Source organism: Mustela nigripes, chromosome 14 (genome assembly GCF_022355385.1).
Source record: "Mustela nigripes isolate SB6536 chromosome 14, MUSNIG.SB6536, whole genome shotgun sequence".
Lineage (NCBI taxonomy): Eukaryota > Metazoa > Chordata > Mammalia > Carnivora > Mustelidae > Mustela > Mustela nigripes.
Window position 1 is genome coordinate 30264849 of NC_081570.1, and position 69881 is coordinate 30334729.

Genomic DNA, 69881 nt, shown 5'->3' on the forward strand with positions numbered 1-69881 from the left:
TGAAGAAGTACTCTCCCTTAAAAAAAAAAAAAAAAGCCCCTATTGTTAGTTCTCAGAACTTTATGAATTTTAGAATCGCAGATAAAGACCGTGAGCCTATTAATGGATGCCAAACAAATCTGGGAGGCTAGTATGAAAAAGAAAATTTAGCCCAAACTTGTTAAAATATTTGGAAAGCTCCTAAAGTAAAACACAGCAGGGTATAAAACAAACAAGCACATAACATGACCCCTTCTCTCCCATTCTTTGCCCTCTACTTTCAAAATATATCCAAAATATATCCAATATATAATCCACCACTTTTTACCACCTCCAGAGCCATTTGTCCCCCATCCACATCACCATCTCTCAACTGAATTTTTGTAATAGTTAGTTCTCTCTCCACAGAAGCCAGAATGGTTCCACTAAAACACATCAGGTCTTGTCACTCCTCTGGGCAAACCTCTGGTGTCTTCCCATTGAATTCAGAATAAAGTTAAAGTTCTTACAATCACCTGCAAAGCTTTACCTGATCTGATCTCCCAGGGATTTTTCTGGCCTCACCTCCTACAGCCCTCCCACGGCTCCTTGAACTGGAGGGGAAGCCCCAGGCAAAACACCACAGAGTCCCTCCGTTCTTACCTGAAGTCCACCAGGTTTTCGTGAATAAATACTTCTCAATCTGTTACATGGCTGAGGCACAGGGGCTCAGGAGCAACTGTGCTAGGTTCTAGAGACAAAGATCCAACATAGGTATTTTTCATTATTCCACATCCACTTAAAGGATACCTGGTCAGATTCTTCCTGAGAGTGACCTTATGGGTATGGAATCGTGCCAGGGACCCAAGGAGATGTCAGAATCAGATCTCAGAGCCTTATTTCTATGAGCATCTCCATGGTTTGGCCTGAGGTTGGTACGGTCAGCTACTGCTTGGCTCTGAGAACACAATAGGCACAAGCCTTGGTGTCCAAGTGGGACAGAGAGACACACCTGACTATAGTTACAGGGTGTGTTTTTGATTGGCTTCTGGGTTTGAAAGCTGTGGCCTCTCATCTGCTGAAAATGAACTAGGACCTCTGACAAGGACTGGCAGGTAGCTCCTGATGGAAGAAGGGGAGAACCAGACGAGCAGGGGCAGAGGTGAGGGAAAAAGGCATGTGGTAAGGGCCAGAGTTAATATGGAGGTTAGGGTTGACTTGACACAGCCATGGCCCCTTGTCAAGGGCTCTAGGAGCCTTGTTATTAGCATTCATCAGTGTTTAAGAAGGGAGCTCTAGAGTGTTTACATTTATTTTGAAGAAAGATCACCCTAGGAAAAAGCTGGAGTGTGGATTGAAGGGGCAAAGCCACCAACTCTTTCCTAGTCAACTGCATTAACCTTCTGGTCTCCAGGATTCCACCCAGTCCTCTCTGGACATAGTGGTCAGAGCACTATCTTAGAACATAAAATGTGACCATGAACTCCCCCAGGATAACCTCCAGTAGCTTCTCCAAACTGCCAAATCCCTCACGTGGCTTACGGCTGCCCACTTTTCCTGCTTGATCTCATGGCCCTCCTCTGCACCCTCTGACCTTTTCATTCCTTGAGTGTGCGCAAGTGTCTCTCCCTCAAATCTTCTCCCACCTTCCTCCTCTCCCTGCTGCTTCTTCCTTTAGGCTTCAGCTTAGATGAAACTTTATATTTTTTGTGAGAGAGAGAGCATGAGTGCAAGCATGTGAAGGGGGCGCAGAGGGAGGGAGAGAATCTTAAGCAGGCTGCACCCAGCTAGGAACAGGAGGAGGTGGAGAGCAGAACTCAGTCTGCGCACACTGAGATCATGACTTCATCCTAAGTCCCCCACTTAACTGACTGAGCTACCCAGGTGGTCCAAGGCTTCGACTTAAATGTGACTCAAAGAGGTCTTAACCCACAGCTCTACGAAAATTAGGTGGTCCCATTATTTTCTACCACAAATGGCAATCTGTGATTTATGTACTGGTTTATTCCAAGAGTCGCATACTTTTTTCCTATAGTGTCAGGTGGTAGATATTTCAAGTAGGTCTGATCTTGTGTGAAAGAAGCCACCGACCATACTAAAAGAGATGAGCATGCCTGCGTTCCAATAACACTTTAGAAACAATTAATTTTCACCTGTGACAAGATATTCTTGTTTTAAAAACGCTCCCCATCTATTTAAAAATGTAAAAATCTGGGCACCTGGGTGGCTCAGGTCATCAGCCCAGAGTCCTGGGATCAAGCCCCGGCATTGGGCTCCCCGCTCAGCGGGAAGCCTACTTCTCTCTTCCCACTCCCCCTGCTTGTGCTCCCTCTCTCATTGGCGCATTGGCGGATTCCGCCCAGGCGGGTTTCCAAGGCACTTGACACCGACCGACCTGGTCTGGGCGCTGCGGCTCACTCCTGGGCTCACTCATGAGCTCACTCACGGGCTCACTTCAGCCGCCGCGCCTCCCACTACCCCCGACGCGGACTGACATCCGGAGGCAGGGTCTGCGGACACCTAGACGCGGGGGCGGGGCCGGAGGGGCGGGGCCGGAGGGGCGGGGCAGGGGAAAGGGGGGCGGGATGAACGCCGACTTCCGGCGGGTGAGCGCGGGAGCAAGATGGCCACTACGAAGCGTGTGCTGTACGTGGGTGAGCAAGCGCGGAGCTAGGCGGTATCGGGGCTAACCGGGCCGGAGTGGGTCTCGGCGTGGGGCAGGAACGCGTTTACGGTTGCGGAGGGTGGCGAGCCTTTGTCTAGGCCGGATCGATGGCGGTATTGCTTTGCTTCGAGGAGTTAGCCCCAGACTTCCGCAGTCTTTCCGGGTTTTTTCCAAGCCGGCTGAGATCTAACGGGAACCCCTTTACCTGCTGGGCCGGGAGGATTGGTAGAGGAATGTTATGAGACTCAAGATCCTCGCGCTCCTTCATTTTACAGACCCTCACTGCAGTGATGGTTCAGTCCTGATCCCTGCCCTAAAGAACGAAGTTCCCAGATTAACCCAGTAGAAGTGAGAAAAACCTCCGTAGCGAAGTTTGATGAGGGCTTTGTAGCCTAAGTAGGGGGCAGCTGTGTTTACTGAAAGGGAACAGCAAGAGCAAAAACCCGAAGGTATGAAATAGCCTTACCCATGGAGCAAAGGGGTCCTCTTGGGGGAAACCCAGAGAATTGAGGAAGCAGAGGGAAAGAGGGTGAAATAATTGACAGGGCCCAGGTCGTAAAGAGCCTTGTGTTCGCTGCTAAGGAGTTTGTACTTTATCCTGAGGACAGTGGGAAATCTTTGAAAGAGTTTAAGCAGGGAAGTGATGGATTAAAAATCTGCATGTTCCCGGGATCGCTCTAGTTGGCTGTGTGGAGGAGAGGGAGGCCAGTTAAGAAGCTATTGCAGTAATCCTGGCGCTAAAATGAGCGCCCGCAAGAAAAGGTGAAGAGGTGTAAAAGGTGAAGAGGTGTGTTTCATAAGGATGGTTGAGGGAGCAAATGAGAAACGTGCTTATGTACCCAAAGGACTAAATGGAACAACCCCTCTCCTTGGCTGTCACATGCTAACTGGGCTGCGGGAACTTCTCCTCAAGAGAATGGAGGACAGTGGCTCAGAAGGCATTTGGCATCTTTGCAGGTGGGTTGGCAGAGGAGGTGGACGACAAAGTTCTTCATGCTGCTTTTATCCCTTTTGGAGACATCACAGATATTCAGATTCCTCTGGATTATGAAACAGGTGAGTCCTTTTCATGTCTTGTTCAGAATCCTAAGAGGAAAAGAATTTGAAAAAATTCTAAATGTGCATTCTAATATGGTTGGTATGTAGGAAAGTTCCAGAGGGTGCCTCATTAGGGCAGCAGGACAGTGATCTTTCTAGTTATAGCAGCATTTTTCTGAGGATAAAGAGTGAGCATCCTACTCAAGATTTTAGGATTCGTGCTTTATGCACCGTTGATGCTCAAAATGTGGGATCAATAATTGAGAAGTTAAATAACTTCATTTTTCTGCTTGCTTTGTATGCTGAGGTTAAGGTTTTAATTTGGCTTTGGTAGAAGAATTGACTGCCTGAAAGATTAGAAGTATAATTCATTACTTAGCCTTGTCTTCTAAAAGTCAAAGTTCAATATGGCTTGAAATATTGTTTAAACTGGGAAGAATTAAAGAAGGAGATTCCTTCTTCCAAAACAATGATTGGGTGGATTTTCCAGTGTCAGGATATGGCACGTGACTGACTTCACTCTCCTTGTAACCCTGTTTCTTCCCATTGCCCCCCCGGGTAATTACTTATTTTTGTCCCCACCCCCTTTTTTTTTCCCCAGAAAAACACCGAGGATTTGCTTTTGTTGAATTTGAGTTGGCAGAGGTGAGAAAATTCTGTGTTACCTGTGTTTAGTCTTGGGCTTCTTTTAGTGTCGTTACTGATTACAAAAGCAGCTGCTCTCCCATTTGGTTGGTTTTCTCCCATTTGGTTGGGTTTCTCTAACTGATGCTCCCATAGAGGCAGGAAGTGCCGCTTGATGGAAAGCTTCTCTCAGTTAATTAAATTGTACACTGTTAACAACACTGACATGCCCCTCTTGCTCTGCCGAGCTCCTGCAGCTCTGCTCACTGAGCATTTTTGCCTGGCATTGCTGGTGAATATTTCTTACGCCTTCTTCGAGATGGCAAGTTGCTGCACCAGCAGTTCTAAACTCAGCCAGGATGCGCTCTTTGTTAGACGGACACACAGCCCAGAGAAGAGGTATAGATGGGACTTTTTCCTGTTTTGTTTTGTTTTACTCTGTTTTTCTGTTGCTATGAGTATGTGTTTAGACACCACAAGAAGCTAAACTTGACCTTGTCTTTCCTTGACAGGATGCCGCAGCAGCTATTGACAACATGGTAAGGCTGAGCATCTTCATTCTTACTGAAGTTGCTTTTGGGTGGTACAGAGGGGCCTTGTGCGTCTGCTGGCTTGCTGAACTGTCAGAGTTACAAGGTTGCACGGGGAAGCAAAAAGCTGTGGTCGTGTGAGAAGATTCACTGTGAATTAATCACTTATAAGATCAGTCCTTACTCAAAAGTCCTTTGCCGTTTAACAGTGATACAAATTCAAATCCTTGTTATTGGCCAGTCTCCCACCGGCTGCCCCATGTCTAGGATAATAAATTGCAAACACTATGTAAATTGATTGCACAGTGAAACCGCATATGTTGCAGAAGAGGCAGAATTTCATGAAGCTTCAGACTAATTACAAGTGAGAAATTTCAGTAAGGATAATGGCAGGGCGTGCTCGTGATGCCAGTGATTTTAATATCCTGGAGAGGTCTTTGGGAGTAATGATGAAATGCTGGAGTATTCGTGATTTTCCTATCAGAAAGGAAGTGCAGTGATGTCACAGCATACTGTCGATAGAATCTTGTTGGAAAAAACACTGCAAATTAATCAGCACCCATTGTATCTTTGCTCTACAAATTAGTGCGTAGTTAAACCTGAAATTTATAATAAATTTATTTCCCTTATTTTTAGTTTAATCACAATAAAATCCCATTCCTTTTTTTTTCCCCTTAACTTTTTACTGTGAAATTTTCTTCACTGCTCTAAATGGATTTACATGAAGTGACCATTCCTGGTGCCAGTTATCTTTGGATGATAAAGTTCTTTATTCTTCCTCCGTTACCCACTCACCGAACATATTCCTCAACCCCCCGAGATCATTTCTCACCATTTCAAAGCAGATCTTGGCTTTTGAAGGTGAGCTCAAGTACGTGGAAACTACATGTATCCTTGTAATCCCAGGGCACTCTGGACCTGGAGTCACTTTAAGGAGCACAGGCCTTTGCTAGTATGAAAGAAAGGTGTGTGATGGAGGGAAATTGCCTGCAGCGCCTGGGCTGAGCTTGCTGCTGGGGCTCACAGATTAAGGGAGAACGAGTCATGAACTTATCTCGCATGTAGCAGTAACAAATGCAAAAGCGGTCTGACTCATAACCCAATGGAGTTTAAACACCTAGGTATTTAATCTTTTCAGAATGAATCTGAGCTCTTCGGACGGACAATTCGTGTCAATCTGGCAAAACCAATGAGGATTAAGGAGGGCTCTTCCAGACCAGGTGAGTGGGGCATGTAGGTTCCCCAGCGTGCCCTCCACTGTGGCCCTGGTTGCATTTTTATCCGGATTTACTTGGAAGTAGGTGCTGAACGCCACTCTGGATGGTTTGTGTTGGCAGAGGGCATGAGCCACCTTTGTGGGAAATAAAAAAGAGGTTGAGCTTCTCAGAGTAATTGCATCAGGAGAGAAAGCCTGCTTGATCTCCCATCTTTCCCAGTTTCCTCCACTTCGTTCCTGAGATGTTCCCATCAAGGGCTGGAACTGGCAAGGCTACACCTTCCATCTTGACATAGTTTTGTTTTGTTTTAGATTTTATTTATTTATTTATCTGACAGAGAGAGATAGCAAGAGAGGGAAAACAAGCAGGAGGAGCGGGAGAGGGAGAAGCAGGCTCCCCGCTGAGCAGGGAGCCCAATGTGGAGCTCCATCCCAGGACCCCGGGATCATGACCTGAGCTGAAGGCAGACGCTTAACAACTGAGCCACCCAGGTGCCCCTTGGCATACTTTTTTTACTTGGCCTTCTAAGAGCTGGACTTCAGGGCTGACATTCCCAGTGGAAACGTTATACTTGGGAGATCCCTCAGCCGAAGCCTCTGGCTGAGAGGGCCACTGAGTATGTTCTGCTTTGCAGACAGAAGCAGCTGGCGAGCCGTGGGGCGACGGCTTGAATTTCTGAGCATTTGTTCAATTCTTTTCCTTGCAGTGTGGTCAGATGATGACTGGCTGAAGAAGTTTTCTGGGAAGACTCTTGAAGAAAATAAGGAGGAGGAAGGGTCAGAGCCTCCCAAAGTGGAAACCCAGGAGGTGAGTCGAAGTCATGCGCCTCCCCGGGGAGGCTGGCACTTTCCATAAGAGATTTTTTTGTTTGTTTTCAAGTTTTTGTGGAAATTTGCAAAACATATTTTAAAACATATTCAAAAATAAGGTCTTAGTATTGTGGTAAAGGAGGTATTGAGTGAGTGAAAGAGACAAACAGTAGGTCCCTCACCTTGTGCTCTGTGTGATGAGCTACTCCGCTCTGCCCAGCCCTGCCCAGCCCTGCCCAGTCCCAGGTTGGGATTACCTGCTGAGGAGGACACCTGAGGTGAGGAAGGCGAGTGAGGGCTCCTCTTCACCCCTCCTGCCAGTCCCTCCTTCACTGAAGGACTTTGCCCAGGCGCACGGCCGGGGTGTGGTACCTGCCCTCAGTCTGCACATGGGTCCGAGGCTCTCCCTCCCCGGGAGCAGCCTGCCGGCACTCTCTCCCTACTCTGGACGTCCCTCTCTGGCTGGCTCCTTGGGCTTTCCCAGCGCTCCCTCTGGGTGGTGTTCTCTGGACTTCTTTCTGGGCTCGGAGCATCCCCCTTCTCATCTTGGCCGAAACAGTAGCAGTCACGGATCTTTGCAGCCTCTCCTGTGCTCTTGCCTTTTCTGGTCTCTGTTCTAGTGTCAAGCTGCAGACGTTTTGGCCACCAAGTGTCACAGGCAACGTCGAGTTGCCCAGAATGGGTGGCCTCCTCTCTCTAATCTTGTTCTCCATCTTGTCGATTTGCCACCATCCATCCGCACTCACACTGACCCAAGCCAGAAACTGGGTTGCAAAGCAGAGCACACCTGTGGCCTTCACAGTCGGAGACACCATCTACAGAACAGGGCCTGCGTGTCTTCACGTGCTGCTGAGTTCTCTCGCAGACCGTCCTGAGTCCCCCTCCCCTGTTTGTCCCACTGCCCCCCGCAGCTGCTTCTCCTGCACGTAACAGCAGAAGCTCCCTAGCTGGTCTCTGGTGCAGTGCTCCCTAGCCCTTCACCAGGACAGCTAGAATGATCTGTTTAAGGCACAGACTGCTGCCCTGACTCCTGCCGAGAACTTTTCAGTGGCTCCTACCGCGCATCCCAAGGGATAAAGTTGGGGGGGGGCGTGCCCCAGCTCCTGTCCCCCCATCTCGCTGTCTCACTTCCACCCTCTGGAAAACCAGTCTGTTTCCCTGTACGTCTTCGCTCTTGTGCAGCCTACGCAAGTGTTTATTGCCTGTCCCTTTCTAGACAGGGATTCTGTGAGGTTAGGGGCCTTGTGTGAGCATCTTACTAACTAAAAAGTGAGGTGGAGGAACGTGGTTAAGAGTGTGGGCTCGTTGGGATGCCTGGGTGGCTCAGTTGGTTAAGCAGCTGCCTTTGGCTCAGGTCATGATCCCAGCGTCCTGGGATCGAGTCCCACATCGGGCTCCTTGCTCCACAGGGAGCCTGCTTCTCCCTCTGACTCTGACTCTGCCTTCCACTCTGTCTGCCTGTGCTTGCTCTCACTCTCTCTCTCTTACAAATAAATAAATAAAATCTTTAAAAAAAAAAAAAAAAAAAAAGTGTGGGCTCAGGGATGGGGTGATGATTGAGGTTTTATTTCCAGCTTCACTTACCAGCCTCTTGTTTTGGACAAGTGACTGCACTTCCTTGGACCTCTGTTTCCCCACCTGTAAAATGGGGATAAATAGTGGTACGGCTGGATCATCAGGATGGTAGTAAAGAGTTGATGGGCTAACAGATGTGAACATCGAGAATAGTGCCCTGCTCTTGGCAAGTGCTCTGCGCGTGGCAGCCAATCACAGCCGTGTCCTCTGTGCCTGCGCCGGGTCTCAGCACACGGCCGCTAAACTGAGCCCCAAACCAGTTAGGAACTTTGGACTTTTCTTTTTGGAACATGCAATGCCTGAAAATGTCTCTTATCCCTTTTTAAGCCTTGTCTCCATGGGGTGGAAAACAGGCTCCCTTCCTCCCCCGCTGTCTTCCGAGCAGGCCAGAGGGCTGCCCTCCTGGTCTCCATTGTAGCCAGCCTGGGGGGCCAAGGGGACCCAGCCGAGGGGAGGACATGCTGTCCGCCTGACTGGCATGAGATGGGTTTGGGGGTGTGGAGAGCCACGTATTGTGGGCTAGGGAGGTGGGGTTCTTTGACCGTGGGGCAGGGTGTGGCGAGCTGGGAGCTGGCATGTCTGAAGGCGAGTGTCAAGGGGTCCCAAGCTGTGGGGCAGGGCTGAGTTAGCTGGAGCTAGGTGGCGGGGTTGGGGGGGTCCCCAGAAGTGTCACTGGGGGTCTGGCTGGTGGCTGCCTTCTACAGCCCCAGGCCTTCCCTGGTGGCACCAGGCAGCAGCCCACTCCCCGCACCTGGGTTCTTGGTGTGGGTACGGAAGACTCAGTCTCTGACTTGGGGAGGCGGGGTACTCTCCAACCTGACCATTTCTTCTGTGCCCAGGGGGAGCCCAAGGCAAAAAAGGCCCGCTCAAACCCTCAGGTGTACATGGACATCAAAATTGGGAACAAGCCAGCCGGCCGCATCCAGATGCTGCTGCGTTCGGACGTTGTCCCCATGACAGCAGGTGAGCGGGACTCTGGGCGGGACGCTGGAGGCCGTGCAGGGGGCCTTCCCCTGGGTCTCACTGCTTCCCTTCTTGTGCCCTTGACACTGTTGCTGACCTGAGTTCCTTTGAGGCATCTCAGACCCTGGCTTCTAGTAACAAATGAGGCCAGCCAGGCACTTTTGAGGCTTTATAGGTGCTGCTTTACTATTTTCTTTTTAAATACATTCATGATAAAACAAAACAAAAAAAATCGGACATACGTATTCAAATAATACTGAAGGTAGTAAGGAGAAAACGTCCATTTTTTCCCTCCCTTCTCCATATCCAGTTTATTCTCCAAAAGTAACTGGTTTTTGTTTTGTTTTAATTAATTATTATTATTTTATTTTGACACAGAGAGAGAGAGATCACAAGTAGAGAGATAGGGGAAGGGAGAAGCAGGCCTCTTGCTGAGCAGAGAGCCTGATATGGGGCTCGATCCCAGGACCCTGAGATCATGACTTGAGCCAAAGGCAGAGGCTTAACCCACTGAGCCACCCAGGTGCCTAAAAGTAATTGCTGTTAACAGTTTCTTGAGTCTTTCTAGTGTAAATACCGACTTCCACTCATTTTTTTTTTTAAATCTTAATTTTGTTATGTAGACACATAGTTTAAAAAGTCAATTTCACAAAGCTTGTTTTGAAAAACAGCAGGCCCCTGACCCTGGCCCTGACCCTGGCGCCCCACCAACACCATCTGCTGCTTGTCAGAGGCAGTGGTTTCAACTTCCAGCTGGTTCTTTGGGCATTTACCTCCGTATTGGTAGAGAAGAGATTTTTATGTTGCTACTTCCTGGTTTTTTGTTTTAGAGCTCTGTTGGCTTTCCATTCCATTCCATTCCATTATTTTAGACCTCTGTTGGATTCCTAATAAGGAATCAGCTTATCCCTCTCACTGCCCCTTCATCTTCCTTATATAGTTACTGTAAGTTTGGTTAGGCCATAGGTGATTCTCACTATGTAAGCATCATACTAGGGTGACCTCCTTTCGTGCACAGCATTTTGTTTTCCTGGGATTCGTAATTGTCCAGTTTTCACACAAGCATAGTCTTCTGTTCGTTTATTCCTGATGCTCCCCCTGATTCTGCTGCCTGTGTAAATCTCTCCTCATGTTCACACACAGCAGATAGTCAGTTTCCCTCCCCTGCGGAAGTTCCTTTTGGAGCCTTCTGACTCTCCCCAGCCTGGACCGTGCTGTCCAGGCCCACTGCACAGCGAGTGTCATGGGGTCTCCTGTGTTCACCTCTTAGGTTGGACTCTCTTCTGTCTTCTTTTTTGGTGTATTCCCTCATTTTAGTAGAAGACATCCTTCTGTAAGCTTCTGCAGCAAAAAGCTTGGGAAGTCCATTTTTGGAGAGTGAAGGCGAAATACATGTACCTTCCCACTTAATAGACAGGGTGTAGATTTTTAGAGAAGTCTAATGTTCCAATTCTAGATCCTTTACATAAAACTTCTTTTCTCTCTAGTGCTGAGCTGTTCGATATAGTAGCCACTAGCCGTATCTGACTGTTGAAATTTAAATTAAATAAAATTAAAATTCATGGGCGCCTGGGTGGCTCAGTGGGTTAAGCCGCTGCCTTCGGCTCAGGTCATGATCTCAGGGTCCTGGGATCGAGTCCCGCATCAGGCTCTCCGCTCAGCAGGGAGCCTGCTTCCTCCTCTCTCTCTCTCTGCCTGCCTCTCTGCCTACTTGTAATCTCTGTCTGTCAAATAAATAAATAAAATCTTTAAAAAAAAAAAAAAATTAAAATTCATTTACTCAGTTGCACTAGCCAGGCGCTTAAGAGCTGTTCAATAGCCCTGTCTAGAGGCTTGTAGACTGTCTGTGTGGTGTTCTTTTTTTTTTTTTTTTTAAGATTTTATTTATTTATTTGACAGACAGAGATCACACATAGGCAGAGAGGCAGGCAGAGAGAGTGGGGGAAGCAGACTCTGCCAAGCAGAGAGCCCAATGCAGGGCTTGATCCCAGGACCCTGAGACCATGACCTTAGCCGAAAGCAGAGGCTTAAGCCACTGAGCCACCCAGGCGCCCCATGTCCTGTATTCTAAAACCATGTGCCTTTGGCTAGATCTTACATGAATCTGGATATTCAGTGGGCCCCACTGTATTAGTTTTCTCTTGCTGTTGTCACAGATGACCACAAACTTAGTGGCTTATGACAACGCAAATTTAAAATCTCTCCCATTCTGTAGGCCAGAAGTCCTGTAGGCTACAATGAAGATGGTCGGGTCACTGCCTTCCCTACTGGACGTGCTGGGGGGAACGTTTCCAGGCATATTCAGGTTGTCAGCAGAATTCAGTTCCCTGCATCTGTAGGACTGAGGTACCCCATTTCCTTACTGCTGTCAGCTGAGGGCTATTCCCAGCTTCTGGAGGCTTGCAGCACCCACCCCCCTTCCTCTGTCTTCAGAACCAGCAATGGTGGATCCAGTCCTTCCCACATTTTGAATCTTTCTAACCCCACCTGGGGAAAGTTCTGTCACAGGTTTATGATCATATTAGGCCCATCCAGATAATTGGGGTTGTTTTCCCCGTCTTGAGGTCCATCCATAACCCTAATCGTGTCTGCAAAGGCTCTCTTGCCATAACAGGTTCTCAGCTTCCAGGGACTGGCATGGACGTGTTTAGATGGCTGTTACTCTGTACCACACCCACAGGACAGTGTTTTATCCTCTGGTTACGGAAATTTTCTTCAATTATTTGTTTGCTTTTGTCCCCTCTGATTCCTCTCCGTGTGGAGCCTTCCTAAGTGTTCTTTCTCTATAGCACTCTGTGCTTATTTCCCAGAGGTAAGATCATTTCATCTTTCTGAGGACATTACTGAGTTTTTTCTTCCTATATTTTATGTCTTAAGTCGCTATTTCCTGAGTATTATGTTTTGCTTTGTGTTTGGTCTGTTTGTTTTGGTCTTTGCTTTTCACATCAGATGCCTCCCTCATATTAAGAATGGGTCCCTAACTATGTGCTTGCAGAACTTCCTAGGAGAACTTCCTAGGCATTGCTAAGGCTTGCTGGCTGCGGCTTCCACTGTGGGGTGATTCATTTGGGGTCTTCTTCTGTCAAACCCCAAATATCCATTTCCCTGACATATTCTCTTGGACAGCTGGGAGTCCCCTGAGAAGAGTCTAATCTCCTGCTGGAGGCTGTACATCCAGTTATTAGCCATTGTGATGGTGGGAAGCGGGGCTAGTGTAGAAACCTTCACCTAATACCTGTTTGTCGCTAGGGTCCCTCAGCCCCCAGCTGCGTCTAGTGTATTCCCAGCCAGAGACCTCAGCTTTTACCCACCAGAAAGCAGCCTCCAGCCGCCTGCCTGCGGAGTGAGGGAGGATCCAGGGGTTAGCTGTTTTCTTAAATAGCCGACTTCACTGTTTTTAGAACTACCTTCACCTTGGACCTGAGCTTTCGGCATTTCTGTAGCATAGAGTGAGTTGGTTCTCAGCTCTGCCAGCTTTTAAGATTCAACTTTTCTTTTTTGGTTTAAATGTTTCAAGTTTTTATTTAAAGTCCAGTTTGTTAACATAGCATATAATAATAGTTTGGGGAGTAGAATTCAGTGATTCATCACTTACGGTTTGCCTCCCTCTTTTTTTTTTCTCCTCTGTTCGTCTGCTTCATTTCTTAAATTCCACGTAGGAATGAAATCACGATAATTGTCTTTCTCTGACTGGCTTATTCCACTCAGCATAATACCCTCTAGTTCCATCCATAGCATTGCAAATGGCAAGATTTCATTTCTTTTGATGGCTGCATTGTAGTCCACTATATATATACACCACATCTTCTTTATCCATTCCTCAGTCGGTGGACATTTGGGCTCCTTCCACCGACATTTGGCTGTTGCTGATAATATTGCTAAAAACATCAGGTATAGGTGCTGAGATTCAGCTTTCTGAGGTCTGCTACATGTGGTATGATTCTGTCTGTTTCCTAGCTTTCAAAACTTTTATGTTGCTTGGTCTCCTTCCCCTATCTCTCTCTCTCTCTCTCTCTTTTTGGCCTTTTAAACCATTTTTTTTTAAAGATTTTATTTGTTTATTTGACAGATAGAGATCACAAGCAGGCAGAAAGGGAAACAGAGAGAGAGGGGGGGAAACAGAGAGAGAGAGGGGGAAGCAGGCTCCCCGCCAAGCAGAGAGCACAATGCGGGGCTCAATCCCAGGGCCCTGGGATCACGACCTGAGCCGAAAGCAGAGACTTTAACCCACTGAGCCACCCAGGCGCCCCCTTTTTAAACCATTTTTAAGTGTACGGTTCGGGGGCATTGATCGCATTCACTGTTGTTGTACGCCCATCCCCACTGTCTCCAAACTTTGCTCAGCCCGCACCGAACTGCTGATCCCATTAGCCCACTCCTCATGGTCTCCCTCCTGCCCCTGGGGGCCTCTCCTCTACCCTCCATCTCTGGATTTGCCTGCTCTAGAGACATTTCCTATAAATAGAATCATACACTATGTGGTCCTTTCCTTACAACTGGCTTTTTTTCACTTAGTAGGTGTTCAGGGTTTATCCATGTTATGTGTTGGGGTTCTGTCCCTTTTTTATGGCTGAATAATATCCCGTTTTCTGGATATGTGACATGTTGTTCGTTCATTTATTGATGGATATGAGTATTGTTTCTACTTTTTTGGCTCTCGTGAATAATGCTGCCATGGACATTCGTGTGCCAGTATGTGTTTTAACACCTGTTGTCAGCTCTTTTGTGTATATACTTAGGAGTGGAAATGTACTCACATGGCAATTCCGTGTTTACCTTTTTGAGAAATTGCCAGACTTTTCTACAGTGGCTGTACCACTTTACATTCCCACCTCCAATGTATGAGGGTCTCAGTTTCTCCATATTCCTACCGACACTCATTATTTTCCATTGATTACGGCCATCCTAGCGAGTGCAAAGCGGCATCTCATTGTGGTTTTGATTGGCATTTCCCGCATTTGCTAATGGTGTTGAGCATCTTTTCTTGGTCTTATGAGTCATTTGTAGATCTTCTTTGGAGAAATGTCTGTTCAAGTTTTTTACCCATTTATCAACTGCGTTGTTCGTCTTTCTGTTACTGAGTTGTAGGAGTTCATTATATATTCTGGGTATTGAACTCTCATCAGATAAGATTTACAGATACTTTCTCCCATTCTGTGGGTTGCCTTTTCTATTGAGTATCCTCTGATCCAAAAAGGTTTTTAGTTTTGACGAGGTCATTTTATTTTTTCTCTTTTATTATTTGTACTTTGGGTGTCCTGTTTAAGAAACTTGCCAAATCCAGAGTCACAAAGATTTTATTATTCCCTAAATAAATATCCAAAGATATTATTCCCTATGTTTTCTGGTAAGATTCTGTTTAGTTTTTCTTTAAAAAAAAAAAAAAGAAAGAAAGAAAGAAGGAAAAGTAAAAAGAAACCAGGATGCCTGGGTGGCTCAGTTGGTTAAGCATCTGTCTTCAGCTTAGGTCATGATCCCAGGATCCTGGGATCAAGTCCCACATTGTACTCCCTGCTAATGGGGAAACGGCTTCTCCTCCTGCCTGCTTCTCCCCCTGCTTGTGCTTTCTCTCTGACAAATAAAATCTTCAAAAAAAAAAAAAAATGAGATGCCCTCCATTCAGAGTAGAGCAGAGCTGGAACACAGGTATTCAATTTTCCTTTTTAACTGGAGTCTCTCTAGTCCTTTATAGTGTGAGGATCACACAGGTTTGGAATTCACAGCATATTTTTTTTTTAAGATTTTATTTATTTATTTGACAGAGATCACAAGTAGGCAGAGAGACAGGCAGAGAGAGACAGAGAAGCAGGCTTCCTGCTGAGCAGCGAGCCCGATGTGGGACTTGATCCCAGGACCCTGGGATCATGACCTGAGCCGAAAGCAGAGGCTTTAACCCACTGAGCCACCCAGGCGCCCCACAGCATATTTTTAAATGAAAATACAAATATTAAACAAATATAGTTTATTAGAATCTAGCTTCAGAGGTTTTGTTTTGGGGCGGTTGTTGTGTTTTGTTGTTTCCTCAGAGACTTTGGTATTATTAGAGTACATGGGCTAGGAGTGATGGGAAGTGGGGTAGCTGTCATGGGCAGCCCTGAGTCATATCAGATGCCCATCCCAATGGCCACGAATGTGCCACAGGTCCTGCCATGCTGCCCTGCCTCATGGTTTTCCTGCCGGTGCTGCCCATGGCTCCTAGCCCTGCATCCTGCGCCTGGCCCCCACGCCCACTGTGTGGCACACCTCAAAGTCCCTCTTCATGTGGTTGCAGCAGCTCGGCTGGGACTGTCTGGGGGCCCCACGGCCCCTAGCATCTTGCTGGCAGCTTTGGTGGCACAGTGACCCCACGGCCTGACGAACGGCTCTCTTTTATTTCCTGACCCCTGTACCTTTTCCTTTCTCTGCACCAGAGAATTTCCGATGCCTGTGCACCCACGAGAAGGGCTTTGGCTTTAAGGGAAGCAGCTTCCACCGGATTATCCCCCAGTTCATGTGCCAGGGCGGTGACTTCACGAACCACAACGGCACAGGGGGCAAGTCCATCTTTGGGAAGAAGTTCGACGATGAGAACTTTATCCTCAAACACACAGGACCAGGTGGGAGCTGCTGGGGTGTGGGGGGCTAAGGTCTGCAGGCGAGCCAGCCGGTGACCCAGCGCCAGTGTGTGGCCTGGTCAGGGTCGGGGAAGCAGCATCCATCTGTCTACTCGTGCATACCTGCTGTGGTCTAGCTCCGGCTTGGGCCTGCCATGGTGAACTGGGTCCGTCAGCCCCGCAGCCCCGTCTCTCTGTCGGACATACCTCTCTGCAAGCAGCTGGTCCCCCAGCAGCTGGAGAAAGACAGCTGCTGTGCTGCGTGATCATCTTGAAATTCAGGACTACACTTGAGGGGCCTGAGCTGTGCTGCTAGAGCCCCTCAGGGAATCATGCTTGGTCCCTGTCCGAGACCACCGTTGCCCCTTCCCTTCATTCCTCAAGCCTCCACAGCACCTTCCAAGTGGATAGATGGCCCCCTGCATCCCTCCCAATGCACCTGCTCTGCCTTCCCTCCAAGGAAGGGAATGAGCTGTCTCCTGTGGGTGGCTCTGCTCATGGCCTGGACCCCATCCCCCTCTCCCACCAAGGAAGCGTGGCTTCTGTAGTTGTCCCCCTGCTGCCTTGTGGCTGTGTCCCCTGCTCTGCTGGATCAGCCCAGCAATGTGAAAGTATGTGGTATTGATCTTTAAAAAAAGAGTCCTCCTTTGACTTGTGTGAGCTGTCGCCCATGCCTCCAATGCCCTGGTAAGGAAAACTTGTTGGAAAAGTGCAGCCTCCCTGCCTTTTGTTCCCTCTCTCCCCCTTCAGCCAGACTTCGAGCCCCACGCTGTCTCTGAAGCCACTCTTACCACAGATACCAACAGCATCCATCTTGCCCGTGGCCAGTTCTTGGCCCACATCCTGGGCCGGCTTCTGGCAGCATTTCCACTGCCCTGTCTCCCACAGACATCCCTTTGGGGGTTGGGGGCCAGGGGAAGGGGGTGACGCGCTCCTTCTCTCCCCCAGGCCTGCTCTCCATGGCTAACTCTGGTCCAAACACCAACGGCTCCCAGTTCTTCCTGACGTGTGACAAGACGGACTGGCTGGATGGCAAGCACGTGGTGTTTGGGGAGGTCACAGAAGGCCTGGATGTCCTGCGGCAGATTGAGGTGGGTGGCTGCCCGGGCCCTGGGCCCAGTGGGACAGCTGGAGAGGGGGGCCACGGCTGCTCCCAGGGAGGGCTGCTTCTGCTCAGGTGGCAGCAGGCACCTGGAGAGGGCATCCCTGAGCTGCTCCTTACTCTCCAGCCTCCCTGGTTTCTCTCCCTCTTCTGTCCCCACAAAGGCCCAGGGCAGCAAGGATGGGAAGCCGAAGCAGAAAGTGATCATAGCCGACTGCGGGGAGTATGTGTGAGTCTGCGCTGGCCATCTCTGTGCCGCCCCTGCCTGTCCAGGATCCATCTGCCTGGGAACCAGCACTTGAGGTCGCCTGTCCCCTCTGCGGCAAGCAGGGATGTGTGTTGTGGCCCTTCTTGGGGTCAGCTTGGAGTGGCTCTTGTGCAGACGCAGCCCGGACTCCCTCTGGCTCTCTCCCAGGTGTGGCTCTGCCCGGGAGCGCACAGAGGCACCGCCTTCCCCACTGGGGACGGGCTGCGCGTGGCCTTTTTCAGGCCTTTGCTGCCACGGCTTCTCCTGGGCCCATCCGTGGGGCTCCTGGACATTGCTTCTGGTAAAATAAACCCTCTTTCTTGTACTGCTGAGTCCAGCTAGTTCCTAGGGGTTGTCAGGGATTGCGTCTGTGACTGAGCAGTCCTGCTGAGTTAGGCTGCCAGAGGGGTAGGGCTTAGCTTTTCTTTCCTCCCTTGGGTGGATTCCCGGAGATGCCAGGTGGGAGATCTGAAGCCCAGTACCCTTGTCAGACCATGGTCAGGATAATGGAAATCAGAAATACTGAAGAAGTCCCTGTGTCCTGCTGCCTCCACTCTTGAACTCCTGGCCAGTCCTTGAGGCAGCAAGGGTATGTTATGATTCTCAACAATTCATTTGTTTCTTCATAGTCAGTCTACAGAGGTTTTTTTAAGTAAGCTCTACGCCCAGTGTGGGGCTTGAACTCCTGACCCTGAGATTGAGAGTCGCCTGCTCGAATGAGCCAGCCAGGCACCCCCATTCTACGGAATTTGTAAATGCTATTTTATAACTCGAAGTGCCTTCTCTGTGCCAGGTATTTTGCTTACTTGTCTGGAGGCAGGAGGTCACTCAACTCTGTGGGCCTAATTCAGCCTGCTGCTGCTTTTGTGCATAAAGTTACTGGAATCCAGCCATATCCATCCATTTACATATTATCTGTGGCTGCATCCCTACTGCAGGGACAGATACTGTATGGTCTCTGGGTTAGAGCTTTCCAGAGAAACAGAACCAGTAGGATAGGTGTAGGTATGCATATAGAGATTGATTTATTTCAAGCATTTGGTTCCATGATTGTGGGGGATAGCAAGTCGGAATTCTGCAGGGCTGATAGGCTGGAGACCCAGGAAAGAGTTGATGTTGCAGTTCGAGTCCAAAGGCTGGCTGGAAGCAGAATTCCTCCTCCCTCATGCAGTCTCTGTCTTCTCTCTCTGAATAGCCTTCCACTGATTAGGTGAGGCCCACCCACATTATGGAGGGTAATCTGTGCTACTTCCAATCTGTTGATTTAGAGCCAAACTGACACAAAATGAACCAACACAGCTTCAAAGCCTAAAATATTGACTACTTGAACTTTTACAGGAAGAGCTTGCTAATTGCTGAAAGACATAGCCCCACCCCATGCTGAGCTCTGCTCCTTCTAATGCAGCCACTGCTCACGTCAGGCTGGCTTCTCTCTCCCTTCCCTCTCCACATACTTCCCTCCCCCCATACTGCTCAGTCAGGTGGTTTTTGAGAATCCCTCACCTGCTGAAGGCCCCAAGCAGGGACTGAGCCCTATGGCCACTAGACACCTCTCTCTGATTGGGTTACTAAGACCATTCAGAATCCACTGGGCTGGGCTTTTTCATCTTGAGATCTGGACAAGCCAGGTGCAGGAGAGGCTTAATGCCTCCTGGCCCTGGTGGCCCCAGGAGCGCTCCTGTGAGGGATGATGGCATTCTCACCCTGCCTCTGGCTTCTCTGGGCCCAACAGACTCCCAACCCTTTGTTGAGCTCCTGCTCGGGGTTTCTGCCTCCCTGTGGCCAGGATGTACCACATGGTTACCCTTGGCCCTGTGGGGCTTCCAAAGGAGACCTTCCCCCAAAGCACATGCCTCCACTCTGAGGGCAAATGCTGGCCATCACAGGTCAGTCACTAGGAAAGTTTGTGTTTAAAGGGCATAGCATGGCACATGGCCACCTCCCAAGAGGGAACTAACTTCTGTGACAATGACCTTGTTGCTTTCTCTTCTTCTCTGTTAGCACCCACTGGGCACCACTGCCCATCCCAGTGCACTCCAGAGTATCCACAGGTATTATCATCGTATCCACAGTGGAACTCTATACAGAGGGAAACCAAGGCTCGGGTGACATGCACCCAGAATATGGCAGAACTGGGATAGGAAGCTTGGCCTGCCTCCCCATACTTTAATGTGGTCCTGGGAGGTTTACTGGGCTCTAGCCTCAGGCTATGGCAGGGGCCCAAGGCCCTGGGGGAAGACATAGTCATGGTCCTTATAATTAGTCTGGACCCTCTGGGGAGACTCAAGGAAGCCATGCTCTTCTCTGCCAGGCAGGAGGGGCCTGGGGCCCAGGGAGGAGTGGCCCCATGGCCTGGTTCGGCTGTCACAGCCCAGCACCAGCCTGTTCCGTGGGAAGTCTGTGCACTGACAGAAGTGGACCTGAAGGTGCCATGCAGCATCTGCTATGGCCCAAAGGGCAGAGTGCCTTCCTTGGTCTGCCTGGCTCCCATCCAGGGTGGCCTGGTTGGTGTACACGTTGCTCCATTGTGGCAAACAGGGCTGGGTTTTGCCAGTGCACAGACTCCTTTGGGCTGTGGCCCTGAGATCAGGCCTGCGGCTGCTGGAGCTCCCTCTTAGACAGCAGGTCTGCCTTCAGGCACGGTGGGCTCTAGGTGCCAGTCATGACAACCTGCAGCAACCCTCCCAGGAAGGCTAGGGACCTACTTTTTAGTTGTGAACACTGAGTCTCGTAGGCTTCGGGGGTTAAAAATCTAAAAAGCCATGTTTTCAAAAAACATTTATTAACAGGAAAATTTTTTTACTGCATAATAAAGTGGGAAAAGCATATTTCGAAACAATTTATAGAAGACGGTATGATCCCAATTTTGTAAACATATCTGTCTATAATATATAAACATCTGTATGTGTATATGCTAAGAAGAAAGCCTAGAAATAAATTCACCAAAATATTAAGTGTGTTTATCTGAGTCATACAACTGTGATTTCAGTTGCATTTTTTTTTCCAATTTTTCCTCCAAAACTGCATTATTTTTGTAATAAATGAAAAACCTATTTTTTTTAAGAGGTGGGTCAAGCTTTGTACCTTCAGCAGGCTGGTGGGATCCCCTTGCCTCTGGGAACACAGGGAAATATTCACAGCCTTGGCCATAACCAGGCGTTTTCCTTAGGCCTTGAAAGCAAGTGGGCACACAAGGTCTTCCCTCCACAGATTGCAGGGTCTAGATTTTCCAGGAAAAAGCACAACTCTGAAATAAATACTCCACCTACAGCACACTTTCTGGGAGGAGATTTAGTGGACAAACATGGAAAGGGCTAAGCAAATCAGTAAATCAGTAAATGATGCCAACAGGCGCCTGTTGCTAAGCGTTCAGATGGCAGACATTGTCCTAAATGTGAATGTCCATATGTTTGTAATAGCCTGGAAGGAAAGAACCAATACCTTGCTCCACAAAAGAAAAACGGATTCAAACCCATTTGACTTCAAAATTCTGTCTTCTTGCTATGCTGCCTCTTTTTCTATTTCTTAGGGATTTTTCCATAATGGGTCACTTCCCCACCTTAGAAAACTGTGAATACTGATGTGTTGACTTGGCCTTGAGGCTAGCCTCGCACTGCCCAAACCAAGACTGACCGCTGCGTTTCTTCTCAGCCTTTTCCCACAGCCCACCCCCCCCCCCTTCCTGGCAGCAGTCGCTGACTCAGAGCTATCGGTGCGTCTAACCAACCGCCCGTATTTATCCTGGTCCCATGCACCCAGATAAGCCATGCCTTGAGCAAGAGAGAGGGAAACGGTGGCGTGTGGGCCGCTCCCTGCCGCTGCCGTGCGTGGCTCAGCAAACAGGTAACTGGGAATACGTAGCATGCAGTGAGTGCATGCAGTATCCTGCAATAAACGGGATAAAATGCGTGGACCTTATATCCATTCACAATTGTTTCTCTGCTCAGGGCTTTTTCTGCGCGATCTCATTCAGTGACGGCGGGGATGGCGACAGTTGCTGTAAGTCTGACCCAGGTCAGCAGGCAAAGGCTTACTCTTCAGGTGTTGGGCATGCAAACGGAGGGGGACAACCTCCAGGCATTCGTGCCATGCTCACCCTGACAGGTGAGGTGCACTCCTAGTCTATAAACCTTTTGAGTGATTTGACAGACATTCCTGGTACATCCCGAATTGTGCTGGGCTGTTGGCTGGGCACAAAACATACCAGGTGAAGTAAAAATTAGCTAAAATAATTGGCTAATATTAAATTTATATTTGCCTAAAGGACAGTCCTTGATGTTAGAAAGACAGAAGCGTCAAAGGACTAGAATGGCAAACAGGTTCCCTATTATATACCAACTCTGATCTGACTGCCACCGGACCCCCAAGTTCAGGACCATGAGGCTGTTTCTGGGTACAGTGTGAGAAAGGGCTGGCAGACAGATTCCTGGCGGGAGGCCCTTTGGAGACCCAAAAAGCGCACTGCCTTCAGGTATAGATGGAAAATGAGGCCCAGAGGGAGAAGCCACCTATGAGTCTGGTCTCCTAACCTCTAAGCCAGAGTTTAGATCCCTGCACCGATGGAGAACTCACCACTTTGTCAAGAGTCTGGGCCCAACCTCTGTGTACAGGGAGGGTCTCCCTCTGTGCTCACTCCAGACTCACCTCCCGGTCCCTGTGGAGGGGCCGCTGTCCTGCAGCAGGGCCCCAGCGTCCACATTTGCTATCCCGGGCCCCTCCTTGGGGTGTGGAATGACTGCTGAAGGACTCATTCTTGGGCACATGGGGGGGCTCCACCTTGGCTGGGCTATGCCTGTAGGGTGGGGCGGCCCCACGAACTGCTTTTAATGACAGTGTTTTAGGGTTCGGGCAGCTGGACTCTGTGCCAGCAGGTAAATTACAGGCTTAGCAAGTCAGAAATCAAATAAACAGCCCAACTGCCTGGGGCGGCTGCTCCAAGGAGAACAGCGGTTTCCGGGAACCTCCCCACCCCGGGCCAGCCTTGTTACTGCCTGTCACTCCCCTGGGACAGGGGCCTTTTCTTTGGCTCACAGGTCTTGAGAAACAGGACAGCGCTCCAGGGCGTACAGGGTGGTGCAGATTATGACAGCCTGTTTCTGACAACTTCTGGACATAAGCAGGTGCTGGGAGGCCCTAGCCCCAGCCACAGGCTGTCCAGGGTCACGGAGGTATGGCTGTGGATGAAGGGGATCGCTCCTTAGCACACCAGAAGATGGCAAACAGTTTTCACTTCACGTGTCAACTCTGATCTCTTGGCAGTGGCTGTGTGGAGTTTTAATATGGATCATTTTGAAATTCTATACAGGTTTGGAAAGAAAAAATACCAAGTTTGGTGACTGATGTTTGCCATGCCAAAGGGAAAGCGAAATGATGTCATCTGTGCTGAGCGTTGTCCTCCTGGACCACCCAATGTATCTACCTGCTAGGTTCAATAAAAAGGTAACTTTTCCAGGGAGCTGAGCTCCTCATGATTCAATGTGATGACAGGCGAATGAGGCCCTCCAAATTTTTTGTTTCTACAAAGGTCAAATGTCCATGCCTGGCACTTCTTCCCCAGACAGCAGAGGCAGATCAAGGCAGAGGATGGGGGGAGACAGATGCCATTGGCCTTTGCCTTACATCATGTTGTTCATCAGCTCATTCTTGAGTTGACCCACATGCCTCTCAGCAGGCTGATATTCAGATCCACAACGACACAACAATGAGGGCAAGTCCACATTCTAACAAAAGTGCCCAGAAAATGCCTGGGAGGGGCAGGCAACCGGAGGTGGACTAGACCATGTCTACACATATCCATGCCCTGAAATGAACCGTGAAGAGCCCGAGGTAGCCATTTGGGGCCCCAGGTGCTTCTCAGTTCACCCCATATTACCCGAAGCCCGGGCCAGCAATGGACAAGAATAGGTCCTCAGACTTTTGTTCCAAATGCAAAATGTTGGGCAGCACCTGCTTTTGGAGGAGACGGCTGGGAGAGAACCTGCTTGATGACTCAGACCACCAGGCCTGGAGGCCAAGAGACTGTCACAAACCTCAGGCAGGGAAGGGGGCAGCAGGGCCTGGAGAAGATCCAGCCCTGGCAGGAAGGAGAGAGGAACACAGATACATTGATCTGTGAGGGCCAACCCACCGGAAGTCTGGCGAGGTTTGAGGGTTTCCTGGCTCTGGAGAGGGGCCTGTCCTGGGCGGAAGGGGTCCCCCGCGGCGGGCACTGGCCTCAATGGCAGCCGCAGGCCCGGACCACCATGTTGCGGTGCTTGCGCAGGATGACATTGTTGCTGCTGTCGTAGTAGAGCACGGAGGTGGCGCTCAGCTTGGTGGGGGCGCAGCACGCCTTGGGGACTGCATCTGGCTTCATCAGGTGCACCTGGCCAGAGCAAGGGGGCAGGCACAGGCGTGAACATGGTGGCCTTGCCCTGGCACCCCCACCCTCGCTGGCCCCAGAGTCTCTGGCCACTCATCCTCCCCTGCTCCGTCCTCTGCCTGTAGTGCAGGCAGGTGCTCATGTGGGGACCTGCCCCACCCCGTGCCCCTGTACCCCTGCCCTGGCCCGCTGCCCTTAGGGCCCACCTACTCCCTTCAGACAGGACACCCCAGCACATGGTGTGCCCAGAAGCCCTCCGGGGACCCCTCTGCTCCTCTCTCTGTGTCTCATGATGTGTCTGCATTGTCTCTTGTCCCCATTAGCTGTTTGCCGTCTGTTTCCCCTACCAAATGTGGGCCAGTGAATGTTCCCAGAACCAAACAAAGCCCAGAATCCTCAGTCCACCCCTGGAGTGTCCGGCGCTCTTACTCCTCAAAGTCCTTACGTCCCAGCCCTGACAATGACCTCCAAGGCAGCTCTGTTCTGGGCAGACGGAGACCGAGCGTGTGGAAGCTGCACATGGTGCTGAGTCACGTAGCTCTCGGTGGCGAAACGGGGACCAGGTGTGGGGACTTGTGACCCTCTTAACAGCATGACTGCCAGCAAAGAGCCTGCCTGAAGGAGCAGCCTGTACTCAGCCTCCTAAAAACAGTTCTCCTGAGCAGTGGCAGGATGGGCTGCACTACCTGTGACTCCTCCCTGGGGCCAGGGAGGTGGCCAAGTGGGGAGGTGGCAGGAGAGAAGATGAAGCCTACCACACCCAGGGGTGGTGGCCACCCTGCAGCCCAGGACATCGGGCCTCTCAGAGCCTGCCAAGTGGGACCCAGACAAAGCTGGCTAGGGGCAACCTGTCTGGCAGCTCCAGGTGCAGGGACGGGGCTTGGTGTTCATGTGGAAGAAACTGGGGGACACCGGCCCACCTGCACCAGCCGGGGTCCACATGTCTGGAAACCAGGGAGGGCCTTTCCTGCACTGGGGTGCTGGGGAGAAGTCAGGCACTGCAGGGGTGCGGCCTTCCTGAAACTCCCCCAAACAAGAGCTTTGTTAGCTAAGTGACAGAAAGAAGGCCTTTTACCCTATCTGGCACCAAACAGAATGATCTGTGGAGGCTCATGTGCCATTCCATTTAGCCTGTCTTTGAGCCTCTGGGAGACCAAATTGGAGGGTCACTTACTGGCTGTGCATTATTGGGTACAAATCACGCATCTATGGGGCTCATTTTCTTCTCTGCCAAATGAGTATAATGGTTCTTTTCTCATTTTCCAGCATGAACATATCTAGAACATGTATCCTGTGCCAGCTCTGCCAGGATGGGTCACAGAAATGTCCCAGACATGGTCACTACTCTCACAGACTCAGTGGGGAGGAAGGGGAGACAGGGAACATTCCAGTGGACAAACAGGACCCATGGGGGTTGGCACAGCACACGGGTGCTTAGCACTGGGAGCATAAGCATGGTGACTGACCCTGACAGGAAGGGCCACAGACACGGGGTGTGCAGGTAAGCAGGTGGTAGCTGGGCCCAGAGCGGGGGAGGCGGCCTTCAAGGTGGAGGGAACAGCAAGTGCAAAGCCAGAAAAGTGGGAAAATCGGGCCATCCTGGCACTAGGCCTGTGCAGGGAGATAAGGACACTGGGGCATGTGGGGATGCTGGCGAGGTCAGCAGGGTGGCTCGTGAGGAGTTCTGTGTCCCAGGCCAGGGGCTCAGCCTTCCCCCGGGGAATGATGGGAGGCAAGGCGAGCTTCTCAGCTGAGAACAAAGTGCTCAGCTGTGCTTTAGTGGGGCCCCTGGCTGCTGCATGGAGAAGGGCTGGGAGGATGAGCCCAGGGGGAAATGCTTTCTTCTCTTGGCCCCCAGGACACCCCAAGACCCCCATCACTGCCCTGGCATCCCCACAGAGGAGGCCAGTCCTAGCCACCTCTTCAGTGTCTGCGGTCTCCCCAAAGGAGCTCATCTGTTTCGAGGACTTGAAGCTTGACCACATGCCCCTCTCTCACAGAGCTTCGGCCTGGCCACCTCTCTGACCTCAGATCTGTTGCTTTGGTTTCCCACCGGCAACCCTGCTTGAGATCTAATTGGACCCCAATCTTACGGTGCAGCTGGTGCAGAACTGCTGTCCCCCCCTTCACCACCTTGGACCCCAGCAACGACTCTGCCCCCGACAAGGCTCCCCATCCCTGTCTTCACATAGCCCTCATCTGTAGGCTCCTGGGTTCCTCCCACCCCACACCCATGCCCATGAGCAGCCTTACCTCCACCCTCCACCAGCTGCCCCCACCCCTTGTCGGGTGACCACAGCAGCCCCTCACTTGGCTCCCCGCCTGCCCCACCCTCGATCCCATTCATCTGCGTGTTGCTGCCAGTTACTTCTAGAGTAAGTCAGATCACTGACCTGTGTTGCTAAAACCCTGCACCAGCTTCTCAGTTTCCTTGGAAATCAGTCCATCCACCCAGCATCCTAGGTGGGACCATAAGCCCCTCTGTGCCAGCCCCTGCCCAACCCCAGCATCACCTTCCCAGCTGCCCCCCCACTGCCCTGCAGCCTGAGTCCACCCAGCCATCCTGACGTGGGTGACCACCACCCACTCGCCCCTATGGGCCGGAGGAAGCACACATATCTCATCACTCCCGAGCTTCTCACAGGAAAAGGGCTCCTGGGGGCAGCAAGTCCCACTGGGTCTGAGAAAGGCAGTGTCACCACAGGGTCAAAACTGCTGTTGCAGATACATTTACTCTTGCTCAGAAGCATCACGTCACCTATTACTAGATTAACATGGGGTGGATTCTATCTAAATGTTCTAGGAAGAAATTTCAACCCTAGAACCAACAAACATTTAAAACACTTAGCAATCAACGGCAGCTTGTGAAGGTACCCCGGCCACAGCTCCCAAAGCCATACCGTCTACGGAAAGCACAAAGGAAAAAAGTGCCAGCGGGGAGGTGAACAGGGGAGGCCAGAACCCAGAAGCCCAGCGAGGCACACCCGCACCCCTCCCTGCATACACACGCAGCAGGCGGCTGAGCGCACGTGTGTGTCACTCATGTGCACACAGTGATGTGTGTGTTCGGAGCACATGGGCCCCAGGAGGGATGTACGCCCGTTATGCAGGCACTGTGTGTCTGACCATGAGCAAGCATGTCTTGTAAATCTGGGTACCCACATACTGTCTGTGGTGTCCTCACACGTGTGTGTGCAGTATACAGAGGTTGGTGTGCACCAGCAGTCAGGGTAAGTTGGGTATATGCATGTTGAGGTACATAGGCGTCTACACGGCCAGCACGGCCATAGAGGCACCCATTTCCCTCCAGGTGCAGGCCGTCCTTGCTCACGTGTACAGGGAAGGTTCTAGGCAGAGAGAGCCCCCTGACCCCCTGGCAGGGGCTTCCATTCACTGGGCCGTGCCAACCCCCATCCCCGGGAGCCGGACCAGACAGACGCAGTACTGACCAGGGACTGCAGGATGGCATGGTTGGTGGCGTTCATGCACGAATCCAGTGGGAACGAGCACTCCCCCTCACAGTAATAGGCCGAGTAGCCTTGGGGAGCAATGACCCAGTCCTGGGGGTGTAAGGGGAGAAGGTGAGTCCCATCCAGATGCCCCCTCCTGAGCTCCTGAATCTAGCACCCGGCACAGGATGGCTCGGGGCTGCCCCGCACCCAGCCCCTAGCCCCAGGCCAGTCAGCCAACCCCAGGGTCCCTTCAGACAGGCTCCCCCAAGAGGCTGGGCACTCTCAGCAGGTGGGGCTGGGCACAGCTCTGTCCCCCTCATGTGCAGTCAGCCCGGGCCTTGTCCTCCCCACCTGCCCCTACCGCCCACGCCTCCTAGAGCTGCAGTCCCAGCAGGTGCACAGGCGCACTGCCCACCATGGCCTCCGTTTCCCTGTTGCAGATCTGACCTGTTAGGGCTGAGGATTCAAAATATCCCTCTTTTCATGGTTTTTACCAAGAAGCACTTCTCACAATAAAAGTAAGATATTCTCCCTTCAGAAAACACAGAAGAGCCTAATGCATGAGAAAATGAAAATCACCCATAATTCTACCTCCTCCTGGAGCTACACTTAGGATGTTTGGGTGGGGACCATCATTTAAGAAGGAGGAGGACAGTCAGAAATTACCAGCCAGCCGAGGTCCTGGAAACTGACATAGAGCTCATGCCGCCGGCAAACCTGCCGGCCGTGGGCGCCGTGAACATCATCTGCAGGGACAGAAGCACAGGTCTTTTCTGGGGTTCCTGCTCATGCAGCTACCCCTGGTGGCTCCTAGGGTGGGGACACCGCATTGGGCATATTTGTTGAATAAAATGATTGAAGAGGAACTAAGGCATGTGGTGTCATAAAGCCTATCCTGCAGCTCTGCTGGTGCCCTGACCCAGCTTGAGAAACTTCCATGGCTCCAGTGGCTCCTGATAGCTACAGAGTAACCCTGCACTGAGCCCAGCCTCCTTTGACTTCCAACCTGTGGCCCCAAAGGTGCCAATAAAGAGCCCAAGGGGGCCCAGGACATCAGGCGGCTCCTCCTCTGCAGAGATACCTCCTGACCTCCCCACACCTCTTCTGCCGCACCCATTCCGCCGGGTTGAGTGGTTCTATGGAGGCCAAAGGCTGACTCCCCATGGAGGAAAGGAGGGCAGGAGGGCAGGGCAGGCCCACCCCGATCCCAAGGAACTTGGTCAGGTGGGGAGAAAACAACAATGGGTCCTCAGGGTCCCCAGGGGAGACCTGAGAGCCACCAGTGCCTGGAGGAAGGGGCACCTGGTGCTGACAGACTTCTGGAAAAAGCCCTGGTGAGCCAGAGGAGGTCTGAGAAGATGCTTCTGGGTGGCAGGAACAGAGAGGACAGTGGCTGGTCTTCAAGGCACACAGGACAAAGGAGGTGTCGGGAAAGTGCTGGAGGGTAAGCACAGGCTTGAACCTATGGCAGGCCTGGAGGGTTCTGTCCCCCAGAGCTGTTCTGGGGCCCAGCCGCAGGCCTGCCCTGGACCTCACCAAAAATCCCTGGAAGTCTGTTTGCATGTGGCAGCTCGTTGGTTTTCTTCGGCAGCCTCCTCTTCAGGGGCCTGGCTGCCCGAGGGGCTCGGATGGGACTGGGGTTTGCCCTGAAAAAGGTGACCAGGAAAGGCTGCTTGGAGCGTGGCGCCTGTCGCCCCAGCAGACCGGCCAGGCCAGGATCCACGCTGTGCCCTGGGATGGAGACAGGAGAGAGGGCGGTCACTCACGGGCAGGGCCGGGCACAGGGGACAGCGGGGACCCTTCCATTAGAGACTGCACGGGCTCTGGCCCATGGAGGCAGAGGTCCTCAGTTTCCTCATCTGGAGACCCAAGGGAGATGGTCCACGGAAGACAGGGCGGGGGGCCTTGCCAACACAGGGTCGTCATTTGTGACAGTGGTCAACACTGCCATCTGTGAAGCCCTTTACAGGTTTGAGCGACTCCCACTTGTGACCCCATGTGTCTCCACAGTAACCTGGACCACATGCCTCACGGAGAAACTTTGGAGCCCCGTGGCCAGGGGAGCACAGAACCGTGGTTCCCACTGCCGTCTAAGAGCTCCAAGGCCCAAGTTCTCCCGCCCACCCCATACTTTCGGAGGACTCGATGGATTGTGCCCCAGCAGATGGGAGCAGCTGCCAGGACATAGCAAGGGCTTGTTCTGCTTGTGATGCCCACAAACGGGACACCGGGGACAGCAGGGCCACAACATCAGGCCAAAGTCCCAGAGCTGGGGTTCAGCCCACGTCTAATTCCAGACCCCAAGTTCTTATTCACTTAAGAGTTAACCCCAGGTTTGTGGGTCCAAAAAGAGAGAAAAGACTGTGGGCAGGGAAATACGGAGGCCTCTGGATAGGAAGAGGGTTACCCATTAAAATGAGATTTGGTCCCAAAGCTGCTTAAAGATGAGGATGCCTTAAGAAACACAGACATGATCCCTGGAAATGTCGACTCCACCAATAAAACTAATTTCCTGTACCTCTTTGTATTTCCAAAGGACCTCCTGATTTTTTTTTTTTAGGATTTATTTATTTATTCTGACTGGGAGAGAGAGTCTCAAGTTGACTCCCAGCTTAGCATAGAGACCCATGTGGGGCTTGATCTCACAACCTTGAGATCATGACCTGGGCCAAAACCAAGAGTGAGCAAGGCTTCTCAACTGACTGAGCCACCAGGCTTCCTGCCTCCTGATTTTTTAATTGTCCAAGTAATACAATAGCAACTGTAAAGTAACCTTTGAGAAAAAAAAGATCCCTCTGAAATCTCTCCACACTCCAACACAGCATTTTCATATTTCTGGAATATATTCATGTGAATTGAAGTTTTACACAATGGTGACCATGAGTGTCTGTATTTTTTCCAACTTTTTCATATAAACACGTTCACTGCTGTTAAAATGTCTCCACAATGAGCATTTCAAATGTATAAAATCCTTTGAGAAAATACACCATATTTAGATATTAGCTTCACTTTAAACACGTCAGTTATTTCCTGGCTTCCACTGTGAAGACGAGAGTGCCACAGACCCCTTCATTTTCTCTTCCTGTGGAATTTTCTTAAACAACAGGAGAGGATTACTAACTCAGTTTTATGCTTTATAACATGCAGAGTCAACTGTTCCCCTTCCGTGTCCCTGTCCCCTCGAAGTGACCACCCTGACATACACACACATATGTATAGAAACACATGCATTTATCATACAGTATACAGACGTCCACATGTACAAATACCTATGTTTGCTCCATTAGTGGGTCTATTATGAGTCACTGGGATACACCACAGGTCAAGGGCACTGCCTGCCCCACCCACAGTCCTGCTCTTCTGGTAAAGGTCAGTCCTTCAATAGCTGTGCTGTAGGCCCATGTCCTTGGGCCAAGTTGACTGAACAACGAATCAATCCAAAGACTGAACTCTGACCTATGACATCACCTGCCACACACAAATGCCCTGGACCCATTAGAGGTTCACTTGGGAAGAATCCTGCTGGACAGGAGGCCAGCAGCAGCAGGAGCCTGAGGATGAGAAAACCCAGAAATCCGTCTTAGGTTTCTAGAACCTCTTCCCACAAGCCGCAGCCTTCGACAGCACACGGAGGGACGGCTGTTCGACAGGGGAACCTTGTCACTGCGTTGCCAGTCCTCTGGCCCAGCAAGACAACCTTGCTGTCGTTCCAGACACACCCATCGAGCCACGAGCAGGAGGACGTGCAGGGAGGAAGAGGGAGGCCGCAGGGACACAGAATTTGACCAGAGGACGGAGGCCCCAGAGGAAAAGTCAGAGGGGCCGCAGGAAGACAAGCTCACCCGGACAGCATCCCCCAGGTCACGGGGCGTACGGTGCTGGCAAAGTGGGGCCTTGGGGGTATGGGGGTGGTCACGCCTTCCTCCCCATCCCCCCACATTTCCTGACTCATTCACAAGGGGAGGCCCTTCTGTGAAAGCTGTCCCGTGGGCTCATTCGAGCCGCACACAATGTCATGTAAACAGCACAGTGAGGAGGGCCTTCACAGCGCCTGACGATGGTACCAGACCATTCTGGGAAGTACAGAACAAACAAGATAAAGGGCTCCGTTCTTCTTTGGTTTTTAATTAAAGCCATATCCCTCTTGGCAGAATAGTCTGTCTGGCGGTGGGAAAGCAGGTCAGACAGCCAGCGCCATGGAGAGAGGTGACCAGACCTCCTCTGGTTTCCAGTGAAACCCACCCTCTGTGACCGGGGCTTCCTTCCCAGCTCAGGCTGCCACCTGCTGTGTGGGTCTGAGGTTTGGGGACAGGGCAAAGGGCTGCCCGAGCTCTTTCTGACGTCGTCCTCCATCAGGCCATCCCAGAGTTCGATCCGCGTGGGGCCTTTCTTCCCGTGCACGTGGAACACAGCCTTCTTGAGGATGGTTTTGTCCGCACAGCGCCCTGGTCAGCAGCCCAGTGCATTTCTCCAAGACGTGGGGTCCCCTGTCCTTGGTGTGGTGTTGCATGGTGACCACCATTCTGGCCTTGGTGTTGGACACCAAACCGATGGCTCCCTCCGGGCTGCTCCCCTTCTTTCTGGGGGTGACCCCTTTAGCCTGTCACCAGACAGGAAACCTGCACGGCTCCCAGTATGGTGAGGTAGAGGTGTCCCCTCGAATTACTACAGATGAGTCTTCGTGGGAGAAAAAACAGCTCCCGAGGGAAATGGTGACCGTCTGCTCACCCGCAGTGATGAGATCTGCATCCACCTCCTCTTTTAATGGAAACGGAAGGAAGCCCAGGATCCCATTTTCACGGTGAAGATGAATAGTTACATCTGGGCTGATGTAGTTGCTGGGCAGGAGCGGGATTCCTATGCCCCAGGTGGCGCACATGCCATCCTCGTGTTCAAGAGCTGCCCATGTGATGCTCCAGGCCCTGGGGTCACCCACACACTTGGCTTTCTCACCTTCCTCTGGCTGCACCATGAGATGTTCAATTCTTTTCTCATACTTTTCTCTCCAGATGACACGGCCGTATCAGCGTTAGGAACCTGGACATTTGCAGGGGCAGACATGCCCACACCTGTAGCTTCCTCTGCCCCCATCATGGAGGTTTCTGCAGCTTTGCTCATGGGCACGTTGGAACTCCTGGCGCTTCTTCTGAAGATAACGTTTCCTCCGCAGTGGGCCTTTCACCCTTTCACTAAAGCAAACCCACCAAGATGGACGCTCCAGAAGACAGTGGTCCCCGAGAAAGTCCCTCACCTCTGGGTACTGGTTCTTGAGGGCCATGTGACCTCCTGCGAGTACCTGATGGGGGCACCTCTCTCCTGCACCAGGATCCTGTAGGCTATGGGCCTGTAGAACAGGGGCACCCCTGTGCACCCCTTAGGGATGTGCTCCCCCGGGGCCCTGGGGTGGCAGCTCCAGCCCCAGCTGCGGGACAGGCACTGGTTCTCCCCTGCTCAGTGCCAATGATATGGGGGGCCTGCTTGGTCTCCAAGAGAACGCCCAGCCCAAAGTCGTCCACCCCCATGTTGCTGCTTCCTTGACATGTGTCTTGAGCAGCACCTTTATCAGGTTCTCTGGAATCCTGCAGAGCCCAAAGCCATGACCCTGAGCTTGACACTGTCGGAGATGTCTTTCCCAAGCTCCATGGGGTCCGTGTACAATCTGGCGAACCGATGAAGGACTGCCATCATGCCCTCTGCCTCCTGGCTCTGGACCTGGTAATGATTGACTGATTGCCACAGCTGCCACGTCACAGAGCAGGGAGGGCACACAGGGTGTTTATGTGGAGACAAGGTGACCCCCGACGTCCTGGCCCCTCCACACTCCCAAGAGGCTCGGGAAGCATCGTGCCTCTTAGCCTGCAGGACCCAAACCCAGGACCCTGCACCCGATGGGGGAGGGAGCCATGCCTGCAGAGGCCCCTTGGTGGTGTCTATAGGGGAAGACTGACCCTGAGCCCTCAGGTTGGCTGGAAGGCCACCTTCTCCACCCCAGAACCCCCATGGGATGGAAAGATCCTCCACATCACCCCTTCTGGGCAGCCCTCTCCATAGGGGAGGCCCCAGAGTTCTGGACCGTCCCCTTCCTTCTCCATCCACACCCCTGCCCAGGAGACCTGCTCCGGTTCCAGGCCTCTCAAGCCACTTAGATGTGGGCGCTTCCCACCTGTGCCCCAGCTCTCACCTGTCCTAGCTGAGACTCCATCTGGACGTCAACCAGGGCTCTCAATAACATCGCTGCCGAAAAAGGCCTCCTGGTTTGCTCCCTCAAGCCTGCCCGTCCACTACCCACACTCAGGCAGGAAAATATAACGATTCTATTAAAAATGGCCACTGGCTCGATCCACGTTTTCCATCATTCCTCCTCTATCCCCTCTTCTCTATTTCTGTTGCTACCAACCAACAAGCACGTCTCCACTCTCCCCTGCAGCTCGTGGCTCCTGTTGCTCTGACTTTGCTCTTGTCCCCCCCAGACTACTGCAGGGGGACAGGACCTTTGTTGGACACACACACTAAGTTTTTATTTTACAACAGCTGACATTTACAGAAAAATCGCAAGGACAGTACAGACAGTTCCCAGATACTCAGGCCCGTTTCCCCGGGAAATGCCAACATTGACATTAGCACTGTGCACTTGTCACAACTAAATGACCAACACTAAGTCCGAGGATAAACTAAACACAATGTATTCGGACCTCACTGGTCTTCCCCAGTGTCCTTTCTCTCCTCCAGGGTCCCCTCCTGGATCCCACATGGCATTCCGTTGCTACAACTGCTTAGGCTCCCCGGGCTGTTACTATCTCTCAGACTTTCTTTGTGTTTGACGACCTGGACAGTTGTGAGAAGCACTCGTCAGGCATCTATAGCAGGTCCTTCGATTTGGATTTGTCTGATGTTTTTCCCACGGTCAGGTGGGGTTCTGGGATGAACGAGATGAAGGGCCCTTCCCATTCCATCACGTCAAGGGGACACAGCAGGTGCAGGACACCTTGAGCCTTGGTCACCTGCTAAGTTAGTGCCATCAGCTTTCTCCTCTGTGAACTCACTTCGCTTGCCCCGTCCCCACTGTACTTATGGGAAGCCTAATTCACTAAGCACCGGGGTAAGTGATGCCCTCCTCCAGGGGCTGTCTCAGAGGGCTCTTTTCTAAAAGCCTGACTCAGATCCCGTCATCCTCCATTGCTATGAAATACAGGGAGCCACCCTGACACGGGGCCCGGGTTCACCCACACTCAGGATGTGCCCTGCAGCTCTCAGTCTCCTCTCCCACCTCGCCCCTGCCCACCCAGCTCCAGCCATGGCGGCCCCTTGCTGTAGCTCAGATCCACCATCCTCTGCCCACTTCCTGCCTCTCCCTCCTCCACTCCACTGCCTGCGATGAAGGAGATTCTCCCCCAGCTGCCTGGGGAATGAATGAAGATGTGAACCCTTGTTCTACAGAGGAGGACACTGAGACACTGAAGGTAAGTACCCTGCCAAGCTCACCAGGTTAGAGTGCTGAAGAGCTGGGATTCAAACCCAGGCCTCTCTGCTCCGAGTCTGAGGGTGTAACTGCCTCCCTTCGGCCGTGCCCAGTATGGGGAGGGACAACATGGACTCTCTCTTAGTGACTGAAATGTTGGTTCTGCAAAAGGAGAGGAGGGAGACCAGCGTGGTAGGGGGCTCCCGCTGTGGGTACCGTGGCTTCTGCACCCCAGTGAGCACCCAAAGTGGTTAGGAGATTATCACCCCAGTCGCTGGCTGAGAGAGGCCAGGCCTCCAGGGCCAAAGGAGGTGGTTGCAGCTGGCTCTGTGCCAGCAGCACTGAAGAGCCCCCAGGAGAAGGTCTGCTGCCCAACCCTGAGCCTTACCATCATCCGTTTCCACATAGAGGCGGAGCGCCAGGTCCTTGTTCCGGCTCAACAACCAGCGGTCACTGGCTGCTGTCACGTCCAGTACCAGCCAGCCCTCGTCCCCAGCTCGGAGCGTCTGAAGATCCAAAAACAACAAGTCAGACTCCCTGTGGACATGAAAAAACAATTAACTGAGGGCCGGCACAGCTGCCTTTGCGTTTCTAGAGCCCACCTGGGGGATGCTGTGTGGGGCACCTATCCCGCCTGGCTCGGGGTGGGCACCCCATGTGCCTTCTCTCACTTTATGTACTGCACAAAATGCTACTGGGCCCAGCAGGGGTGTGGAAACCAATGCTCGGGAGCTCAGTGACCTGCCCATGGTCCCACAGCCGGGACAGCATGGCAGGGATGTGAAGCGTGACCTATGCTGGGCCTCTACCCACAGTGACATGAGGCCTTGGCCAAATATCCTTCTGCCTCTGAGGGTGTACTGCCCAGGGAGCTCCCCTTCTGTCCTCTGGGAAGTGTCCCCTCCTCGGCCAGGCTTCATCAGGAGGCAGCGTGAGGGTAGGCACCTGTTGGACTGCTCCCTGACCACCTGGAACATGCTGACATGCAGGGTCCTGTTGAGCAGGTGGGCGCTGGCCAGCTTGTAAATCCGGAACTCGGCGGCTGTGACCGCCTCGCCCTCTGGGATCTGGGTCAGGTCGAAGCGGAACTCCTTCCAGTGGGGCTCCTGGTAGCCCAGGGTGCGGTCACGCTCCACTGCGAGATAGAGTAGGGCCGTCAGTCACTTGTGCTCTGGACAGAGCTGGGGCTGGGGGAGATGGGGCCCGGGGCAGCCTGGGTGGGGACAGCTCCCTCCTCTGCAAGGGGACTTGCTCCCAAGCTCTGCCTCCTGGTGCTGAGAGGGCATGGCAGGTCAATCGCTGAGGTGTCCGGCACAGGGCCCAGCACACCGTGGTGCCAGCAAGAGCTGCCTCTGCTTCTGACCCCCAAGCCCCAAACCCAGCCTGCCCCACCCATTCCCTGCTGGCTCTGGGACCCAAGGATGGGACCTGAGGGCACGTCCCTCCTCTGGGAAGACTGACATCAGACCTAAGGCAGAAACAGGCCACGGGGTGGGCAGAGACAGAGCTGATCATGTTTTTGAGGCCGGGGCTGAGCAGAGTCTGCTGATGTGTATGCACGGGAGCCTGGGGGAGAGGGAGTGTTTGCAACTGACCCCGGAGCTGGGCCTCAAGGGCTGAGAGTGGATGTGCCCCCATGTCAAGGGAGGACAATGCAGAGGAATGGCCCAGCCTGAACCAAGGCTTAGGGCTGAGGAATAGATAGCACAGGCAGGGAAAACAACAGCCACAAACACAGCGAAAGACAAAGGATGGCAGTTCCTGTTTGGTGACAAGGTGAAGGAAGGAGGAGGGTCAGAGGGAGACCTGGAAAGGAACAAGAAGGAGCAAAGTAGGAGTGACAGCGCCTGGTGACACCTGGTCAGGTCCCAGGGAAGCTGGACGGTCCTATGATGGGTGGGATCTGAGCAGGCTTCCCGGGGAGGTGCCACCTGAACTGGCCTTGAAGGATGGGACAGAATCCTGTGGGGTGGAAAAGGTGGCAGGGAAGCCATACTAGGCAGAGGAGACCTCAGAGGCACAGGTGTGCAGCGCGGGGGTGTCCACAGGTCAGCGCTGTGGGGGACCGGCCCTGAGTCTAGCTGTGGTCTGACTCTGGAGGGCTGGAATTCTGGCCTGGGAGCACCAGCTGTGTGTCTGGCCAGTGGGGTTTAGGGTTCTGGGCAGCAGGGGGGCGATGTGGTTTGAAGTGCGGGTGAAAGAGGCGCAGAGGGGAAAGGGATGCACAGGCTGGAGGGGAGCCGAAGTGGGGCTGATCTATCTGGGCCGGAGGCTGGGGTGGCGAGTCAATCCCACATCCCCCCACTGCCCGGAAATGCCCAGGACGGTATATTTAGTCCCATCCCACTTTAGTCTCCTCTCACTGTCAAACGCCCCAAATCTGTTTCCAGAAAGCAGGGGCGGGAGCCACCCAGCACCTTCCCCCAAACCCAACACTGAGATTTTAATGACATGTCTGTGAGTCTTTTTAAAAACTCTTTCTCTGGCTACTGGGGTCCGGGACCACAAGTCACCAGGCTGGGGCGGAGGTGGATGTGGGGAACGCTTCCTGTCCTTGCGGTAGGGAGTGGGTCCAGCGAGGGACAGGCCAACAGCTGGGCTGGGTGGGGCTGGTAGACACACGGTGACAGGACAAGGTGGGCTCTTTCTCCGGAGACCGCAGTGGCAAAGAAAGACAACGGCTAGGCTCCGCCAGGTTGGTGAACAGGCAGCACATGCGCAGCCGGGAGCCAGGATGCTTCGGGGGCGGTGACCCCGGGAGGTACCCGTGTCCTCCCACACATGTGGAGAGCGAGGACGGCAGGGCTCTGGCCCTGCACCCGGGGATGTGGGCCATGAGTACTGCCACACGCGTCCGCTCCTCCCTATGGACACTCCCACATGCACAGCTTTGGGGACAATTTCTGTCGATTCAGGGACCACACAGACCACCTCTGTTCCGTGGCTGTGTTAAGAATCCTGGATGTGCAGGATGCCCCAGGTTGAGGCTGCTGGCTGTGACAGGGGTATGGCTCAGAGGAGGAAGGAGGGTGGCTTTGTCCCGCCCTTCACCTGACTCCTCACAGAGCCTCGAACCCGGATCCGTGAACACATATCTGCTCCCAAGGCTGTGGGGCTGGTGCGCGGGTGGAGCCGCAGGCGATCTCGTTCCACAGGCCTGCAGCTGATTTCCTTCGGATCTGGGGGCCAAGGGGACAACCCATGAATCTGCCAGCTCCAAGGGAGGACCACGCTCTGGGGCCTCCCTCCTTTGCTGACCTCCTTTGCAGGGTCAGGGAGCCTTGTGCACCTGAACTGAACCTGGTTCCAAGCTTCTACCTTATGCATTTGTGAAATCCATGAACTACCCAGTAGCTCAGCACAGGAAACTGCCCCCCTGGCTGTTCCAGGCAAGCACCAGAAGCCAGGACGTTGTGAGGAAAGTGATGTTTTTCATCCGAAATGAGTGATGTTTCCTGCAGTGTGGGACTAGGTAAAGAAAGATCCTTCATCTGACAGTCAGTTGGGAGGATGGGAAGAGGTAACCTAAAGATTTGCCTCCTTTTCAGTGGCTGTTGCTCTGAGCTAGGAGAAAGATTTTCTAAAAGCAGATGTTCTGGGAAATCATTTTCTGGCACCTCTACGTCCCTTTTTTAACCAAGTGCAGGCCAAGACTTCTTTAGCCAAAGAGGCAGCTCAAGGCAGCACAGGAAACTGTGGAGGTGGTCAGGTCAGAGCCTCATCTCCTCCATGAACAGGGAGTAAGGGTGCAGTCCAGCTTTCCTCATGGAAGGGCTTTGTAAACAGTCAGGAACGGACTGGGAGGAGTAGTCTTTCAACTTAAGTTCTGAGGAGCCTAACTTGCAATCTCCCTATTTATTTGTGCCAAAATGTGATGCCCTCAAGAGGCCATGTCAGAAATTTCAAAGCCATGGGAAGGAGAGGAAGGGGAGATTTGGGATGATCTTTTTTTAAATAAATGTATCACTTTGCTCATTTAATTTTCATTGGTTTATCAAGTTCTATTTATAAACAAATGTATTAAGTTCTTACGATGGTAAGGTAGAGACCACCTGAGCACTGGGAGTACAGTAAGTAAGTCAGATCTCTGTTTTGATGGAGTTTATGGTCTAATGGGGGAGACACAATATGAACACCACCAACAACAAAACAAGTAAGACAAGGGATGCCATTTACATTGTTGAGTGGAATATGGAGGGTTATGAGGTCAACAGTAATGCGGAAAGGAAGAGGATACTTTATAGGGTGCTCAGTGTGGCCTTTGAGAAGTAGGTGAGAGCAGACAAGAACATTCTCCCACATCACTGGTAGGAATATGTTGGAGAGCAATTTGGCAATATCCTTTTGCAGTACCCTGGCAAAATTACATACGAATTTACTCTTTAACACAATAACCCCAAGATATACTGGCGAGATATGAAAGGCCCCACACGAATTATTCAGTGGGCCTAGGGAACAGACAAAGCTACACCTGGCTCAAAAGGCACTTCTAAATGTTTATTTTCTACATAATTATAAAAGCTGCCCCAAATGATCAAACACTGAACCAGCTTCTGTCTGGGGAAGGAGCAAACAAATTTACTTTCTGAATCACCAAAATGTGGCTTCCGGAACAAGAAATTATTATGAATCATCAACGTGTGCTGTTAGGACTCTCAGCCTTCTTTAGTCTCTGATAAACCAACCTCCAGATCCCACATTTGGGAAAGGCCCACTGTGGGGACGTGATGTCCTCCACCCTCTGTGACCGCCATCCACATTCTACGTTTCTGTGTCTGAGGCCCTGCACCACTCGTGGGCTAGATTTCCAGATGCCACACCCTGAGTCCACCAGTCCTACACCAACAAAAGCTTTGTCTATTTTTGTGCCCTGGACAAAATTTAGAGTCACTCAGGACCTAAATCTGTCTTGCTTCTGACCAAAAGTAAGCCACCCAGAGTGGCTGTTAAGAAAACAGAATTGCCTGACCTGTCTGCCCTCAAACCCTTCTCCAACCCCACAGGGTCCCCAGGAGGAGACTAAGCTCTGGTTCTGCCCCGCCACGAGCTGGCCCGGCCCAACCTCATGGCCTCCTGGGCCTTCTGGCTACAGATACCTCTTCCCTCCCCTGAAGGCCCTCCCCAAAGTGCCCTCTCCTGAGTCACCCCCATTCTGCCCTGTCTAAAGGATGCTTTTCCTCTAGGTCCAGCTTTCAAGGCACCTCATCCTCCTCTGACCTCACACAGATCAGCCTGCTGGCCTCTCTCTTTCCCCTGTCCCAGGGGTCCCCATCTCTGGTTCGTGTGTCCCTCTGGATGGTGAGCAATTAAGGGCAGGACTGTACCATGTGGGGTGGAAACGGGAGGCTCTCAGTGGATGTCATTGAGCTCCCTTTGTTCCGGGGGCCCTGAGAGGGCATGTGTCTGCAGGTTCTTCCCAAGCTCCGCAGGACAGTGGGGCAGCTGCTGGTCTGGGAATGGCTTCCACAGCACAGCGGGTCTCCGTCAGAAGCTCCTCACATCTTCACTTTGCTGCAGGACTAGTCCCCACTCCCACAGCCAGGCTGCTGAGGTGGAGAGCAGGCTCCTGAGGGTCCCAGAAGCAGAGGCACTGGTCCCATCTGGCTAGTCCTGCTAGTGCCCCCTTTAGACCTAAAGCAAGACCAGGATCTCTGTGCCTGGTGGGGGCCCCGGGAAGAGCTGCAGCACTGATCACCTACCAGTTCTGTGTCTGAAGGGCTTCTCCCTCCCACCCAGAAATCTCAGTGCTACCCAGAGGAGGCCAAGGAGGCTTCATTTCTAAGGTATTTTTAGTCAGTTTTCATTACCGACTTTTTTCAAGAGCTGCTTCCATAAATGGCTCTGCACTCATGATTGCCAGTCCAGACCTCAGACAGCTTTAGACCCCAAATTAAAAGGAAACACCCGCACACTCCACCACATCAAGTCGGTCAAGGCAAAAAATAGATCCAACGAGATTGAGCAAGTATACGATTTCCCAGTGCAATTCCAGGGAAAGAACTGAACTGTGGGAGCTTTCCAGAAAGATGTGGTCACAGTGACACATCCCTTTCTCCCATAGGGAATGGGTCCTATGAGAAGGTGGAGTGGGTGTACCTCCCTGTCCTGGGCCCCAGTGCTGGAGGAACCCCATCAGTGGGCAGGGCACATTCTTTCAGACTTAAAGATGATGTGAGATGCGTGGCAACAGATTCCCTGTAGGTGGCGAAATTAGGATGGGAGGGTCACCTGTCAATGAGGTTCTGCTGTCAAAGGGAGGACCCCAGTCCCTTCAGAATGCCTGCTGAAGCCACCTTCCTCCAGGCAGGGCCCTGGGAGGACTGGAGATCCCAGGAAAGCGTTTAGGGAGATGCTGCACCCATGGTCAGCCTCCATAAGGACAGGGAGGGCAGGCCCTGCTCTGCCCCAGCTGACCAGGCCCAGGCTCCTGCCCCTGCTCTCAGCCCCCGCCTCCCGCTGTGTTCTTCCTCCCTTCACCTTGCCAGTCTGCCCCATGCACCTGCCACACAGGACCTGGGGTGCACAGTGGGAGGGGGATGTCATGGAGAGTCAGATCTGGCCCCTGTTCTCAGGTTGTTCATGGTTTCTTAGGGAGCAGGAGAAAGGGGCAAGGCATGGCTCTGAATGAGGCTGGCAGAAAGTGACTCAAATCCTAAGAAAAATACATAGGATGGGGGATCAGGGCTCTAATCATGGAGGGTGCTGTGGGGAGAAGGGTCAGTGACACTTCCTAGAAAACAGATTTGAGAGTGGTGGGAGACTTCTGACAAGCCAAAAATGCAAGAGAGGCAAAGGCACAGGGTTGGGAAATAATGTGCCAGCTCCCATTATTTAAGCACCCCACTGTGTCAGGCATCACACTGGGCACGTTACACACACCACTTCTGTTAATGCTTACCTAACTCTTTCAGTCACCTGTTGCTGTGTAACACAGTAACCCAATTGTAGCAGCTTAGAACAAGAAACATTTATTATTTCACATATTTCTGAGGGTCAGGAATCTAGGCACTTAGCCGGGTGGGTCTGGCTCAGGGTCCCTCCTGGCTGGGATGAACAAATCTACTAAGCTCATGTGGCTGCTGGTGGCAGGCTTCTGTTCCTCATGGTGTCCACCTCTCCCTGGGGTTGCTCATGGCATTCACAGCATGACTTCCCCCAGAATCAGCAATCTGGTGGGGGTGCGGGGAGTGGCAGAGTGTTGGACCCAAGAAGGAAGCTGTAGTCTTTTATACCTAGTCTCAGAAGTGACATATCATCACCACTCTCATGTTCTATTGGTCACACAGACCAGTGCTGGCACAGTGTGGCAGGGACGTGCACAAGGGCATGAACACCAGGAGACAGGATCACTGAGAACCAGGCCAGAGGACACAAGAACTCAGTGGAAGAGGCATTATTTGCCCAGTTTTATAGATGAGAACATGGATGGTCAGGGAAGGTAACTGATTTGCATGGGTTCACAGGAGCACCCAAAGTGGGATGAGAGTCTATGTGTATCTGACTCCAAAGTTTGTATTTTCCCCTCATTCAAAGCCTCAGCATACTGGGGACATATCAAGGGAACACCATGTGGTTAAGCTGGACTAGAACACTGGACACAGTGTACAAGACTCGAGGAACTTGAATGCTGGCATGAAGGGACACACAGAGGGAACCTGAACAGGGAAACTGTCTGGAGTAGATTTTCACTGGAGGAACTGGAGTTCTAAAACATGCCGAGAGCTTTTCACCTTCATGCCTCCCCTCCACCTGAACACCTTCTCCTTCCACCCCCTTCTGACTAAATTCTACCCTTCTTCAAGGTCCAGCCTGAATGTTATCTCCTGCCGAGCTTTCTCTGTCCTCCAGCCAGGAGAACCTTCCTCCTCTTCTTCTGGCCTTGTTTGTCTCCCACAAAATGAGAGGAAGACCTGGTCTGTCTTCTGCTGTGCTGAACCATTCTGCTCCTGTTTGCTGAATGCATGAATGGTCATTCCTCCCATTTTGCCTTAATTTATAGCTATAACAAGCAGACCTTGAGCTGGGGCTGTACTTTGGAATAGGCCCCAAGATAACCAGGAAGGGGAATGGCACACAGTGAGTTCCTAGTAGTGTTAAAGAATGGCCACAGACCGAACAATCCAACATTCTCCATACCCAGGCCTTGCAGCCTTCAGCTTCCCCAGAACTCACTGTATTCAGAGCCCTTGGCTGCTCAGAATAAATGGCTGCTGCTCCGAGCACAGAGCCAGCAGCTAAAGGAAATAACCGGATTTTACTTCTGGTCTTGTTACTAACTAGCTGGCCTTGGGCTAAAAACAGATAAAGCTAACATTTATTGGGTATTTACCAGGCACTGTTTCAGCACTTGGCACAGATTATCTCATTTAACACAGCAATCCTATGACACAGGAACTATTATCTCTCCCATTTTATAGGGAGGAAACTGAGGCACAGAGCATTAAATAATTTACACAAAAATCATATAAACAGTATCTCAGGTCAGGTTTCCTGGGAAAAAGTCCCTGAGTCAGAAGGTTTGGCAGAGAGTACTCTCTGTAAGGAATGGAGGCAGCAGGACTGAGCTCAGCTGAACAGTGATGTGGACCCACAAAGGCCTCAGCTCATTCCTCATGCACAGGGGCCATTCAGAGCAGTCCTCCTTGAGACGAGGGGGCTGGACATTTACACCCCCATAAAATAGCCATTAAATGTGGGGTGCTGCCAAGGAGGGTGGCTGACCTTGGATAAGCAGCCCCTGTGCACCTGGCCACTTAGTGCCTAGAGGAAGACTCGCCACCGGTCCGAAGACTCGCACCTGGCCACTTAGTGCCTAGAGGAAGACTCGCCTCCAGGCAGCTTACTCCTGAAGAGAAGACATGGCAAATACCACAGCAGCCACTACAAACAGCAAGTGGCAGAATGGGGATCTGAACCCAGGAAACCTGATCCTGAAATGGATCCTGAAACCCACTCAGCTGCAGGTCCCTAAGGGGATGGTTGGGCTAGGGGGAGGGTGTAGATAAACAGGGCAGGCCCTTCCCTCGGATCGCTGGCAGCTCTAACTGAGCACTGCTAGGCACTTGCTAAGGGTTTAAATGCCTTAACCTATTTAAGTGTTGCACCAGGATATAGGTACATTATTCTGATGTTAAAGGTGAGGAAACAGATATGGAGGCTCTTAGTAACTTGTGCAACATCTCACGGCTCTCAAGAGATAGACCCAGGATTGAAACCTGGCGTGTCCTCCTCCAAAGTAGCCCACCCCTCTGGCCTCCCAGTGGCAGGGGCAAGCCTCTTCACTGCTGTGATCCACTTTTCACATCCGCCCCTGTGGACCTGGGTACCCAGGAACTGAGCCAGTCACTTATAGTCCTTGAGACTCCATTTCCTCCCCTGCCTACAGGGGGTGGTAGTAGACATTTAACCCAGAAGGGTAAGAAACACCGAGGAGATGGATGTGGGGAAGGAGGCAGGGGACACCATCCTGGTGGACTGACAGGGTTTTAGAGAAAATGGAACCAAGTTATCTGTGAAATGAAAGACAATATTTGCAAACCACTTAGCTGATAAGGAACTAATATCTAAAATAGATAAGGAACTCAATAGCAAAAATAATAATAATAACAACAATAATAATCCAATTAAAAATGGGCAGAGAGGGGCACCTGGGTGGCCCTCAGTTGGTGACCTCAGTCTTTGGCTTAGGTCATGATCCCAGGGTCCTGGAATCAAGCCCCAGATAGGGCTCCCTGCTCAGCGGGGAGCCTGCTTCTCCCTCTGCCTGCCTCTCCCTCTGCTTGTGCTCTCTCTCACTCTCTCTCTGCCAAATAAATAAATTTTTAAAAAATCCTTAAAAATGGGCAGAGGAACTGAATAGACATTCTTCCAAAGAAGACATCCAGATGGCCAACAGACACATGAAAAGGTGCTCAACATCATTCGGCATCAGAGAAATGCAAATCAAAACCACAATAAGCTACACCTCACACCTGTTACAATGGCTATCCTCAAGAAGACAAGAGATAACAAGTGTTGGTAAGGATGTAGAGAAAACGGAACACTTGTCCACTGTTGGTAAGAATGTACATTGGTGCAGCCATTGTGGAAATCATCACAGAGGTTCCTTGAAAAACTGAAAACAGAACTACCATATGATTCAGCACACATACTTCGGAGAATAGATCCAAAGGAAATGAAAGCAGGATCCCGAAGTGATCACGGCACTCCCATGTTCACTGTACATTATTCACAACAGTTACAATATAGAAACAACCTAAGTGTGCATCAACAGGTAAATGGACAAAAAAGATGCAGTGTGTACATACAACAGAGTATCATTCAGTCATGAAAAAAAAGGCAATCCTGTCATTTGTGACAAGATGGGCTGGACTTTGAAGGCATTATGCAAAGTGAAATAAGCCAGACGGAGAAGACAAATACTGCATGGTGAAATCATGCTATGCTAAGTGAAATCTTAGGAAAAAAGTCAGAATCATAAAGATAGAGAGTAGAAAGTTGTTGCCAGGGGCTTAAGGGTGGGGGATATTGGAGAGATTTAAAAGGGTACAAACATCCAGCTATAAGAGGAATAAGGTCTTGTACCCCTGGGGCTAATAATACATTATATGTTCATAAAAAATTAAAAAATTAAAAAAAAAAGATGAATAAGCTCTGAGGACCTAATGTAAAATATAAGGACTAGAGCTGATGACACAATAGTGTGTAACTGAAATCTGTGAGGAGACCAATGTGGTGATTAACCAGCTGCGGAGAATCCCGTGACAATGCCTCTGTATAACAAGTCACTACATAGTATACTTTGGATATCTTATAATTTTACATGTCAATTACACATCGATAAAGCTAAGTTAATTTTTAATAAGAGATGCCACCTTTGGGCATATGGCCACATTAACGGCTTTTCAGATGGACAAAGGATTTACTGTTAAATGACCGGTGAAGTAGCAAGACAGTAGGCATTTAATGTTCCATTTTATAAAAAATAATAAAATATTAATATCTGTATTGATAAAATGTCAGGGCTGATTGGGGAGACTACAGCAAAGGATTAAAATGCTGGTTTTCTCTGAAGTGGAGAGAGGGTTGCAAAGGGCTTCATTTTTTTTTCTTTTTTTTAAAGATTTTACTTATTTATTTGGAAGACAGAGATCACAGGTAGGCAGGCAGACAGAGAGAAGGAAGGGAAGCAGACTCCCTGCTGAGCAGAGAGCCCAATGAGGGGCTCCATCCCAGGACCCTGGGATCAAGACCTGAGCCGAAGGCAGAGGCTATAACCCACTGAGCCACGGAGGCGCCCCCATATTTTATGTTTCTGAACATATGGTCTGATTTCCTAAAATGAAATTCCTACAATTAATCCATATGGTATGAATTTTTTACAGTGAACATTCATTATCATTAGTTCTATAAAACCCTCAAATGAAGATATTTTCAAAATAAGAATCTCAGTTTACAACCTACATTCCACACAGTCCAATTCCACCACACTTAATGCACCTAATGATGGGCCAAGGCCCCACAGGGAGAGGCGGCTTCTATACTGGAGAAGAGCTGAAGAGCAGAAGAGCAGAGGAGCAGGGAGCAGACCTGCTGGGTGGCCTTGGGAAAATCACCCAACTTCTCTGAGCTTCACTCTCCTCTTTTCCAAAACATAGATATGACTGTAATTGTAATGCAAATGAAGGCACAGACCTGGACGTTCTGGGCGTGAGGTCCTCACCAGGCATCATCTCACATGCTCCCGGAACAGCTCCGGTGGGTGGGTACCCTGAGTGCCTCCATTTTACAGAGGAAGAAACTGAGCCTCCTGGAGGTGAACTAGAAGACCCAGATCACACTCACAGCAGGTGGTGGCATTGAGATGCAGATTATGTCTGAGTCCACGGTCAGAACCCCCCATCTAAGTCCCCTCTGCCTTCCCCTTGTCCCTTGGCTCCTGGTTTCCAGATGGGGGGGGTGTCAACTGTCTACACCACTTGACAACCATCTCTGTGGTTTATGCATTTATTATTTGCATCCCCCCCTCCGAAGACCGGTTCCATGAGGGCTGGACTTGGTTAGGCTCACTGTCACATCCCAGTAACCAGAACTGTGCCTGGCACATGGCAGTTATCACAAAACTATTTGTTGAGTGAATTCATGAAAAATGAAAGAATTCCCTAGTAAAGAACCAAAGAAAGTTCTGGGGTCATGGAGACCAAGCATTGCCCCTTCAAGGTCACAGGGCTGAGGAGCACGTGGGCCAGATTCCTCATTTACACAGCCCTGCTGGCCCCAAATCCAACACCTCAGGTCAACACACCAGTCCTCGAGGCACAGGAGTAAGTCTGCTCAGAGAAGGGCTGGGACAAGAGTGAAGATGGCTCCATGCATTTCTGGCTAGACCTCTGCCTGCAGGGTTATTTGTGCCTCAGTTTCTCGACCTGGAACTCGGTATCTGCTACTCCTCTGACTCAAGGTGGAAAAGGACCAGAAGGAACACGCAGAGTCAGTCCTTCCCTCCTCATTCCTCCCTCACCAGCCGCAGGGCCAACCCCAGGTGCCTAAGGTACAGCCGGTCAGACCCACCCTCCAGCCCAGGGGATGGGGCAGTGCGGTGAGGAGCTGTCTCCAGCACAGGGCCATGGGGTCAGGGCTGGGAGGCCCCTTGCTTCCTGACACCATCGCTGTGGACTAGACGAGAAAGCAGAGGGAAGGGAGGTGACTCGGAACAGGAAGGAATCAGTGGTGGGTCCAGGTAGTGTAAGAATGTGAATGTTGCCTCCCAGCTCAGGGCTCTCCTCTCCGGGAGCACAGGAGACACTCGGGACAGACCCCATCTGCTCCACATGGGCATCAGCCCCCCTCAGCATGTCCTGACCAAGGGGAGCCAAGAGTGTACAGTCTGAGATGGACAGGCCAGGCAGGGGCCCCAGCTCTGACCACAGCCCCGGCCTCCCTCCAGAGATGCTGGCAGCCATGACAGAGGTGTCCTAAAGCATCTGCTTGGGCACAGATGCCCGGCCTGTGGGCCAGAGGCCTGTGACAGGGCCAAGGCCTCTGGTCCCACAGGCTGCCGTGGATGGTCAGGGGCCTAGCAGGCACTAGGTCTGGCTTCTAGAGCAGATGAGGCCAGTAGGAGAGGTGGAGCTGGTGGTGCGGGTACAGGAGCCCAGCTGTGGGCGTAGATGCCACCATTACTCTGCCATCATGCTCTATGGCGGTTCAAGGGCCTGGGGCCTGGGCCTCCAAAGAAGCAAAGACTCCTACTAGGTGTCTAACCCTCCCACCCCCACAGCCTAGGTAATTACCAGTTAAACCACTCACACTGCAAGAGTTCTACTAGTGCAATTAGTACATCAGAATAAAGAAGCCCTCTGACAGCTGGCTGGGCCCTCCCACAGACTGGGCTTCCACCAAACAAAGATCTGCTTGTTAATCCCACAGCGTCAGAGGCCTCAGATCTTAATGAAACACACACAGACAGCGTGGGAAGAAGCTGGCATCAGGAATCCACAGGCCCTGGATGATGCCATGGATGAGCTGTGTGGCCCTGGGCTGGCCATTTTACCTCTCTGAGCCCATGCAAAGGGGGCTGGTAAAACAGCTTACATGTCGCTAGATGGGTGCAACAAAGGCTCTTCAGGTGCTCGTTTTTATTCTAAAAATAGGTACAGACATCTTTTGCTTGGCTTTTAAAAATCTGTTTCTGGGTTGCATATAGGAAGTGTGGGACATTCCCAACACACCCAACCAAGGCTGGGCAGCAGCTGGCAGGGAGCTGGGGCAACAGGGACCAGTCCAGGTGCACCTACTAGAGGGCTGATTTTCTGCTCCTCCCATCTATCAACCCATCCCACAATACCCCTGACGATGCTCTGATCTCAGTGAGCCCCATTTTACAAGAAGGGATCTGTGGCTCCAAGAGGGTAAGGGGCTTGCCTGAGGTTACATAGCGGAGGCAGGAGAGAAATCAGTCTGAGCTAAGGGTACTGCTTGATTCGCAGTAAGAGCTCCCACCAAGGCTGTGCACGTCTTCACCCAGGGGATGCTGGGGAAGCAGGACACTGGCTGGGCAGAGACTCACTCTAATGGATGTCCCCCTTAGGGACATTCTCAGGATGACTGTATCCACAACCCCTCTTGGTTCTGGCCTCAGGTCAGCTTGTCCTGAGGAAAGGGCTCTAGTTTCAGTTCCACACATGGTCTCTTTCGTCCTGAGTCCCCCACCCTGCCCTTAACCAAGAAGGTGGCATTCAGAACCCATTGACCCAGTCCTATGCCAGCACCCGGCTCTCAGCAGAGATTAACAGCCACTTCCTGGTGCTCACTCCCCACCCCAGCCCACCCACCAGCTCTGGGGTGTGGTGGACAGAGGTCTCCTTGGCTGTCCACTCTGCCTGCCCTTATAGAGGAAGCGAATGGCTGAAAACCCCACAAAACCTGCTGCTGCTCCATCCCTTGGGTTCCTCTGCCTAAACCCCTCTGGAAGCTCTTTCCACCTTGAAAGCCTGTCCTCCTGACAGTAGAAATATCATCTCCTTGAGGACCCGATGTAGGGCCAAACAATCTGGGCCTGTCCTGACTGGGCCATGGAGAGGCTGTGCTGTCCTGGGCATGACATTACCTCTCTGAGCCTCACTGTCCTCATCTGGGAGATGGGGATGAATATCATGTCTGTTCCCGGGGTTGTGGGGAGGGGTGAGCGTGATGCTGTACGTGAAGGGATGCTTGTGGCTTTGGCAAGGGTCCTGTCTCCACCTCAGCCTGAGCTGTAGTCCTTCAATCCCACATCCAGTCTGGTGTCTGCTCCAGCCCAGAACCCTGGAACTCACTGGCTACAGACAGGAGGCAAAGCAGATAGGGGACATTCACGACTGCAGATTAAAGAGATTTAGTAATGGGGAGACACCTTCGAGTACTCTAACCACAAATGGGTCCACGACTTGGAGAAAAATTACTGTAGAAAGGAAAGGCTGGGCTTTGTGTGGAAGAACGAGGAGGGTCCAAGGGGCCTACTGGGTCCTTCCACCGGCCTGGACACTCACTGCATGCCAGCCATGTCCCAGGTGCTAGGCCCAGGGTGACAGGACCACTGACTGCCTCATTGAGCTCAGAGGCTACTCCTTCCCGCCTGCTGCCCTGGCAGCCACACCCTCACCTGCAGGAGCTGGGGCTCTGGCCAGGGAACAGGCAGCTGTGCACTCAGGACATCTGGGTTCTCAGCTCCGGTCACTTTGATGATGTGACTGGGGCTTTCCACACTGAACTTTGTCCTTTTTCAGTATCGCCCTTATCACTGTGACAGCATCTGGGCCTGTTTACTCATCTGTCTCCCTGGGACCAAACTGTCTTCCTGGCACTGTCCGGTCCACCCGACAGGAGATGATTCCTACCCTCGGGTGTGTTCGGGGGCGGGACGAACGCGCACATCCGTGGGACTCACATTCGCCCCCACCCGCCGTGGACTTGGCCCTGAGCTCCGCACTCCTCAACCCTCGTTGGGGGCGTGGCCACGACCAGGGAGCACCTGTTCGAGGCGGGGGCGCACTGGCCAAGGCGGTGCACTCGCCCCTGCCGCCCGCGAGGGGTCCCTGGTCCCTTCCGCGCCCGCGCGTCCAGCCGGCGGCCGCACTCACCCATGTTGACGAAGCTCATGACCAAGTCGGCGCGGCCCGGGGGCCACTCCGGGGGGCCGCCGTCCTCGTCGTCGTCGTCGGCCATGGCGTGGTACAGGTCCAGCATGAAGAGCGGCGCCGACGCGGGCAGCCGGGCGGTGGCGGGCGGCGCGCGGGGCCGGGGCCGCCCGGGCAGCCCCAGCACCGCCAGGATCTCGCGCTGCATGTCGCGGCGCTCGCGAGGGCCCAGGCGGCGGACCGGGCAGCCGGCCGGGGGGCGCGGGCCGGAACCACCACCGCTCAGCGCGCACAGCGCCAGACCCACGAGCCACAGCGGCCCGGGGCGCGCGGCCATGGCGGGCTGTGGGGCGTTCAGCGGGTGCGCTTCCGCTCCGCGGCCGCCCCGACGGCGAGCGGCGGGCGAGGCTCGGGGTCGGCGCCTCCGGTTGGGGTCGCCGGCGGCCGCGGCGCTACCTCAGACCGCCTCCCGCGCCGCACCTGCTGGGCTCTCGGCGGCGTCGACGAGGCCTCTGCCGCCTCGCAGTAGGCGCTCCTCCGGGGGCCGGGGACTGGGGACTGGCGGCCAGCGGTCGGTCGGCTACTGCCGAGGCCACTTCCAAAGTAGGGGCGACGGGCGAGCTCCCGTTGGCCCTGAGGGCGGCGCGGACCCGCGGGTGCCTCTTCAGTGGGACCCGCCGTCTGCGCCGCGCGCCCCGCCTCCGCCGCCTGTAGGGACCGCGCGCCGCCGTCAGGCCCCGCCCCCTTCCGCCCTGACCAATGGCGGCGCGGGGCGGGGCCAAAGCCGCGGAACCGACGACCGGGAAGGGGCTGTGGATCTCGGTTAGTGTCGCGGGTGTTGGCTTTCCGGAGATGTAAGCCGTCGTTGGTGAAGGACGGGTCGGGTGAGGAGTCCTCTGCCCAGCCGTCTTCGCGACCCTGCTGGGCTCCTCTCCCAGCCGCCGGGGGCACCGTCGGGCGACCGCGGGGCCTTGTCCTAGGTTTTCCAGGATAGCGGCCCGGTCCGGCCAAATCCGGGACTTGAGCTCCCGCAGGACGTGTCCTCGGGCGCCGTCCCGCCAGCGCAGTGACCCGGCAGCCTCGCCTGGTGCGCGGAGGGTTGCTCCAGGACCTGAAAGGCCTCAGTGGGGTCTAGAGGTAGAGGAACCCCGCTGGTGCCAGTTGCGGCGGGAGAGTGGGACGCGTTCCTCTGCCACCCGCCGCCTCCGCAGTTCCTCGCTGGCCACCCCCTCTCCGGCTGTCCGCTTACGCGCGCTGTTGGCGGCTTCTCCTTCCCTCACTACTGCTCCGTCTCTTGCTCCGGGGCTTCCATCTACCTGGCTCCAGCAAGCTCCTGGCCCGCGTCCCAGGCGGGCTCCCCACGCTCCCCGATGATCCCTCAACCGCATCGTCACCTCCGGCTCTTGATCTGCACCCTGCAGCCTCCAAGCTGATCCAGCCGCGCAAGGGAGATGCACACCCGTGTCCAACTGGGCCAGGGAACTCTGGGGCCCTTCCGGAGCGTCCAGGAAGCTCCCTTTGCGCATCTTAATTGTCAGGACCCCCAAGGGCTTTCAAGAGAAGACTCTACACGGAACCCCCTCTATTGACTCAGCCCCCTCCTGAACACTCTGCTCTTCCTGGACGCTCTCTCGCTGCATTTATTCATTTATGGCTAAGACGCTGCACTGGGAGGAAGTGACACCTAGACTGAGCTCGAAAGGCTGGAAGGAACGGGCCTGGGATGAGAGGAAAGGTCAATGGGCAGAGGAAACTGCTGATGTGCGATGCCAGGGAGCGTAATGCAGGCACCACTCCGCACTTACCGTGTGCTATGCGTTCTCTGCATTATTGCTTTAAGGCTCGCACATAGAGGGTAGACGCCATTTCAACCCCCTCTTTTAACAAACAAGAAAACTGATGCACGCATAAGTTAAGGGACTTCCCCTTTCACACAACAGTGGAGCTGGGCTTGGGCAGGTGAGCTGTTCAGTGAAACCTGGAGAGCCTGGGGGGCAAATGGCCCAGGTGAGGCTGAGGCTGAGGGGCTGGCAAAGGATGGACCCAAAGGACCTTCCATGGAGACTAGATGAGGGCACTGGACCATAGATGGCTATGCGGCCCCAGTGTGGATTCAATATTAAACTTCAAAATAAATTAAGAAGTCCACCAAAATTAAGAATTTCCCCTGATCACTTCAAACTTTTAGGAAGTATCAGAACTGGGATGCCTGGCTGGCTCTGTCGGTAGAATCTGAGACTCTTGATCTGGAGTTGTGAGTTCAAGCTCCACATTGTGTATGGAGCCTACTGTACATAAATTAATTAAGCAAACAATCATTTGTTGGTGCCTTAAACCCATGCTTAGTCTGCCTTTTATCCAATGGGCAAATTTCCACACTGCTTATAAGCCTCTTTTTTTTTTTTTTAAGATTTTATTTATTTGACAGAGAGATCACAAGTAGGCAGAGAGAGAGGGGGAAGCAGGCACCCCTCTGAGCAGAGAGCCCAATGTGGGGCTGGATCCCAGGACCCTGAGATCATGACCTGAGCCAAAGGCAGAGGCTTAACCCACTGAGCCACCCAGGCGCCCCTGCTTATAAGCCTCTTAAGGATGTTGCAGCTTATAAGCAAAATAAGGTAAGGGAGGGAAAAAATGAAACAAGACAAAATCAGAGAGGGAGACAAACCATGAGAGAGTCTCAATCTCAGGAAACAAACTGAAGTTCTCTGGAGAGGGGGCTGGCTGGGTCTTGGACATGGAGGAGGGTGTGTGTTGTGCTGAGAGCTGTGAATTGTGTAAGACTGATGTATCACAGACCTGTACCCCTGAAACGAATAATACATTATATGTTAAAAAGGGAAAGAAAAAAAAATGATGTTGCAGCTCAGCCACTGAACGTGCCTAAGACAGAGTCTGCTGCAGGGGTAACCATGGATCAGAGGGAGGAAGGTTAGAATCAGGGCCCACAGCTGGAGGCAGGTATAGTAATGAGGGTGTGTGGACATGACCATGATCCTTTTTGGTGATGGGGGGAGGGAGGAGGAGAAAGCAGTTGGGGAGGCTGCATCCCCAGGGCTTGGTGACTGCATGCAGAGGCGGGGGCAGAGTCAAGGGGGCATCCCCGTGTCAGGCTTGTTCACAGCCGCTGAATCGCCTTTCCTCTTCATTGTCCTTCTCTGTACTCCACTTGGAGTCCGCACCACATCATCTGGAGCCTATTGTGCGACACTGGGCTTCCAGCTAGACTGTAAGCCAGCTCAGTGTGGGTCTGATTCTTCAGAGCAGAAATCATTTAGCTCAACTTAGAGTGAACAGAGATAGCTGCGTTCTTCCAAAAATGGGCCTCCCATTCTTGTAAAACTAAACATCAGGTTTTCGCCATTCCAAAGGATGGCACCCCTTAACTCAGTTCAACAGCAAACACCATGGGCCGCTCAGTCCTTGCCCTGAGCTGGAGATGAAGCCAACCAGTCCCTGCTCCCCAGTGACCCAGGCCCCCAACAGGGGTGATAGTCAGGTGAACACAGTCTTCACAGAAGGCAGAACCAAGGCTGTGCTCTGACCTGAGGGCTGGCAAAGCGCCTGGAAGGACAGAGAACAAGGAGCTGGGACTTGTTGGGGGGAGGGGGGATGTGAATGGAATCCTCTAACTCAGGAACTGGAAGGGAAGTGAGGTGGGGAAGGTCTTGGAGAAAGTAGTGTCAAACAAGGGCTTTCCCTAGCGGCTGGTGCACTCTGACCTGGGGCAGTTTCTGAACCTCTCAGGCTCTTGCTCATCTGTGAATGGGGTCAGGATGGTAGGATTGTAGACAGAGCACTTAGCACAGTGAGTGGCCTATGGCAAGCAGTCAGTAAATGGTAACTACCATAACAATGGTAGTTGTTATTATTAAAATATTATTATTACACTATTCAAAGTACTAAAAAAATAACTTGCTTTATATTTTGAAAATATAGAGAGGTAAAATGGAGAACAAAAATCACCCAAATCCATATTTCTGAGAGAAATACTGCTTAATATGTGGTATGTCTTTTTCTTATATACATCTGTATATTTTTAGTACAAAAAACCCCCAGAGAATCATGCTTTATTGACTTCATAATTTATTGCAATATTTCACTATGCCATTATTTATTTCACATGTAGTATTTTACCAGTTTCATGATTTTTTTTTTATCATCTGACTATCCTAATGTATTTAACCAGTCCTGTGTTATTGAATAATACATTTCTTTTTAAATATTACATGCAGTGCTATTACAAACAATCTTGTTCATCACCCTCCATGATGATTTCCTTAGGGTAAGTTTCTAGAGATGGAATATTTGGATCAAAGGGCATACTTGGTTTATAAAGTTTTTGCTACATATTGTCTATTACCCAAATCATATGAGGGTGGTGCCCTTTTTCTTTCACCCTTGCTAATACCATATGTTATTGTTAAACACGTGAATCAATACATTTCTGCTGATGTGACAAGGAAATACAGCTCTCCGCTGTTGTAATTTGCATGTGGGGAGGTTACTAAGTGCTCTCTTCTTTTTTTTCTTTTTTTTAAAGATTTTATTTATTTATTTGAGAGAGAGAGACAGTGAGAGAGAGCATGAGTGAGGAGAAGGTCAGAGGGAGAAGCAGACTCCCCATGGAGCTGGGAGCCCGATGTGGGATTCGATCCTGGGACTCCGGGATCATGACCTGAGCCAAAGGCATTCGTCCAACCAACTGAGCCACCCAGGCATCCCATAAGTGCTCTCTTCTTGAAGCACTCTCCTCCCTTGGCTCCCAGGACACCTGCTCTCCTGTTTCTTTCCTTCCTCCATTACTCTTTCCAGCCCATTCCTAAACACTGATGTTCCCCTGCTTCCGTCCACAGTCCTGGTCTCCCTCTTGGACTTTGAACCTGGTGTTGATTAGCTCACCCATCTGAGACTTCATTGCCGTCACACGGTCATGCCTGACTCCAAATATATCCCCTGCACAGACCCTCTCCTGAACACCAGGAGTTAACACCCAAGTGATCAGACGTGGTCAAAGCCAGAGACCTGGGAGCCGATGTGTGTCCCTCCCTCCAAAGGCAGTTCAATCCATTAATTCTACCTTCCCCTGCTTCTTGAATCCCCAGAGCCTTTCCACGCCCCCCTCCTGTGTGGTTCATGGAGTGTCTTCTCTACTCTGCATGGCTGTAACAGGCTTCCTTCTGACTGGTCTCCTTGTTTCTCATTTCCCATCCCTCCCGCACTCTTCATTCCCCAGAATGAATTTTTTTTTTTTTTAAGATTTTATTTATTTGACAAACACAGTGAGAGAGGGAACACAAGTAGGAGTGGGAGAGGGAAAAGCAGGTTCCCCATGGAGCAGGGAGCCTGATGCAGGGCTCAATCCCAGAACCCCAGGATCATGACCTGAGCCAACAGCAGACACTTAACGACTGAGCCACCTAGGCGCCCCCCAGAATGAATTTTTATGAAAATCTGACACCAGTAAATGGCTCCAAATCCTCCCATGGCCTTTTGCTTCTTACAGCAGGATTATCCAAACAGGTTTGTGAAGAGGTTCCTACAGAAAGGACTTTGGTAAAGGCTGCACACTACATTTCTCCCTTCCCCCAGGGGAGTCCTCCTGTAACCTGCGGTAAGCTCTGGGAAGTCCTGTAGGGAAGAAACTACTTAGCTTTAATGCATTGTCTTCCAAAGGCACTTGGCCATGTTTGGGGGTTGAGGGTTTGAAGGCCACATCTTGGGGACTAGGGGGACACTATGTGATCATATGATCAAGTGCCCAGCACTGGTGGTCTGGCCTATATTGCTGGGTCCCTCTTTATAGTCTTACCTAGCCAACAACAGGTACACTTTGCTATAGTCACGTTGGGCTACCTATGGTCCCTTCACCTATCCTGTTGCAAACATTTCTGTTCACCTGCACCTGTGCTCTGCCAAATAAATAAAATCTTAAAAAAAAAAGGGGGGGGGGGGGGGGGGGGAGTGCCTGAGTGGCTTAGTGGGTTAAGTCATTGCCTTCGGCTCTGGTCATGATCTTAGGGTCCTGGGATCGAGTCCCACATCGGCTCCTTGCTCAGTGGGAAGCCTGCTTCTCTCTCCGCCTCTGCCCTCCACTCTGCCTCCTTGTGCACTCTCTCTCTGACAAATAAAATCTTCAAAAAAGAAAATAAGAACCATTTTCCATAAGAAAGATATTACAGGGATGGAGATTATCCAGTTAATCCAAAATGCATTAACCTTTGCATTTTGTGATCTGAGGAACTGTTTAATCCTATCATAGGATCCTGCCCAGAGCTCCTATGTCAGGACTGTGTCAGACCCAGAAGCTGCCAGGGGCTAAGGGCAGTATCCTGCCTCACTAAATGACCTCCAAGGGGCCCGGAGTGTGCCTCCCTCCCACTTTTGGTTGGCTGCATCTCTGGAGGCTGGGAAAAGCCAGTTCATTGTGTTCCCAAGGTGTGCTCACCTGCCAAGAACAAACAAACAAACTGTAATGACACAGTTCCTGTCTTCCTGGGGAATCTCCAGCCAGTGGGTCAGGTCACCTCCTATTAATGGGCTAAAGGGCCCAATTATAAGTCAAAGATTGTCAGATGCCTTAAGGGAGAAGAAAAAAAAGGAAAAGAGCAAAGGACAAGTTGTTTTTAGGAGATGCACTGTAAATATAACAATACAGGTTGAGGGGCGCCTGGGTGGCTCAGTGGGTTAAAGCCTCTGCCTTTAGCTCGGGTCATGATCCCAGGGTCCTGGGGTTGAGCCCTGTGTCGGGCTCTCTGCTCAGCGGGGAGCCTGCTTCCTCTCTCTGCCTGCCTCTCTGCTACTTGTGATCTCTGTCTGTCAAATTAAAAAAAAAAAAAAATACACGTTGAAAGTAAATGGATGGAAAAACACTCTGTTATGCAAATAAAAGAAAAGGCTGCAGTGGCTTATTAATATCAGGAGAACTAGTCTCAAGATAAAGACTATTGGGGCACCTGGCTGGTTCAGTCACGTGTGCTGGTGACTCTGGATCTGGGGGTTGTGCGTTTTAGCCCCACGATGGGTGTAGAGATTACGTAAAAAAAAAAAAAAAAAACCTTAAAAAAAAAAGATAAAAAATATTAGCAGAGACAGTGTTAAAAGTGCCCCTTCCTATGGACTCTGAAAAACAATATGAGGGTTTTGAAGGGGTGGGGGGTGGGAGGTTGGGGGAACCAGGTGGTGGGTATTAGAGAGGGCACGGATTGAATGGAGGACTGGGTGTGGTGCAAAAACAATGAATACTGTTACGCTGAAAAAAATAAATAAAATAAAAGTGCCCCTTCATCCGAATCCAACCTGCCAAAATAGGAGGGTGTGATGCATCTCACGATGATAGGCTCCGGCTACCCCAGATACTGATGTGGGTGGTTCAATGTGGTTATAAAGTTCTCACATTTATTTTGGGAGCCACTGGAAATGGGTATGTTTGAAATTTCCACCTGAAATTAATGCCATTTGTGACCCAAATGAGGGATGCGATCCAGTGGATGAAAGGACTAGGGATGGGTGGGGGTGTAATGGGGGAACCTCTCAAGGTGAAATTTACACATTGCCAAATCTGAATCGAAGCAATCTGGGTAAATACTCTGTGACTGACACGGAATCTCAGCAATAGTTTAAGGACACAGAGCGAGGAGTGGTCTCTCTGACAAGCGGAGATAAAGACTCATTGAGACTTCCTTTCTCCCCTGGGTGGGAAGCGTGAGTAGAAGGCCTGTGGAGCCAAGGACCCAGTGGCGGTGCCCCCTGCGGTGCAGCTCCCAACCCTCACCTTATGGGCATCCATGAGGTTCATGACAAGGTTGAGGTCCCCGGCACGGGCTGGTCCTCGGCCAGCTGTGGCTCCACCTTGTACAGCCAGTTGACCAAGGCCTGCAAAGCGTCCATGAACTGACCCCAAAACAGCAGGGCCTCCTCCAACTTGTGCTGCCTGAGAAAAGCACACAACCCTCACCGTTTTTAGAGATCCTGTCTCTTTGGCTGGCTCACAGTTCTGACCGCTGAATGGAAAAGGAATACTCCTTGAACTCTAGAGAGAGAGGGCCCTCCACGCTGGACTGGTTTGAAATAGAGCAAAAAGTTGGGCATCTGGGTGGCTCAGTTGGTTAAGCGACTGCCTTCGGCTTGGGTCATGATGGTGGGGTCCTGGCATCCAGTCCTGCATGGGGTTTCCTGCTCTGTGGGGAGCCTGCTTCTCCCTCTGCCTCTGCCTGCCACACCCCTGCTTGTGCTCTCTATCAAATAAATAAAATCTAAAAAAAAGGAAAAAGTCATCAAGATGATATCCAAAGTACAGGCAACCAAAGAAAAAATAGATCAAGTGGCTTGGGGACTTCATCAAAATTTAAAACTTGTGCATCAAAGGACACTTATCAACAGAGCAAAAAGACAATGTATAGGATGTGGGAAAATATTTGTAAATCATATATCCAACAATATCCAGAATATATAAAGAACTCTTACATCTCAACAACAATAAAATAGACAACCAATTGAGAAATGGCCAAAGGACTTAAATATTTATCCAAAGAAGATGTAGAGATGGCCAATAAGCACAAGAAAAGATGTTCAGAGGTACATGGCTGGCTCAGTCTGTGGAGTGCACAACTTTTGATCACGGGGTCGTCAGTTCAAGCCCCATGCTAGAGCTTACTTTAAAAAATAAAATAAGGGGGGCGCCTGGGTGGCTCAGTGGGTTAAGCCTCTGCCTTCGGCTCAGGTCATGATCTCAGGGTCCTGGGATCAAGCCCTGAATTGGGCTCTCTGCGTCGCGGGGAGCCTGCTTCCCTCTCTTTTTCTCTCTGCCTGCCTCTCTGCGTACTTGTGATGTCTGTCTGTCAAATAAATAAATAAAATCTTTAAAAAAAAAAAATAAGGGGCATCTGGGTGGCTCAGTGGGTTAAAGCCTCTGCCTTCAGCTCAGGTCATAATCTCAGGGTCCTGAGATCAAGCCCTGCATCGGGCTCGCTGCTCGGCGGGGAACCTGCTTCCCCCTCTTTCTCTGTCTGCCTCTCTGCCTACTTGTGATCTCTCTCTCTCTCTCTCTCTGTTAAATAAATAAATAAATAAAATCTTTTATTTTATTTTTTTTAAAGATTTTTATTTATTTATTTGACAGAGAGAAATTACAAGTACACTGAGAGGCAGGCAGAGAGAGAGAGAAGGAAGCAGGCTCCCTGCTGAGCAGAGAGCCCGATGCGGGACTTGATCCCAGGACCCTGAGATCATGACCTGAGCCGAAGGCAGCGGCTTAACCCACTGAGCCACCCAGGCGCCCAAATCTTTTAAAAAAATAAAAAATAAAATAGGTCTTTAAAAAAGTGTTCAATATTCCTACTCACTACGAAAACACAAATCAAAGCCACAATGAGATACTTTACATCCATTAGGATGTTTATTATATAAAAAAAAAAAAAAAAAAAAAAGCAGAGCCCAAAGGTAACTACTACAAAACGAACAAAACAAAACCAAAAATCACCAGTGTTGGTGAGGATGTGGAGAAATTGGAGCCTGGGTGTGCTGCCAGTGGGAATGGAAATGGCGAGCTGCTGTGACCCAGTACGGCAGTTCCTCCAAGAGTTAAACACAGAATTACCATAACATCCAGCTGTTCCTCCACTGGACATACACTCCGAAGAACAGGAGGTGGGGAGTTGAATAGATATTTGTGAGCCGGCATTCACAGTGGCATTATTCACAAGAGCCGAAAGATGGAAACAAGCCAAATGTCCATCAACAGATGAATGATAAACACAACGTGGAATATACAGGCAATGGAATGTTATTCAGCTTTAAAAAGGAAGGAAACTCTGACACAGGCTACAACATGGATAAACCTGCAGGACATTTATGCGAAGTGAAAGAACCCAGATGCAAAAGGACAGAGATTGTCTGACTCCACTTAACCGACATACACGGTGTAGTTAAATTCAGAGACAGAAAGTCAAAGGGTGGTTGTGAGGGATTGGGGCAGTGGGGGGTGGGGGTGAAGAGTTATTTTTTTAACAGGCACATAGGTTTATGGAGTTTTTTTTAGATTTTATTTATTTGACACAGAGAGAGAGATCACAAGTAGACGGGGGGGGGGGGGGGGGCAGGCTCCCTGCTGAGCAGACAGCCTGATGGGGGGCTCAATCCCAGGACCCTGGGATCATAACCTGAGCTGAAGGCAGAGGCTTAACCCAGTGAGCCACCCAGGCACCCCAGGCACAGAGTTTCATTTTGGGTTGATGAGAAAGTTCAGGAGATGGATGGTGGTGATGGTCGCACAACAGTGTGGATGTGCTTAATGTCACAGAACTGTACACCTAAAAATCATTAAAATCGTCATTTTAATGCTATGTATATTTACCACAATTTAAAAGGTGAACAAAAGTAATATCTAGACATTTTTACCCACACCACACTCTAAAATGGAGCAAGCAGAGTGCTGGGAACAGGTATAGAGTCCGTCTGGCTCCTTACTGTCCAAGGACTGGGTCCCCAGACTGGGTCCGCGCTAAGGACCGAAGCCGGTACTGATCATAGGCTCCCACAGTAGAGGGTAGTGGTTGAGGGCAAGGTAGCAGTTTAGAACTCAGGCTCTGGGGGCGCCTGGGTGGCTCAGTGGGTTAAGCCGCTGCCTTCGGCTCAGGTCATGATCTCAGGGTCTTGGGATCGAGTCCCATATCGGGCTCTCTGCTCAGCAGGGAGCCTGCTTCCTCCTCTCTCTCTGCCTGCTTGTGATCTCTGTCTGTCAAATAAATAAATAAAATCTTTAAAAAAAAAAAAAAAAAAAAGAAAAACAACACCCGGGCTCTGGAATCAGACAGACAGACGATCCTATCAGAGCTCCACACCGGCCGTGTGACCCTTAACCTCTCTCAACCTCTGACTTCTCATGTGCAAGACGGGATCATGGAGTCCCAGGAGCCCCCGATGCGGACCCTCGGGGCCTCACTTCCTCTTCTGCAGAACAGACATCAGAGACACCTGCTTCCCTCGGTTGCCAGGCAACGTGCTGTTGATAATGAAATAGGAGCAACAACAGTCAGAGAGCCACTACTTCTTGAGAACTTGCTCTGGGTTAAGCACTTTTGTGAATTCTCACAATAGTCCTGTGAGGGAGGCGCTTTCCCACGTTATAGGGAACTCAGGAATGACTCCGTGATGATGAGTCTTGTTCAGGAAAGGGCAGCTGTATCCTTTCTGTGTGCAGCCATGAGCACCTGTGGAGTTCCCAGCTGGGGTCTGGGACCCGGCCACCATCCAGAATCCCGGCCCAGCCTGTCTCCCTCCAGGTGCTTAGGGTCACCTGAGTCTAGGATAGGGGTCCAAGCTGCTGGGAGGCAGGGGTCTTGGGCTCTGGTGCTACTTCTGGTCCTGATCGAATCTGTCCCCACACTCCCACTTCCCCAGATGGGTCCCTATCCTTCCCTGGCCTCAGTTTATCCCAGTTGTAAAGTGAGAAAGAGGGGTTAGATTCCTTGATCACCCAGAGCTCTCACCACAAAGGCAGGCAAAGGAAAGTTCAGGAAATCAGGGAGCCTCTGTCTGAATTCCTGGCTTCTCTCTGCCCCCTAGTGGACACCAGCAGCCTAGCACCCAGGGGAAAAACTTGGTTTGTGACCTTTTCCAAGGAGTCCAGCCCTGGGAGCCCCAATCCCCATCTGTTCAATGGGGATAATAAGAGTACCTACCTCGGGGAACCTGGGTGGCTCAGTGGGTTAAGCCTCTGCCTTCGGCTCAGGTCATGATCCCAGGGTCTTGGGATCAAGTCCCGCATTGGGCTCTCTGTTCAGCGGGGAGCCGGCTTCTCCCTCTCTCTCTGCCTGCTTCTCTGCCTACTTGTGATCTCTCTCTCTCTCTGTTAAATAAATAAATAAATAAAATCTTAAAAAAAAAAAAAAGAGTACCTACCTCTTCAGACTGGTGTGAGGATGCAAAGAGATAGAACAGGAGAAGTGCTTGGAGAGAGGTGAGTACAGCCTGGTCAATCAACAGAAGCCAGACCCTACCATTAAGATGGCCAAGTTCATCCATTGAGGAACGCAATGACTACAAGATTATAAGACTTGTTTGTTATTGGAAACTGAAATTGTTTACTTAAGTTGTAAGTGAGTTCACTGTGATAATTAATCCACCTCTGGGTATTATATTACATATATTTTATTATGTATGTTCATATATTTTTATATTTTTTAATTATGTATTTTATTAATTTTTTCAAATACCAAATTTATTTTTTCTTCTTTTGTTTTCCTTCCTTGGTTTCTGATTTATTATTGTTTCCTTCCTTCCTGATTTTTTTTTCATCTTTATTGATTTAAGTAATCTCTACACCCTACATGGGGCTCGAACTCACCACCCAGAGATCAAGAATTGCATGCTCCTCCAAAGGAGCCAACCAGGGGCCCCCCTCCTTCCTGTTTATAAATGTTTGCTTCATTGCTCTTTTTTCACCATCTTAAATTGAATGCTTGCTTTGTTTATTTTTAACATTTGGTTGAGGTATAATTTCCACACCATGAAATTCACCTGTTTTAAGTGTACAATTGAATGATCTTTAGTATAGTTACAGACTTTCACAACCACCGCCACTATATAATTTTAGAATGTTTCCATCACCACCAAAAGTAAGAAAGGTCATACCCATTGGCAGTTTATCCCTAATTCCACTCCCAGCCCTAGGCAACCAACCTAGGCAACCAACCTACTCTCTTTCTTTATAGACTGGCCTTTTCTGGACACGTCACAAAAATACAATCATACAATGTCAAGTATTTTGTGCCTGGTTCTTTCCCTAACTTAATGTTTTTGAGATTCATCTATGTTGTAGCACATAGTAGTACTTTGTTCCTTTTTTTTTTTGCCGAATAATATTCCCTTGTATGGGCACAGCCATGTTTTGTTTACCCATTTACCAGTTGATGAGCATTTGTATTGCTTCCATTTGGAAGCTATTTTAAAGAGTCATTGCTATGAACATTTGCTTACGAGTGTTTGTGTGGATATATGTTTTCATGTCTTTTGGGGGTTATTTTTATATGTGTACTGTTTCTTAATAAATGTATTTAAGATATAAATTTGCCTCTAAGTGATGCTTTAGCTGTGTTTCACAAACTTTGCCATATGGTTTTTGTCATTATTATTCAGAGCAAAATAATTCTCAGATTTCTTTATGATTTCCTTTTCTACCAAAAGTTGTCAATACAATAGTTCTCAGACATATAAACCTACTACAATTTGTAATTTCACTGAATCGTGGTTGAGAAACAGAGACTGTATGATATTAATCCTTCAGACCTTTTTGAGACTTCCATTCCTTAAAATACATGCTCTATTTTTGTAAACACTCCATCTGTGTTCCCTGGTAATGGCGTGAAACCAGGGGATTCTGTAAACAAGGTTCTAACCTGAACATTATGTGAGATCTTGTTCATCTATGCACTCCCCCACACAAGTGCCACCAAGGTCCTCTGAGAAGTTCCTGCCTGCAGAGTAAGGCACACCACCATCGGCCATGACTCCATGCCCCCGGCTTCTTGTTCCTTAATCTCCTCCTCCCCAGTGACCTCCTTCTGCACATGACGGCACCCCTGATGTCTGGGACAACCCTGTGTACCCCATCAAAGCTCAGGATCGTACAACCCTACAACGCATGTCTTTCCAACCTGCTTGCTCCACCAGTCAAGCCCCTCCTCTTCTTGGATTTCCACAAGACCTCCGATCCACTGAACCATCCAACTTCTCCCTATCCACCAACTCTTATCTGCTTTCATTTTGGACTTCGACCAATGTCAATGTCATGTTCCCTCATTTCGAACATTTCCTTGCAAACACCCTGAACTCCACTGTCTTCCATTACCCCTATCAAAACCCCAAACTCTAGATGAGCCCAACTATCCATCTCCTTCATGCCTGCATCCAGGTGGCAAGCATCGCTGAAGAGCATAAACCACAGGGCATAAGTGACACCATAAATTCACAGTCACCAACATCAATACTGCTAAATACTGGGTTTGGTTGTTTAGACACACTGTTCTCAGACTTCTATCTTCCCTTCTACCCCCTTCCTCTCAGCAGATGACCTAACACTCTCCCTGACGGAGAAAACTGAAGCTATTGCACAGCTGCCTGACCTTCCCTCCCTCCCCACCTCTCCAAGGACACTCCTTCTGCACTCTGAATTCCACCCCTGCTGGCCTCACAGGAACTTCACACTATTCACTGGAAGGAAGTGAAACAGTGTGGAGGGAGAAAAATCAGGAGGTAGTTGCAGAGATGCCTGTTTTAAAATGCAAATCTGGGGCGCCTGGGTGGGTCAGTTAAAGCCCCCTGCCTTTGGCTCAGGTCATGATCCCCGAGCCCTGGATCAGCAGGGAGCCTGCTTCCCTTCCTCTCTCTCTGCCTGCCTCTCTGACTACTTGTGATCTCTGTCTCTCAAATAAATAAATAAAATCTAAAAAAAAAAAAAAAAAAAAAAAAGTCTAAAACCCCTATGTGACTCTATTTGAAGACAGGGCTTATAAGGAGGTGATTAAAGTCAAATGAGGTGATCGGGCTGGGGTTCTCATCCAATATGACCAATGAGCTTATAAGAGGAGGGCTACCCGGGATGCTCACACGTGGACAGACAAGGCCACATGAGGCACAGCCAGAAGGTAGTATCTGTGAGCTATGGAGAAAGGCCTCAGAGGTGGGGGGCGGTGGGGAACCAAACCTGCCGGCACCTTGGTCTTGGACTTCCAGTATCCAGAGCGGTGAGAAAGTATGTGCTGTTGTTTAAGCGCCCCCGCCCCCAGTCTGTGGTCCTACTGCTTTGGCAGCAAAGTAACACAGAGTTTGTAAATCTTCTTGAACGTGGCTTGAGGTTTAACTGTGTCTTGATGGTTTTAAACTATTGACCATTCTCTTCAAAATACGGCTTCTACCCCATTCCTGCTCTCCACCCTGGGAATAGAAGCACGTGTGGGTGAGAACTTCTTGCAGAACCTCTCTCGGCTGGAAAAGCAGTCTGCCATGGGCCCTTAGCACCTGCATGTCCTTGCCGAGGATGTCACACTTCAAGGTTCATTATTCCCTGACACTGATCAGGATCAGCTGTGGTGCAACCCACTGCCTATATAGCTTCCAAATTAGTCCACTATGTCACCCCATGGGACACAGGTTTGGAGGGGGGAAGGGCAGGCCATGGAATTTCCATTAGAGATGGGGGTTGCTTTCTGGCTCGCCCATCATCTTCTGTAATTATTGACAACTACACTGCCCCTTGGGTCATATTTCCCTTGTCAGGTCCCCAGGTAAAGAGGGTAGTCCTTCCCGGAGCAGACACTACCTCCTGGTTCTGTATAGCTGTATGAGTCTTGGTGTCTCCCAACAGAGACCATGCTCCAGACACAATGATCAGAAACCTACCCTTTGCTTTAGCTACATAGCCAAGGAGATGGCACATGTCCCTGGTGAGCAGGTCAGTCTAAACTCTCTCGTGTGGCTGGAATAGGGCAGGGTCCGTCTTGACACTGCATCCTGAATGAACAGGGAGAGCATGTATGGTTGTCAACCCTCCCGTCTGTTTGGGCTAAGGGCACAGTTCAAGCAAAGCAGTCCAAACACACTGCCAGAAAAGAAGCTAAAAGGTCATCTGAAATAATTCCTCCTGGTGTCCCCCTGGGACTCATTCATTTGGCTGAGTCAGAGATCCTGAGGTGCACGAATGAGGTCAATGCTGCCTCGTGCTGCTGATTGGGATTCTATTCATAATAGTCTAATCAAATGGTATATGAGGCAAACAGAATGGATTTGTTTCTGGGGCCGGTCAGCATGTCCAATCTGAGTTTCTGATAGGATGGTGTACTCATGAGAATATTCGAATTTACTTATGAACATGTAAAGTGCAGGGTGGATTGTTGGAAAGGCAGGCCGCCACGGGCCTGCCCTAAGAGCCCCTATGTCCTTCTTGAGCTAAACTAAACTACCTGATACTGAGCAGCAGCTTATCGCAAAGGTGACGGGGCAGGTCGAGGAGACCACAGGGGACTGCAGGCACCTGTTCACTCTCTGGGGGGTGGGGGGAGGGCTGCTGGTTTGCCGCTTGCTGCAAAAAGTGCTAGGCCTTTGGGACACCTGGGTGGCTCAGTCAGTTAAGCGACCAACTCTTGATCTCAGCTCCAGTCTTGATCTCAGGGTCGTGAGTTCAAGTCCTGCACTGGGTTCCACAAGAGGCATGGATCCTACTTAAATAAAAATAAAAATAACAAATAAAGCACTACGCCCTTGGCTCTGGGTTCCTCAGCTGTGGCTGGGGCACAACGCATTTCATGTGTCATTTCCATCATATCACCCCCTCCACAGGACTTGGGAGGCAAAGGAGCAGACACCACTGTGCTGATGTTCCTGCCACTGGCTGTGCCATGAGTAACAACCTGTCGTGCTCACACCTACCAGGACCTGTTGTCTATGTTGAGCATCTGTGGACTTGTGGCAGGCTGACTACCTGCTGTCCTCTATGAGGTTAGAGTTCTTCCCCGATAGTCCTTTATTCCCTCTTGTGTGTTCTCCATCCGTGTGTCTCTCCATGCTTCATTCTGGGTAGTTTTCTCTGACTAGTCTTCTGGTTCACTCATTCTCATCTACTGACTTTTTGCTTCCAGTTATTGTATCTTTCGACTCTATGCTCTCTGGATTCATTTCTTAGGGCTGCAGGAACAGGGTATCACAAACTGGATGGCTTAAAATGACAGTTACCCGCTCAAGGTTCTGGAGACTTCTGGTTGCTGCCAGCAATCCTTGGTATGTCTTGGCTTGTATGTGTCACTGTGATCTCTGCCTCGGTCATCACACGGCCTTCTCTTCTGCTGAATCTTCACATCATCTTCTGTAAGGATGCCAGCCATACTGGATGAGGGGCCCATGCTACTCCAGTATGACCTCATCTGAACTTAACTAATTCTAACTACAATGACCCTATTGCCAAATAAGTCCCCATTCTGAGGTGTGCAGGGGTTAGGACTTCAACATATCCTTTTGGAGGACACAACTCAACCCATACCACTTTCCTTTCGGCCTTCTTTTTTTAAGATTTTATTTACTTATTTAGAGAGAGAGTGAGAGAATGAGCAACTGCGCGTGTGTGAGCGGGAGGAGGTGCAGAGAGAGAGGGAGAAAGAATCCCAAGCAGACTCCACCCTGAGCTCAAAGCCCGATCCCAAGACCACCATCCAGGCTGAAACCAAGAGTTGGTCACTCAACTAACTGAGCCACACAGGTACCTCCCCTTGGGTCCCTTTTTTAGTTTTGCGTTCTCCGCTGAAACTCAAGCTTGCCTTTTTTTTTTTTTTTAAGTTATTTATTTATTTGGAAGAGAAAGCATGCACAGGGGGGGAGGGTCAGAGGGAGAGAGAGAGAGTGTACCAAGCTGACTTCACACTCAGCATGGAGCCCTACACAGGCTCAAGCCCAGGACCCCAAGATCACGATGGAGCTGAAACCAAGAGTCCATTGCTTAACCGACTGTACCACCCAGGAGCCCCGCCTTTTGTATTTTTTAATGTAGGAAGTTATTTAAAGGTCTGTGTCTGTAATTTCAATATCTAAAGCTTCTGAGGGTTTATTTTTCTTGTCTGTTAATTGTACTTGTTTGAGGGGCGCCTGGGTGGTTCAGTCAGTTAAGTGTCTTCTTTCAGCTCAGGTCATGATCCCAGAGTCCTGGGATGGAGCCCCAAATCGAGCTCCCTGCTCAGCAGGGAAGCCTGCCTTTCGCTTTCCCACTCCCACTGCTAGTGTTCCTGCTCTCACTTTCTCTCTCTCTGGCAAATAAATAAAGTCTTTAAAAACAAAACAAAACAAAACAAAATTGTAGTTGTTTGGTTCATGTTAACTGTTCATGTGTTTGTTGCATGCATGTGCTGGGCATTATATTTGCAAAGTTCTTTGCGGGAACAATTTCAGGCTGAGTGTTGTGTTATCTTCTCCAGAAGGTGAGTACAGAGAGGACCTATTTTGCTTCTGCCCAGCACCTGAGGGACTTGCAACCTGAGGTCACCTTAATACAATGCCAAGGACTGTGATGGTACAGAGCTGTGGTGCATTCTTTGTGAAGATCTATCTCCTCCCCATTCGCCCTCACTTATTCCTAGAGTTTAGCCTCTCAGGGTTCTAACTCAAAACCGGGGGAGTTCACTAAGGAACTCTCTTTAATGGTTCTCAACTCCAAATCCTGTTCCACTGGCCTTGCTAGTGCTACTGAGCCTCCTGGCTGCCCTCTCTCAGACCCAAACATAAGACTCACCTCCCTGAGCCTTTAAGCTCCCATGGGTCCTGGTCCAGTTGGTAATTCTTCACTAACTTGTGAGCACTCCACTGCCTTTATTTGTGTTATCCATTGCTGAATAACAAATTATATTCTAATAACAAACTACATACTACATTAAATACTAAATGTAGCCTCTGCATAGTAGAAGCATTTATTATCTAACATAGTTTCTGAGAGTCAGGATCCAGGAGTGGCTTCGCTGGATGGTTCTGGCTTCATAAGGCTGCAGGAAAGTGGTCACCTGGGACTGTTCATCTGAAAGCTTGACTGGGGCTGGAGGACCCACTTCCAAGATGGCGCACTCGCCCCGGTAAGATAGTGCTGCTTGTTGGCAGGAGGCCTCAGCGTCTTCACCTTGTAGACCTCTCCATATGGAGGCTTGGGTGTCCTTGTGACATGGAAGTTGGCTTCTCCCAGACTGAGTAATCCGGGAGAGTGAGCAAGGAGGAAACCACAATCTCTTTAATGACCCAGCTGCTTAATGTCACTTCCACTTTATTCTACTCATCAGAAACGAGTAGAGGTCATGAGGTACAATTCACAAGCAAGGCAAGGGGAATTGGGCTCTACCTCTTGAAAAGAGGAGTACTGAAGACTAAAAGGACACATTTAAAATCCATCACAGCTGTTAAGTAGGATTTTTAAGTGATTTTGTTCAGCTTTTCTAGTTGTCCTTGGAAATACGATGAAAATTACCTAGTTCATCATAACCTGAGGTACAAGACTGTAAAATTTGTTTTTTATTCTAGAAATACAAATTATTTGTCTTATTTTTTGCTGATTCTTTTTCTTTTTCTTTTTTTTTAAGGAGAAAGCAGTCTATTTAAAAATATGTTATTTGTTTATTTGTCAGAGAGAGAGAGAGAGGACAGTCAGAGGGAGCGACAGGCCAAGGAAGAAGCAGGGTCCCCAATGAGCAAGGAGCCTGATGCGGGACTTGACCTCAGGACCCTGTGATCCTGACCTGAGCCAAAGGCAGATGCTTAAATGACGGAGTCACCCAGGTGCCCCCATACTGCTTCTCTCACGCTAGTAAATATTCTACTGTCTTCCGATTTTCGCACAGTAATAAAGGATATTCCAGGCTGTGATTATTATTTTTATCTTTTCTTTTTTCTTCCTCCAAGGAAAAGAAGAGTCATGTTTAAGGTAGTTAAAAAAAGACCTTAAGAACACCAAATTTTGGGCGCCTGGGTGGCTCAGTGCGTTAAGCCGCTGCCTTCGGCTCAGGTCATGATCTCAGGGTCCTGAGATCGAGTCCCGCATCGGGCTCTCTGCTCAGCAGGGAGCCTGCTTCCGTCTCTCTCTCTCTCTCTGCCTGCCTCTCCATCTACTTGTGATTTCTCTCTGTCAAATAAATAAATAAAATCTTTAAA

General features: G+C 50.8%; 2 protein-coding genes across 4 annotated transcripts; one reads left to right on the forward strand and one right to left on the reverse strand.

Annotated features, from left to right (window-relative positions):
- The first annotated feature begins 2534 nt into the window (after positions 1–2534).
- On the forward strand, positions 2535–17646 carry PPIE (peptidylprolyl isomerase E). 2 transcript variants are annotated; one of them, XM_059377400.1, is made up of 10 exons: positions 2535–2612; positions 3581–3679; positions 4263–4306; positions 4798–4824; positions 5954–6035; positions 6739–6839; positions 9256–9379; positions 15790–15975; positions 16921–17063; positions 17239–17646. In XM_059377400.1, the coding sequence occupies exons 1-10, from the start codon at positions 2582–2584 to the stop codon at positions 17305–17307; spliced, it is 906 nt and encodes a 301-aa protein (XP_059233383.1). In that variant the 5' UTR covers positions 2535–2581; the 3' UTR covers positions 17308–17646. The 2 variants fall into 2 exon arrangements, with proteins under 2 accessions (XP_059233383.1, XP_059233385.1); XM_059377402.1 differs by having other exon boundaries at positions 2547–2604.
- A 2438-nt stretch (positions 17647–20084) lies between these two features.
- Positions 20085–50892, reverse strand: BMP8B (bone morphogenetic protein 8b). 2 transcript variants are annotated; one of them, XM_059377398.1, is made up of 7 exons: positions 50214–50892; positions 35539–35728; positions 34982–35130; positions 28671–28865; positions 27801–27880; positions 27132–27242; positions 20085–23685 (listed from the first exon to the last, which is right to left on the reverse strand). In XM_059377398.1, exons 1-7 carry the CDS (start codon positions 50545–50547, stop codon positions 23536–23538), a joined length of 1209 nt encoding a protein of 402 aa, XP_059233381.1. In that variant the 5' UTR covers positions 50548–50892; the 3' UTR covers positions 20085–23535. The 2 variants fall into 2 exon arrangements, with proteins under 2 accessions (XP_059233381.1, XP_059233382.1); XM_059377399.1 differs by lacking the exons at positions 20085–23685; positions 27132–27242; positions 27801–27880; positions 28671–28865 and adding an exon at positions 32113–32846.
- Positions 50893–69881: the final 18989 nt, after the last annotated feature.

Excerpts from the sequence above, each read along its gene's own strand:
- PPIE (XM_059377400.1), top strand. The coding sequence starts at position 2,582 with ATGGCCACTACGAAGCGTGTGCTGTACGTGG. Across the intron at positions 3,680-4,262 it reads TCCTCTGGATTATGAAACAG|AAAAACACCGAGGATTTGCT; the intron begins GTGAGTCCTTTT and ends TTTTTTCCCCAG. Across the intron at positions 17,064-17,238 it reads ATGTCCTGCGGCAGATTGAG|GCCCAGGGCAGCAAGGATGG; the intron begins GTGGGTGGCTGC and ends GTCCCCACAAAG.
- BMP8B (XM_059377398.1), bottom strand. The coding sequence starts at position 50,547 with ATGGCCGCGCGCCCCGGGCCGCTGTGGCTCGTGGGTCTGGCGCTGTGC. Across the intron at positions 27,243-27,800 it reads TCCAGGACCTCGGCTGGCTG|GACTGGGTCATTGCTCCCCA; the intron begins GTAATTTCTGAC and ends TTACACCCCCAG. Across the intron at positions 23,686-27,131 it reads ATGCCATCCTGCAGTCCCTG|GTGCACCTGATGAAGCCAGA; the intron begins GTCAGTACTGCG and ends TGCTCTGGCCAG.